This window comes from Mercenaria mercenaria, chromosome 4 (genome assembly GCF_021730395.1).
Source record: "Mercenaria mercenaria strain notata chromosome 4, MADL_Memer_1, whole genome shotgun sequence".
Classification (NCBI taxonomy): Eukaryota; Metazoa; Mollusca; class Bivalvia; order Venerida; family Veneridae; genus Mercenaria; species Mercenaria mercenaria.
Genome location: NC_069364.1, coordinates 47,275,579 through 47,347,667, shown reverse-complemented (window position 1 = coordinate 47,347,667; position 72,089 = coordinate 47,275,579). Strand labels below are relative to the sequence as shown.

Below are 72,089 nucleotides of genomic sequence, written 5' to 3'. Positions count from 1 at the left end.
CTTAGTAGATCTTACTGTATGTCTTACTTTATTATTCAACATTTATAAATCTTTAGAACTGTAACATAAATTTTATTTGATCGTCACCGATATGGAGCCCCAAAGAAAAGTTCTTGTTGACAATGACGTCAGTAGTGTTGTTCAACATGCGGATCTGCATTTACAGTATACAGTAGAGGCTGTTTCTTATATTGTTTAAATAATTTTAAAGGATCTTTATGATGTAACTAAGGTAAGATTGTTTATACGAGTATAATAAAAAACACCTTTGCTGTCACACGTAGCCTGTACATTAATTGAATGTTGTCTCTTTCTGTTAACATACGCTGGTTCGTCCGGCTGGCCAGGTGCGATGATCTTGACGTGTGTGCCATCTATACACCCAATGACACAGGGAAAATCGCGTAAAGCGTAAAACCCATTCTTTGTTGCTCGTTATTCAATGTTTGTTTTTGGAAATCTGATGACCCTGTCCTTCAAGTCAAATAATGCGTCCATAACGTCCGTCACTGTCCGCGATACGGTTGCCACGTCAACTCCAAACGTATCACCGATGACCTGTAAGAAATTGCCGGACGCATAAAAGCGTAGGGCAATCATAACCTGTTGAGGTGGTGTCAGGGGTCGGTTCCGTTGAGTCCGCCGTTCCAGTCGGTGTTGTAACAGCCGTACAAGTCTGTCAATGTTGTCCGACGAAAATCTGTATCGTTTTCGTAATTCCTCATCGTCAAAGTCAGTAAGCTGTCGGTCAATTCGTCGAAACTGTCGCGGTTGTCTGTGGTTAGTTTCAAAGATGTCGGCCATTTTGAATTTGGTAACCTGTCTGGTAACCCACTTACCATGGTTCCTGAGGTGGGTAAATTTAACCACGAAAAATAACCGGTTAAATATACCTATGAATTTTATACAAATGCTTGCCATGTTTTAACCACGCTTTTAACCAGTGGTTAAATTTAACCACTGGTTAAATAGTATATACAAATGGGTGCAGACAAGTTGTCGAGTACATTGGTGTAATTACATTTTAGATTTTCCATAATTTTATGTTTTACTTAATATGATCTGGTATTTTTTTTCCACTACTGTTATAGCCTTTCTCAGCAGGGAATGATTGTATTAACATCGTGTTGTCTAACTTGTTGAAAATGTGGTAAGTGCGAGGTTGGCATGCCCTAAACGCGTTTAAACCCCCAGATTCCTTTATATAGGTTACTGACCGTTCCAAGACGTTGCCCCTATTTTCAACTTGTTTTCTTTCCTCTTTCTCCTCACTCCCCATATCGCCCCCATCCTTTCCCCTTGCATTTGCGCTCCCTTGATTTGGTATCCCCTCCCCTTTTATTATGAGTAAGTTATCGTGCCCACCTTAATTTTGGCTGGCGGAATCCTAAGGCGGTGCCCGAGTGTTGTTTTTCCCTGCTTATGTGTGTGCGTTTGTGTGCTTGTGCGTCTGTGTGTCTTGGGCGGTGCCCTACATTGTTGTTATATCTTACTTGTCTGTTTATCTATGCAAGTTAGTTAAGTGTGTGTGTGTGTGTGTGCGTGCGTGCGTGCGTGCGTGCGTGCGTGCGTGTGCGTGTGTGTGCGTGTGTACATGTGTGTGTGTGTGTGTCCGTGCGTATGTGTGTGTGTGTTTGTGTGTCTGTTTGTCATTTGTACCGGGCTGCTGTGGTTTACGTTGTAGGGTAACTGTGATTAAGGAGCGTAGCATACCCTTTTGAATATTTCTCCTTGTTCCAATTTCCCCTTCTACCCCCCCCCCCCCCCCCCACCCACACACTTTTCTACCCCCTACCCCTCCCTCCCCAATTTGTCTATATTTTGCATATAATTAAAATGTACTTGTTGAATTTTTGAAGCAACCCGTCTATAATAGTTTTCCGTTACAGCTTCTTTTTATTGTGGGCCTAATTTGCAAATGCGTGGCTCTGAGGCTGTGTTTGTGGTGCTCTGTGCTTCCGAAAAATCTACCCTTACCTATGATCTTTTGGTATATACATGCACTTTTTCATTTATATTGTGAAAATATTAATGATATACAGAAGGGTGGATAGTAAATCATTTTTCAATCACATTGAGGTCGATCCTCAAGTTTTAATAATTTTCGGCTTGAGTAGCACACCATTTTATTTTGTATTATATATATTAACAAAAAAGAAGAGTTCAGTTCGTGCATGGTGATACACCTAGATATAAACACAGATATAAAAAGTATCCAAGTTTTCCAAAAATCCAAATTGATATACGCGGTCCAATCGGACATTTTGAAAATCCAAGCCAAGATCTGTCTCATATTTTTGGGAACTGGAAAATTTTCAGGGTAGACATGATGAAATTTTGAAAGTTGTGTAGAAATGCTTGGATAATGTTTAAATGGTATGTAATAACGTTAACATCATGAAATAGCTGTTTTCTGAGATTTGTTTGAAAATTTATTTGAAAATTTTGTTCTGCCCGGAAGATTGCGTAATTTCAAAGCAGATTACTTAATTGTTATATCTTATCAAACAGCATTTGACTTATTACACGATAATCCGTTTTACTACTTACAAAATTATTTTACCGAACTTGTAGTCGACTCCATGTTAACAGAAAAGTGCGAGGACGTCATCTTAAAGTGTAAGGCAACCTGAATCTATATTCAGCTTCTTTTTCACTAATAGCTCATGATCACTTTCAGTTTTATTTTCCACTTGTAAAATGTATTGATGGTTTCAATATCCGTTGTACGAAGAATGCTTACACTTTGACTTAAACGAAAAATACACTCTTGTGTATATTAGTACGTGTGAAACGTTGCGTTTGAAAACCATAATTTAAATTCTTTGAAACGTGACAATTTTGCATCGTGTGATTTTATACGATTATTATGAACAACTATCACATGTTGACGTTGTTTGTCCGTATAGTGCACGAAATAGTCCCCTCCGTGAGGAAACTTATTCGTGTCTAATGCTTTCAAACGTAATTCGGAATTATTAAGCACAACTTCATTGAACGCACGCTGGTCAACTCGCAGACGTTCTTCTAGTGATGTGTCCCATGCTTGCATTAAGTTCCGACATGCCTGGCAATTTTTTATAACCATAAATCCCGTGCAGTAGTTTCGTAGTCCATATTTTGGCATAAACATGTCATACGTACCATTAAACAACGGAAACGGGTTTTTTAACCAAACAGTATCAGCATCTGTATATACTACGTTGTACCCTTTCCGTAAGTATTTCAATATATACTTTGGGCGCCCTGATACCAATTTAGAGAAGTTTTTAGTTCCATACGTAGCAGCAGCAGTCGTTGAATTCCGCCAACTTTTCTCAGGTGTAATATAAGTATATTGATTATGCAGTTTAGAGTACACAATGCTATCTTCTGCAATGACTATTATTCTGATATCCAAATTAAGTTTCCTGTAAAAATGAAGCCAATTTTGAAAGAAATCGAAGAAACCTTCATTTATTGTAAATAATATGATCCAGTCCGTGTATGATTTCGTCAACAAATTCACAGGTTTGTCACTTTTATAGTAGAAATATTGATTACTCACCAAAACAGAAATAAAAGAAAATGACAGGAAAATGAAAAAAATTGTTTTTGTCATTATTTTGCGAAAACTTATTTAAAGAAATATATATTACACAGGTTTGCTACACGAGTGGCATCGATTTATATTCATATATATAGTGAATATGTTTTCGGCCCTAAATATATAAAACATATTCAAATGTATAAATTAAACATATCGTCACGTTATTTCCAAAATGTTCTTACTAAACATGACGGGTAGTTATATTTTTAATTACACTATAGCAATAGCAACACAGATATGACAATTATAAAGTTGTTTTTCGATTTTCTAAGAATGCATGTTTGGCCTATTGATCACTTGAATTGCGGCGGGGAAATCTCCTAACGCAAAATTGTGTGCAAATATGTTAAACATTAATTTTTGTACATTTCAATAATGTAGATTTAACTCATCATAATCTTTTCCTCAGTATGACAACCATCTCGTTTTTAAAAAAGTCAAAATAGAAAACGATGTATTGAATTTGCTCAGATATAATTTTAATATTAAAACAAACAAACAAACAAACAAAAAACCATAAGCTTACAATAACACAGATTGAAAGAAAAGCAACAACTGGAGTTGGGACAATAAGGTATTTACACCTATGTGGATATGCAGTTAAGATCCACCTAATAGAGCTCCAGTGACTATTATGAACAGCTTCATATAGTCATTGTCAGTTATGAAGAAAGTACCTATGGTACAAAGAAATGGAAAGGAAGTGTAATTTCGTAATAGATAAGCGTCAAAGGTACGCAAATATTCATTTTATTCATCAATTCGAAAGTCTTTTTGGAAACGTTCACATAATGGGATGATATTGCACAAGGTCAGTCTTGAATATTTATTTTATATGCTAAGTTTGAAAATGCAAGCTGTAAAAAAAGCTGTTTTAGATAACTTAACGTACTTCAAAAATTGTGCATGAATCACTTAAATAAATGCAATTTAAGTATAATATTTTTGAGAATTTTCCAAACTTTTTGTGGTATTGCTATATCCCTGACATGCAAGATTTCTGTCTAAATATCTTTATAGTTGTAAAAAAGGCAAAGTGTTTCAACATAAGTTTTGGTAATTACATGCCAGAGTATGTTTACAACAATGATAATAAATTGCCAAAAATTAGAATTCAACTGGTGATATTTTTTATATTTCATTCGACGAAGATGTCAATGTTTGCTTCTCAACTCAGATTACATGGGACAATTGTCCCAAATGAGATTCGAACTTACAAAACAAACTAAACACTACCTTAATCACAGATAAAGGTTTTCTCCATTTGACATGCCACCGTTTTCAATGAATGAATATTTTTCACGATGGTAAAACACATATGACTTTCCATAATTTTATTGTGCTTAAACCATTATATGAACTAAATAAAGATTTAAAGGATATACTGTAAATTTCAACAGCTAATGACTCTATGGTTTTAACACACTTGGAAATTGAACTTTTAAAACTCACCTCACCTATTGCACATATTTATAAAACGCCTAAATATCTAACAAATGCAATGTAAAAGTAATAAGTTATATTGAAATCAAAAGAAATAGTTCACTTTTTGAATACTTACACATTAAAGGGGAGAAAGTAGAAAAATTCAAGAAAAGTAATATAATATACAGGGGCGGATACAGGATTTGGTGTTAGGGTGGAGTGGGGTGGGGCGTAAAATGTTTGTAGTAGAGCAACTAGGAGGGGGGTGGGTGGGGGGGGGGGGGGTCAGAGGGAAATTTTGAAAACAATGTGTCCATCTGGTGCATTCTGGGCGCACTGTGGTACTTTATTTGGTATTAAAAAAGGACAGGTTAAGTGACAAAATCAACCTAAATAACATGCTAATTATAGTCCATGTTTTATGACTTGTCAGACTTATTCTTGCGTAAGTATTTCAGAATGGAATTTCTTAGCCCGATTTCTGAGGATTTTTATGGGAAGGGGTTACCAAGGGCTATTAACATAGAAATAGTAAAGAGCGTTACAGGAGCTCATACAAACTTTGTCGGATTTTTAGTGTGCGAGCGTAGCGAGCGAGAAAAAAGGCATATTTTTTTTTTCATCCAGAACAAAAGATAAATTATCTATGCGAGCGTAGCGAGCGAGAGATAATGCATAATTTATATTGTTTTCACCCAAAACAAGAGATAAATTACGTTTGCGAGCATAGCATGCGAGAAAAATGCATCTTTTTCACTTTTTTCACCCAGAACAAAAGACAAATTACCTATGCTCCGGCGATTTATATTATGGGGGTGGGGTGATATTGCACGTGTATGCTTTCTGATTCATCAGGATATAAAATAGGCACAAACATTATGTAGACAATTAAGGTATATTCTATAGCCAAAATATCGAATGTTCGTGCTTGTCTTTACAAGCATTTAGCGAATTTAACTAAGAGAGTTACACTTTTTGATTAATGAAACGCCTATTGTAATTGATTAAGCTCTTTTTGAAGTATATATCTTGAAATGAATGCCAACTTTTACCTGAAAATCCGGAGAGAAGACAGAAAGTATCTTTTTCAGGAGGTCATGTTTTTTTCAAAATCGACAGCTACCACATGCAAGCAGTATTCTGTCTAATATTGTGACCAAAGCTTACCTAAATAAAATATCTACTTCCTGCTAGCAATCAATTTTTAAATAAATTTGATGAAAAGACCTGTAAGTGTCGGTCATTTCAGTTTTTATTTTCTCCTTTTTTCATACGGACATCATCATTTCACTATTGACTTTAGATAAACATGGGTATTTATGACAAAAATCCACAAAATTATTACAATGACAATACACATAAAAGTCAGATGTGTCAAATTTATTTTTAGAAACAGTTGCGGTCACAAAGTAATTGACAGAATAAATTTCAGCATTTTTTTTGTCACACAAAAACGTGTTTGTGCGTAGTAATGTGATCAGGCTAAGGCCTTATGGGGTACATAATTTTCGGCGCTTAACATAAAAACAGTTAAAGAATAGGCTTCACAAACGTTAAATTTATGCTTAAATCTACATGAGATACATTATGCATATGAATATAATTCTCGATAGTATCGCATATGGAAGTAATGGGAATAAATTTGGACTATTTCCTTCGGATGTTTACATGACTGTGCTGTCAAAAGGCCTCCCCATTTGTTTACATATTTTGACAGATCGAGTTGCTCTGGTAGGAACGACGGTAAGTGCAAGTTTATATATAAATTAATTATTTTGCAACGAGTTCAAAACAAGGTTGATAATCAGTCGTCTGTATTTCAAGACTTGGACACGATTTGCCCAGTCATAACCATTTAAACATGTGTCCTGCGTGGAGAACATAGATTTTATAATTAGATGCAGAATGTTGACGCAATAATTCAACGTAAATCGATCAGAATTAGGAAAAAAAAATCGTTGATGTATTTTTTGTTTAGGACACGTATAGTGTATTCATTCAAATTGACATGATTTAAAAATTTAGTAGACCTAAATCTCTTTTCGAAGGAAGAAGAGTGTCCGAAAACCTTTGCATAAAACATGTATGATTTTGACGTTAATTTTATTCGTCTTGTATTTGTTTCAGATGAATGAAAACCTGCACCATGGAAATAATGGTTTGGATTTTGAAAACTGCTGGAACCTGTGCTCGGCGCGTACATTTCTTCTTCACATGATGGCGACCAACTGTACAGAAAGGTATATATGTCAATATTTTATATACAATATTTCTGTATGAAAAACTTTACGGAAACGATGTCTGTAAGTAAGCCAAAGAAATTTGAAAGAAAAGATACCTCTGCCTAGCTGGCAAGGGTCTAAATGTAGCATTGTCATGCACTAAAATTGAATGACAATAACAAATATTAGACCAGATTTATTTAACAAATGGTATAATAATTACTTTTCATGGCATGCATGAAATTTTAGCTGACTATTCAAAGAATAGTCTAGCTATTCTACTCACCCTGGCGTCAGCGTCGGCGTCGGCTCCACACCATGGTTAAAGTTTTGCGTGCAAGTACATATGGCTATCATTTAAAGGCATATACAATGTAGCTTTGAAACTTACTTTTTCTTTTGCTAGGTCAATTACCAACCTCACTGGGTCAAGTCCCATAACTCTGACATGTATTTTGGCCAAATTATGCCCCCTTTTGGACTTAAAAAATTCTGGTTAAAGTTTTACATGCAAGTTGTTCTCTTCAAAACTAATGCAAATATTGAATTGGAACTTCACATGTGTCTTCGGGGTTATGAAACTAGGTGATAGCATTACGTCCCATGACTCTGACATGCATTTAGGCCAAAATTATGCCCCCCACCCTCCCCCGCCCTTTTGGACATAGAAAATCCTGGTTAAAGTTTTGCTTGCAAGTACATATAGCTATTACTTAAAGGCATATATATTTGAAACTTATTTTTTTCATTTTCTAGATCAATTACCAACCTCACCGGGTCAAGTCCTATACCTCTGACATGTATTTTGGGCAAATTATACCCCCTTTTGGACTTAGAAACTTCTGGTTAAAGTTTTGGGGGCAAGTTACTACCTGCAAAACAAATGCAGATATTAAATTGAAACTTCACACGTGTCTTGGGCGTTATAAAACAAGTTGATTGCATCAAGTCCATGTAAATGAGATGTGACACCAAAATTTGTAGTCCTGTTTGGCGCCGTATAACCTATACTGTGTTGATGCGCTGTAAAACCCAAATCAAATCAAATCAAACATAACTCTGACATTTATTTTGGCAAATAATGCCCCATTTTTGACTTAGAAAACTTGTGGTTAAAGTTTTGCATACAAGTTACTATCTCCAAAACTAATGCAGATACTGGATTGAAACACTGTATATATTTTAAGATTAATATTCCTGCTTCTGGGACAATGATTCGAATAGACGAGCACTAGCTGTCTTACGGACAGCTCTTGTTCAATTAGATTTGTACATCAACTGATCCATGTGCTGTAGACCTACAAGATAAAGTTGTTTAATTAATGAAGTGTAGCACATGAGTAGTTTTAAAATATATAAATTCAGATTTGTCAAAATTCCATAGCAATTACTTTTTTAAGGTAATATTAATTTCCTTACTCCTGTACTTATTTCAGATGAAAATGTAAATTGATCCAAGGAAATAATGGGACCATGAATGCTATAATTACCAAGAAGATTTACTTTGCCATATGATTACATCATTTTTGTCGAGCCCGCTTGCGAAAGCGAAGACATAGTTGTCCAAATGGCTGTTCGGTGTATGTGCGTGCGTGCGTCCCGACATGCGTGCGTGCGTCCGTCCGGATTTGTTTGTCCGGACAATAACTTTGACATGCATGGAGCAATCTTGTTAATAATTGGCATGAATGTTAACCTCAGTGAGGCGGAGTATCTTGCGAAAATACCAGGCTCCTATCTCAAAAATCAAGGTCACACTTAGAGGTCAAATGTCAAATTCAAGAAAGACTTTGTCCGGAGCATTTTTGAGGGATTTTGATGTAACTTGGCACAATTGTTCACCATCATGAGGCGGAGTGTCGTGCGCAAGATCCTTGTCCCTAGGTCTAAGGTCAATGTCAAACATAGAGGTCAAATGATACAAGAATGACAACTTTGTCTGGAGCATTTCTTCTTCACGCATGGAGGGATTTTGATGTAACTTGGCACAAATGTTCAACACCATAAGTCGGAGTATCAAGTGCAAGAACCAGATCCCTAGGTCTAAGGTCAAGGTCACACTTTGAGGTCAAATGTCAGATACAAGAATGACTTTGTCCGGAGCATTTCTTTTTCATGCATAGAGGGATTTTGATGTAACTTGGCACAATTGTTCACCATCATGAGACGGGGTGTCATGCGCAAGAACCTCTCGAAATTCATCCCTTTGTTGTTACTATAAAAAGCTTATATTGTAACTTTATTATTACTGGCCGTAGGGAATGATCAATACCAATTTTCTGTAGTACAACATGCATGTTACATCCAATTGTGAGGTGTATTTTGACCTACCTCTATTAGTAAGGATTGTTGTGTGCACTTAGAATTTTTTTATTTACTTCCCTTTGCTGTTAATATAAATAAATTCTATTTTAACTTTTTGCAATCATTTCTTTATTTGGCATAAATGTATGCTTCAATGAGACAGGGTGTCGTGTGCCACTCCCAGTCCTTTTGACAGCTGGCGGGCTCGACATGTTGCCCATGGGTATCTAGTTATAAAGGTAGATGTCAGTGTTTGGAAATAAGTGTGACATTTAGCATTTACTAAACAAGTTATAATAATTGATTTTAGATTTATGTACTTCTCAAAATTGTTTTAATATACAGTGTCAGCAATTGAATTTTAAAGAGAAAATACAGCTAATTGTGAAAGTAAGATTTATGTATATATAAATGTACATGTTGGTGTTTTATTTCGGTTATAGTATGATATGGTGAATAAAAACCTTCAATGCATCCTTATGGGTCTTTAGCTTGACCTTTAACAGTAGACCTCAAATAGGTGCATGATATTTAAAGGCTGCTTTTTTTAAATTCTTTCATGTATATACTGAACATCTACAATTTCCATCCAGTTCGCATGAAACTTGGTACACAACATCAGCATGAAGTGGACATGAAAATACTGTCAGGACTATCAAGTTTGATAAGTTTTTTCTTCAATAATATGCCATCTTTTATTTCATTATATCACAGCTACATTGATATCTTGTGTATCAAAACTCCTGCAGATTTCATCAGTTGCAAATTAATCATGGTATACTTCATGGACAGGCAGATAGATAGATAGATCTTGGCTCCTTCCTCACTTTCTGTCCATTTCCCATGCAACTTGTTATCAATCATTACCATAAATATCAGCGCCTTTATCTATTTTAGGGGTGTAATGCTCATTTTTAAAATACAACAATTGCATTTTTATCTAATGGACTCCTCTCCTCCTACAGTTTTCATACTGTGTAACAATGGAAATGTAAGTTGGTATGAAATTATCAACATGAAGTAGGCATGGACATATTGCCAGACTTCCATTTCAGGTTATTTTTTCTCGAGTTATGCCCTTTACTTTAAAATATCACAAATACACTTGTACATTGTGTACTCACAGTTTCAAACAATGCAAATGAAACTTAGTATACATCATCAACATGAAGTGATCATGTGCATAATGTTAGTTGAAAATGAAGATGTATGAAGACATGTGGACAAATATATATCATCGGTTTAAATTCATAGGTCTTAGTCTTTATTACTTGTGTGAGGTACCATTTTACCACTTCTTAATAAAGTCATGACATTTTTTTCTTAATAGTATCTGTCAAACTGATATTATTGGTATAATTCTAGGATATAACATTTTACATTTTGTATTCTAAAATTTGTGGTGTTAATGATCAAACGAAACCTTTAAGATTTATACTAGTGTAAAATGACTAAAACTTCTCCTTTTTCAGATGCTCATCCAAAGGGTCACAAGTGTTTGAAGCATTGGTCAACAAAAACTGAATTGTTTGATGGATCATACAGAAATACAATCATATTTCCAGACACAAATGTAGAGAATCAGAGAAGAAGAAATATCAAGGATAAGGGAGAAAGAAAAATATGCATCATGCATGAAGAAACTGCATTAGATTAATTTGCAAAATACATTGAAACCTTACAATTGTTAATGGCATAATGCGTATGGAAGTTAAGAAAGGTGTACTCTTATGAAAAATATGTGTCCAGTCAATACTGCAACAACAATTTTTTTTCTTTTTCAATTTTTCTGAGCATAATTCTACATAAAAATTGTAGCATGGCTACATGGATAATACAAAATGTGCAATGATATTTCCAGACACAAATTGGGAGAATCAGAGAAGAAATATCAAGAATTAGGGAAAAGGAAATATTTGTCATGCATGAAGAACCTGCTTTAGATTAATTTGCAAAATACTTTGAAACCTCACAGTTTGTTAATGGCATTATGCATATGAAAGTTTAAAAAGGTGTCAAAATTATGCCCATATTTAAAATAGAAATTTTGGGTAAGTTTGCATGTAATCAGATTTCTCAAAAACTACAAGGGAAAATGTTTTCAAACTTGGCATCATAACTTGTCACATATTTCTGTAAATTTCTGAACATCTTTTTGATTATTTCTAAATTGATGTCATAGATATTCTGAATGGCTGAATATTTCTGTATTGATGTCTGAGATTTTCTAAGTATTATTGAACTGATGTCTGAATTATGTCTGAACATTTGTGAATTATGTCTGAATATTTCTGCCTTGATCTGAATACTTCTGAATCATGTCTGAACATTTCTGAATTTATGTATGAACAGTTCTGAATTGATGTCTGGATATTTCTGAATGTGTCTGAATTGTGACATTTTAAGCAAGTATTTAGAAATTAGCAAAGAAGGTTTTTCAGACAAATTCAGAAATGTTCAGCAATGATTCAGACAACAATTCGGAAATATTCAGTTTTTTAGCTCGACTATACGAAGTATATGGAGAGCTATCCTACTCACCCCGGCGTTGGCGTCGTCGTCGGCGTCTTTCCGCGTGCCCAACTTGTTTAAAGTTTTTTTACACTGTTTCCTTTTTTCTCCTTATCTGTGTAATTACTTGATAGATTTGCTTTAAACTTAAAATAGTTATTCCTCATCATCACCCACATTACATGGCATGAGGTTCATAACTCTCACACCAATATTTCATGAATTATTCCCCCTTTTTACTTAGAATTTCAGGTTAAAGTTTTGATGCACTTTCACTCTTCTCTCAGTTATTCCTTAATGGATTTGATTCAAACTGAAAATAGTTGTTCCACATCATCTCCCACATCATATGACACATGGCCCCCTAATTCTGGTACCAATATTTAATGAATTATCTCCCGTTTTACTTCGAATTTCAGGTTAAAGTTTTGTTGCATTTTCACTATATGTCAGTTATTACTAAATGTATTTGATTCAAACTTAAAAAAGTTGTTCAACATCATCACTCACATCATATGGCACAAGGGCCATAACTCTTGCACCAATATTTCATGAATTATCCCCCGTTTTTACTTAGAATTCCAGGTTAAAGTTTTGAAGCACTTTCACTCTATTTCAGTTATTCATAAATTGATTTGATTCAAACTGAAAGTAGTTGTTACACATCATCTCCCACATCATAAGACTCAAGGCCCATAACTCTGGTACCAATATTTAATGAATTATCCCCCTTTTACTTAGACTTTCAGGTTAAAGTTTTGATGCACTTTCGCTATAGTTCAGTAATTACTAAATGGATTAGATTCAAACTTAAAATAGTTATTCCTCATCATCACCCACATCATATGGCACAAGGGCCATAACTCTTGCACCAATATTTTATGAATAATCCTCCATTTTTACTTAGAATTTGAGGTTAAAGTTTTGATACACTTTCAGTTATTACTAAATGGATTTGATTCAGATTTAAAATTGTTGCTCCACCTTATTACCAACATCATATGACACAATATGCATAACTCTGGCACCAATTTTTCATGAATTATACCCCTTTTTACTTAGAATGTAAGGTTAATTTTGATGCATTTTGACGTTTACTATATCTCAGTTATTACGAAACGGACTTGATTCAAACTTGAAGTAGTTGTTCCACATCATCACCCACATCATATGAGACAAGATGCATAACTCTTGCACCAATATTTTATGAATTATGCCCCCTTTTTGCTTAGAATTATACTTATATAGTGTTTTGACACACTTTATCTTTACCTCTCTTATTACTTAATATTTTTGACACAGACTAAAGCTATTGTGCAATATCTTCATCCACCATTGGAGTCACTAAACACTTCAGTTTCCTCAGCCAAGTTTCACTATCCAACATCGAAATAGTCAAGCGCGCTGTCTCCTGTGACAGCTCTTGTTCCTCATGAGAGCGAAATAATTCATCACATTGTGAACTCAAGTCTTACATTTTCAATCCTACTGAATTGAACATGAAGTGGACATTTGCACGTCTTCCGGACGTTTATGGTCGATTATTTGTCTGGAGTTGTGGCCCTTCTTTGACGACTATGCCAACTACATTGTAGTTTCCTTCATAATAAAACTTGTTAAGCATCTTGAACATCAAGTAGACAAGCGCATTTGTTCTGTGTTCAGTTGTTTGACTTATGTCATTTCTTTTACTTAATAACATTATTGAGCCGTCAGTATACTACATTATTGTATCGAACATTTTTATGGGCGTGTGTCGTACACTGTCTGTCGACACCATTCTAGTTACCTTTGCAACCTCCGCGAAGGAATATAGTCAAACTGTACTGATAAGGGGAAGTAACACTGTGTTTAAGTTTGGTTCCTTTTGTAGCACAACTTTCTATGCATAATTGTGTATTGATAATAGATACTTTTATTTGTGCGGACATGCATGAATTTGTTACAATGCAAAATAAAACAATCATGATGAATCACTTAACGTTGTTGTCCATTTCATCTTTTTTTTTTATTAATAGCACACTTATTTACAGAATATGCTGTATACTAAAACGTTTTATTTGTTAATATGTTCTACATAATTATTTAATATAAAAGAGTAATCTTGTTTCTAAGACGCTGTGTAATAAGAAATCCTACCTCCGTGTGTCTATCATCAGTCTTGTACAAAAATGCAAAGTATTACAAGTTCACAACGAGGAAAAAACAAGCAAATGAGCACAGCTGGGCAGTCAGACAAAAAGTACTTGCAGTTTCAGTTGTCGGTAATTTTTATAAATGTTGCGATTTCGTGACTTCTTGACAGTACTTTTTATAAAAGCACTCTATGAATATGTACATTATGTAGAGGAAATCTCAAGAAAGATAGTTTTGAAGTTAACAGCTTAATAACTAATGATATCGGTTCCACATATTTATTCTGATATGTTTTTTTTCAAGATTTTTTGAAGGCCTTACGAAGTCGTCTAAAGTAATGCATATGTTTGAGACATTAGCTTACCCTTAGCAGGCTCGGATTCAAGGCTGGGCCCAAGGGGGCCCTGCCCCCCTCCCCAACAGTTGACTGAAGAATGTCCTATACTCATCAAAGTTGCACCCGATTATTTTGCCAAAGGAATAATATTTTCTCAAAATTCAGACCAAAAATTCACCTGAGACCACCATTTCATACCTATATTTCATTTTTTTTCAGTGGGAGAACACCGTGACTCTTGAAATAATTGGAGTATTGGAGTACCCATCCCGTACCTCATAAGACACAAATATGCACCAGAAGCCACCATTTCTTACATCTATTTCAAAATTGTCCAGTGGGAGAAACCTGACCCCCTAAAATGATGAGAGTACCCGCTCCTTCATCTTCAAATTTTTACTAAAAATACACCAGAATGCACCATTTCTTACCGATATTTAAAAACTTTCCACAGGGAGAACATCCTGACCCGCCCCCTCAAAAGATGGGAGTATCCCCTCCCGTACCTCTAATATTTTACTTAAATATGCACCCGATAAACCAAAACTTTCCCACCTGGCACCCCACCCACTGAAGAAGAGCGGAGGGGACCCCTCCTGTACCTACTCCTGCTCGGAGCTATGCGCCTCTCTGGTAACGCCTTCGTTCTAAACTGGTGCCCCCCCCCCACTCCCCCACTCCCCAACCCCATTAATATTTCTGGAACCGGGTCTCCCCTTAGTTAAGTTTTTGGCCTTTTATGTCGCTGTCGAGTGCCCAAATTGCTTCACCTAATCTCATGTTTCCGAAATGACTTTAAAACGATGTAGAATATATTTCATGTGAAAAAGCTATCCCACTGAATCGTGGGAATCGTAAGGTATACTAAAATGTGCGCAAACTGTTTAGAAAGGTACTTCATCATATCACTCGGACGAGGGGTCTATCAAAGTTTTACAGCATTTAACGACTTTAGCGGCGGAGATCATAAAATGTGCCATTTGCGGTTGGTCTTTGTCAGGCTTAAGTTGCAGGCATGCCAGAACCCCTAAATGAAAGCCGTTATTGGCATAATAACATTCATTTGATGTTATAGCGCTCCAATAGGTTTGAATTGTTTAAGTGGCTGCAATATGTATTTTGTAGAGTAATAATCACTTCTGGGTGCAGACTGAACCTTGACAATGACTAGGCTGGTAGTCAAATTATTAAAAATTTGTAATGTTCTTGGAAGTAAGAATGTTTACGAAGTTTGCAACGATAACGCTTTTATTAAATTAATTAGAGCGTTTGGAAAAAAGTAAGATATTTCAATAAAGCACATGATTTAGATTTGTTAGACTTGTTATATGTTTTGTTCAGTAACAAACCCGCAAATCTAAATTATTTGGACCCACTCTTTTTCCGATAGAAAAAACCTTAATTGCTATCGTATTTAAACATTCGACTAGTTTCACGTAAACGTGTACACTTTTCAATAGTTATTGATGAAATGCGTTTTAAAGCGATTTTGAAATAAAACAAAACAAAATGTATTTTTAACACTGGAGTCAAGTGCATCCTGTTAGGAATACGGTATTGGGACCAGGCTAGGTAAATAGAGGTAGCTTGCACGCAGGCAAATGCTCATTTTTAATCCCCCGCCGTGGCGGAGGGATGTTAGGAATGGTCTGCATCCGTCCTTCCGTCCTTCCGTCCGTCCGTCCTTCCGTCCGTAACACTTTCGTTTCCGCTCCATATCTCCTAAACCCCTTGAAGGATTTTCATCAAACTTGGGTCAAATGATCACCTCATCAAGACAATGTGCAGAACCCATGAGTTAGCCTTGTCGGTTCATGGTCAAGGTCACAACTCAAGGTCAAAGGTTTGAGCCTGCCATTTTGTGTCCGCTCTATATCCCCTAAACACCTTGAAGGAATTTTATAAAGCTTGGGTCAAATGATCACCTCATCAAGACGATGTGCAGAACCCATGAGTCAGCCATGCCAGCTCAAGGCCAAGGTCACAACTCAGGGTCAAAGGTTTGAGCCTTCCATTTTGTGTCCGCTCTATATCTCTTAAACCCCTTGAAGGAATTTTATAAAACTTGGGTCAAATGATCACCTCATCAAGACGATGTGCAGAACCCATGAGTCAGTCATGCCGGCTCAAGGTCAAGGTCACAACTTAGGGTCAAAGAATTGAGCCTGCCATTTTGTGTCCGCTCTATATCTCCTAAACCCCTTGAAGGATTTTCATCAAACTTGGGTCAAACGATCACCTCATCAAGGCGATGTGCAGAACTTATGAGTCAGCCATGTTGGCTCAAGGTCAAGGTCACAACTGAAGGTCAAATGTTTGAGCCTTCCATTTCGTGTCCGCTCTATATCTCCTAAACCCCTTGAAGGAATTTTATAAAACTTGGATCAAATGATTACCTCATCAGAACGATGTGCAGAAATTATGAGTCAACCATGCCAGCTCAAGGTCAAGGTTACAACTAAGGGTCGAAGGTTTGAGCCTTCCATTTGGTGTCCACTCTGTATCTCCTAAACCCCTTGAAGGATTTTCATCAAACTTGGGTCAAATGATCACCTCATCAAGAACTCATGAGTCAGCCATGTCAACTCAAGGTCAAGGTCACAACTGAAGGTCAAAGGTTTCAGCTCTGTATCTCCTAAACCCCTTGAAGGATTTTCATGAAACTTGGGTCAAATGATCACCTCATCAAGACGTTGTGCAGAATTCATGAGTCAGCCATGTCAGTTCAAGGTCAAGGACAAAGCTAAAATCAAAGGTTTACCCTTTCACTATCATCCATAGCAGTTGCGGGGGATTTAGCTGTCTTTCAGACTGCCTTGTTTAGTTTGGGTTGCTCGGGCCACCATTACTTAAAATGGAAGAAGTGTTATTTTGCTGTACAATTGCAGTTAGGAATTTATTTTCTTTTTACCTGTACGAAATAGGACCTGTTTTACAGCTGTAAAACGTCTGTAAAAGACCAGTATTTTGAAATTACAGCTGTAAAAGACCTGTTAGTGGATAATTACCCGAAATACAATTTAAATTTGCAGCTGTAAAACAATTGCAGGTCTCAAAAATACAGCTGTAAACATTTTAGTTGAAATTTTCAGCTGTAAAATGGTTATGTCTCAAAATTACATCTGTAATTTTTTTTTTGGAGGGAAACATGAGTACTGTCGGCCATCTTTTATGTATTTTGGCGGGATATAACTGAAAATTACAGAGACACCACATCATGTAAAATATTGGAATTTTAGCCATTATGGAGTAAGTGCAGATGTTTAATGATCTAATACAGTTGTAATAGGACATGTGTAAGCACATGCATTAATAATTTACTCTTTATTTGAAACTGATAAGTTTAAAGGAAATAATTACAAGATTGTCATATGTTTTCATGACATAGAAAGTTTTATAAACAATATATGCATAGTTTCTACTTTGTATCCTACTCTTTAATTTTGCCATTGCTGTTATAATAGAAACATATTTCATGATGTTCTTTACTTACTAGATCATTTATTTTGACATTTGTGTGGTAATTGCTACCTTTTCTGGAGAATTACAATTCATCCTAAAACTTTTTGTTCTTCTGCTTTTGTCCCTTACAATGTTCTCTTTTTCAACAACTGCTATATTTCTACAGCTGTAACTTTTAGGCATATTTACAGCTGTAACTTTTTCATTTTTACAGCTGTAAGTTTTTTTACAGCTGTATATCATTTGCATAATTCGACCTGTTTCACAGTCGTTTTACAGCTGTAAATTGAAATTTACAGCTGTAAAATCAATGTTGTTATATAAAATCTACAGGTGTAAATTTGAAATAATCATGACTGTAATTTTGAACAAAAATACATGTCTTTTACAGCTGTAATATTTTGTACAGGTTGGTTTGCAGATCATAAAAACACCTTGGCGTTTTTCTATCTAGTGAGTGTACATGGCATAAACATATCGACTACATCATAGACAAGGCATGGAAACGGGTTAAAATCATACGCATATTAAAGTATTCCCTAGACCGTAAATCCCTAGAAGTTATTTACACATCATTCATTCGACCAATATTAGAGTATGCTGACGTTGTTTGTGTTCAGTACGATTTCGATCAACTTGACAAAATACAAAACGAGTGTGCACGTATTGCCTCCAGAGCAACAAAACTTATTTCATTGGGAAATGTACACCAGGAAATCAACTGGGAAACCCTATCGGACAGAAGATATAAGCACAAACTCGTTTTGTTTCATAAAATGCAGGCAAATCAAACACCAGATTAACTCTCATCTTTGATTCCTGAAGCAGGTAACCCACGATACTCACTAAGAAACTCTGACGACATACATAGTATACATGCCAAATCTGTTTTATATTACAACTCTTTTTTACCTTCAGTCATTCGTGATTGGAACCAACTACCAGCGGACGTTCGCAATCGCTCAACTTTGTCAGCCTTTAAAAGTCAAATTTACAGGAACAAAACAAAAACACGACAGTATTATTACGTTGGTAGGAGAAAACTCCAAATTCTGCACACACGACTTCGCATTAAATGCAGTTCTCTCAACCAACACCCCTTTATGAAAAATATTTCTCCGTCTCCCTTAAAAAAATTGAATCAAACTTTCATTTCTTTTTCGAATGTAGATTAAACAGTGTTTGCCGTAACGTCTTACTACTTAATCTACAAAATTATGAGACTGGTCTCAACACAGTGCTCTTCAGAAACCCACCCCCTTACCGACAAGGATAATACTATACTATTCACGCAAGTTCAGAATTAATTTACATATCTGCGAGTAAGAGATTTTCGTGATACATTCCTTTTTCTTTCGAGACAGTACTTCCCTCTACTTTTATCTGTATTTCCTCTTTCTAATTACTTTAGACTTAAGTTCTTAACGCTGTTCTTTTTTTCTTTTTTTTAATTGTCACTATTATTCTATAATATACAGATACTTTTATCATACGATATTCCCACTACGAGTATAATATAACGCTCTCTTGTAATTACATACAAACCGTATTGTCCGCATAAGGAGAAGAATCCTATAAGACATTGTCTTTCATTCTTATCCTTTCCTTAATATCATGTTAACTTGTTGTTGCAATTATAAAAATCTATGTTATGTACTCTTGGTAATAAATATGTTTAAGCTAATACCTTTTTTGCGCCAGTGCCACGTTATATTATATTGAAATGGATTTAGATTTTACTTACAAGCGTATTGCCATGGAACGAAATGTTTGTTGCTGTTTTGTATAAAGCTCTTTGAGGACCAGTAAAACACTAAATGGTTCAGCTGATAAGCTAAACACAATAGCCGAATTATGCTGTCTCGAACGTATTTGCAGACATCGAATTACGGTACAAAATTTACGCATGGGGGTGGGGGAAATAAAATCACATGTACCGAAAAACTTGAGTCGGTGACACCCCCCCCCCCCCCACACCCCCCTCCAATTTTATTTGTCATTTGGACTCGGCATACATTTTAAACACCGTTTATTGAAGAGAAATCAAACAATTTAATTCAGGGATTTGTTTAATATACCGCTTTAAAGCAGAAAAATGCAGTGAATCTGAACGTCAAGATTTTTTTCTTTCCATTCTTCAAATATTTGTTGGCGTAATTTTTATATCAGCATAAAGGAAATGTTAATTCTCGTCGAATAGTGTAGAATTTAAGAAAAATTGTTGGTTGGTTGCCAAGGATACGCGGCGACGTCATTTTCAAAAACGGTCTTTGGTAGTCAATTTGGACGTCTCGTGTAGGCTCTATTGGTATAAAATAAACTGCACCTTGTTTGAAATATGGTCAACTTTACACAAGTCAAATTTCAAGACGCTACTCAAAAGTTAGCCAAGTGTCGCGTTTTACCTTCTGACCAAGTTTCATAAAGATAGGGTCACAACAGTGGTCTCTAGAGTGTTAACAAGCTTTTGCTTTGATTTGACCGAATGACCTAGTTTTTAATCCCACATGACCCAAATTCGAACTTGACGTAGAGGTCATCAAGACAAACATTTTTGACTAAGTTTAATTAAAGTCGGTCCTTATATAAACAGATAAAACAGGGTGAAGCGCGACAGTGCAATGGCAAAGCTCGACAGTACGATGGTGACACTACGAGGGTGAAGCGCGACAGTGCAATGGCGAAGCGCGACAATTCGATGGTTACACTACGATGGTGAAGCGCGACAGTGCGATGGCGAAGTGCGACAGTGCAATGGTGACACTACGGTGGTTAATCGTGACAGTGCGATGGTGACAAGTCGATGGCGAAGCGCGACAGTGCGTCGGCGAAGCGAGACAGTAAGATGCTGATGCACGACATTACGATGGCGATGCGCGGCAGCTCGGCGGACTGTCACCATCGCAATGTAGCGCTTTGCCATCATTTTTGTGTTGTTGATTGTTTGATAAGACGTTTTTTCCATTACATATATAAGCTGACGCTGTAAATTTCTAACTTAATGCAATCGCGATTCTCTGCAACATCAGTTGTGAACTTAAACGCATCTTCTACTTTAACTGAATACTTGAGTGTTGCTTTTCGATCAACCCTTGCCGCTCGATACACTTTTAAGAGTGTATGTGCATCTTCGCACATAATATGTCTCATGCAAGAACTCAGAGTACAATTAGGTAGGTTTATTCTGTTTTAAAAATATCTTTTCTTTCTGATATGTAATGAAAGAAACGTTATATTAAGTCAACAATCGAGATCGAGTTACAAACAGCAAATTAGTGATAAAAAGTATAGAGTATTTATTTAAACTGAAAATGAATAAGTAAACAAACTCAGTTAAAAGTTCAACTTGTTGATATGCCTTTACTTTATATACATATAGCAACAATCCGACATCTAAGGCGCACATTTATTATGTTTTTCATTACGTGTGTTAGAGATTCACCTGGAGGGGATTACTTTTATTTACACTGTCCCATGTCTTTGGAACATGGTGGGGGTAAGAGTGAGGTTGGGTGCGCACCATAAACCGGTTTAAGCTCCCCAGTGGTGTTTTTGCCACTGACCGTTCCAAGGCGGTGCCCCACTGTGTTCCTTTGTTTGTTCGTTTTGTCCTTGTGTGTTGACTTTGTGTGCGCGCGTGTGTGTATGCTTATTGTTCGTCTTGTCCTTATGTGTTGGCTTTGAGTGTGTGTGTGTGTGTGTGTGTTGTTCGTTTTGTCCTGATGTGTAAGCTTTTAGTGTGTGTGTGTGTGGTGCACGCGTTTGCGTGCTGGGGGGTTCGTTTTGAGGAGGCTGCGCTTTTGGTGCGTGGCATTCCCTGTTTGATATTTTTCTTTGTTTTTTTACATTGATATCGTACATGTATGTACAGTCTCGTTGTGCTTTAGATAATTTTGAAATGGTAACATGCATGATTCCATTATAATCGCACATTCACATCGAATACTAATAAAGTTAAAGAATATTTTTAAGATGCGCTTTTTGACAGAAGTAATTCCATTATAATCACACATTAAAATCGAATGCTAATAATGTTTATTATAATTAAAGTAAAAACCAAAAGTTCGGAGCTCAAAATAGTCGAGACATCTTTTTTCTATTATAATTCGATTTATATGTGTTATTTTCTTATATTTCAGTATATGCTTTCATTAAACGTATATTTTTACGATAAAATGTCGACAATATGCTCCATAGTACAAGTTTTCTGAAATCGTCCGAAACCTTCAGCGTAACTTTAAAAATACCACCAAATAACGTCGTGCTCGGGGTGGGAAAACATAATTGGTCCTTCTGAAAAAACGAAATCGGTGACGTACAATTTTTTGTTTATCAAACGCAAGTAAATATGGTTGTGCATTTACGATTAAAATTTAAACAAAATTCCTCGACTTGTAAAAGGGCTATACACGAAAAACGGACAATTTTCCAGCAAAACTCTACGTTACGCTTTATGTAAGTCTGACGCTTTAATACGTCATAATCCTAACGTACATCATAGATCATTCATGAAATTTATATCACAGGAAAGGAAAATTCTAATCTTTTAAAACTATATTAATATCATGCGTGTCCGCTTCCAACTAAAACAGGGATATGCTTAAAACCTTTGAGAAACAGTGAAAATGACGTCAAGTAATGACGCCCAAAAAGTGCCGTTAGTGGCCAAGTTTTACAGCGAAGCAAACAAATGTGGCTTAGGTTAGAGCCAAGCGGAAAACGGGAGAAAATCAGAAATATTCTCAGTTTTCCACCGTTTATTTTACTTAGATCTATCTAAAACAATTAAAGGTTGCACTCCTCCTTAAATTACTTTTTTTGTAGTTGATTTTATATTAGTAGGTGATTTTTTATGTCTTGATATTAAACCCCCTCATTGTGTCAAGAAAGATGTCGTGACACTTCATTCGTTTTTTCGGACCTGGCAGGTACGTTTTACAAATGAGAGGATGCTTAACATATACCAAATTTGGTAGGGCCTTAGTCATAACTTTATATCAACATATCACTTCTTTGTAACTTTATGAAAGTAAAGGCCACTCACAAAATGCTCATTATTTTGAGCACAGTAATTCTGTATCTGATTGCAATTTATTTGCATTAAGATATGAAAATGTTCTGTTACAGTTAAGACAACTTTAAGAGATGAATGATTCTTTCTTCCCAACTAGAGCATCTAACGTATAGTGTATTTGTTTCAGCGCACCAGCAAACAGCGGTAGGACCCTTTAGACTCTTCAACACAACGGTCAGTTGAAATCTTCTCTATAACATTTCTGTCCCAGTCACACACAAAGAGTCTTCCATCATCTGTCAGAGTTATACCACGGGGTTCACCCATATTTCCATATCTACCAATCATCTCACATTTCCAGTTTAATCATGTAACTCTTTTCATTCTCCAGTCAGATATATAGATGCCATTTTGACAACATTTGACATAGTGAGGTCTACTGGAAATAAATTATCCGGCGATAAATGAAAACAATTCGTTTTAAACTGTTTGAAGTACAGTGCTATTGATATATGAACAATTTGGAGTTTTGCAGGATCCTCAAATGATACCGGGTGTCCCAAAAAACATGATACATCTTTGAGCTTGTAGAACTTTATTGTTAAACAATATATTAAACTAATATTTACTGACAAAGAACAGAATTTATCAAAGAATTTATTACAATACTTTGTACAACAAGTTTTCAGTGATAGCAATTTATACCTTGGTATACTCCACTTGTATTCAGTGTGTTTCTTTATGAAAGGCTTTCCCGTACAAAGGCTCTCCATGTATTATACTTGGACCTTTGAACACATGTTGCATTGGCATGTTCTGTCAGTGTTTCCGGCCGTGGGCATGACCTTGACCACGCCTATCATATCTTACCTTGACCTGAGAGGTCCTGGCGTTCCACCTATTGTCTCGGGGTAGGATTCCATCCATCCGTTCAAGGGCAATCACGCGCCCAATCTGACCGTAATTTTACCTTGTTTTTGCCCTTTCAGGGCCCATAACTCCTCATGGGGTCAAACCGATTGAGGTCAAAACTCGGCCGATTGATGTCTGGACTCGACCAAAAATTAATCAGATCGGAGACTATGGCTTCCGCCCCCAAACTTCAAACATCAAATTCCTAATATATGGTGGCTCTTGCCAGAGGCTACCCATTTTCCTTTACCATGGACTTCGTTGCCACTGAAATCCAACAACTCAATTCCTACCCCTTTTCACGTACAAAGGCCCTTCAATTGATGGACATAAAACATTTTTACTTAACCCAGCTCTTCTCATTTTCTTTTATTGTAGTGATTCACTAGGTAAGGCATGGATGGGTAACGAGGAAGGATTAAGACCGGTTTGAGGTGTCTGGGGTTCGGGATTGGACGTTAACATAGAACCCTAACCCTAACTTTTACTTGTCAAAAACAGGTAAAATAAATCCATTTTAGATCAAATGTACATTTCCTGTACAAAAAAACTGATGGACTTTGAGCAAAACAATTCCTACAGATTAGGTCAAATAAAACCATTTTACAACAAATGTACATTTCCTGTACAAAGGCCCTTCAATTGATGGAGATTTTTTCGGGTACGAAAATAAAATCATCACAGCCTCCTACCCTACCCCGAACCCGACCCCAACCGCAAACCTGATCTTGACCCCCAAGTTCGATATCTTGTAGGAGGAAGGATCCTTTGTATAGGACACTCCTACCCCGATTTTTTACAAGGGAGACAATTAAGGGAGATAATGTGCGAAGACCTTAGTATAGGACGTATTTTACCCCGACGGCAACCAAGGGGAACAATTTGAAGGGAGACAACTTAATAGGAAAGCCTTCATATAGGAGGTCGATATAAGCCACAACATGGTATCATTGGGGCAGAAAACATAAGTTATTTTTGGACATTTTTTATTTCTAGCTCTACCCAAAAAATGAACCTCGCCGTCGAGGGACCATGTCCTAAACTGTCCAGAAATGAAGGAAAGGGTTTGTCTCGAGGTCAAGGTCAGGTCCTAATGCAAGGCCTTTGGAAGTGAATTTGAGTCCTTTATATGGTAAAAGGCCTTAAAAAAACCACTTTATGTGATCCAAAGCCATTATATGGGAATCACAAATAAAAGCAGGGCCTTTGCAAGGGCCTTTATATCGCATAACACTAATCCCAAGCCAGATGTAAGACTGTTCACATGATCATTTGGTACCCACAAAATGAACTATTTTAGTCGAAATGTCATAAGGTATGATGAAATAGTTTAAAATCCATATTGTTAATAAAAGGAAAATATGATATTATTTAACAGCAGATTTAGGTCAAATGACCAAACATAGATGTACAACCTGTCCACATGCTCATTTGTAAATATTCTCTGTGTCACGCCAAAAGGTATCTGTACAAAGTCCCTTCATTAGGTCTGATTTGCACTGTTGTTATGTGCTCTTGTCATACTATTATAATGCTTGGCATTTCCTTGCTTGGTTTCCTCATTAAAATTATGTGTTATTTATTAGAAAATTAACTTTTCTATTTATTTTTCTAAATATGTAATTTCTAACCATTTATAGTGTACAGGGTATTTACCTATTACACTTATAATACATGGAAAACACAGTTTACACCTGCCCTTTGTTGAATATGTCATTGATTATTTGTGTAAATTTTAACTCATCCTACTTGCTATCATGTAAACATGTATTGTATTTATGTATTTATGCTTTCTATGTTCAATATTTAGGTCACTAGAGTTACGGGCAAAGTTCACACATATTATACCATGTCATGCGTTATAACTGGTGTCTGCACATAAAGATTTACCATCCATGGTAATTTATCTTAGATAAATTCATGTAACACGTAACAACGAAGAATATGCACTTCGTATCTGCAGCATATTTTTTGTCTGCTATTATCGTTACAGTTTGGGCATGCGCACTTGGCTTTCCTCACTTGACCTACTTTACATGTAAACAAATCAATTATCTTTAGTATCAAATTATTATTTATTTTATGCCCTGGCTAGCTTTAAGGGTGATATCGTCATGTAATGTTGTTTTTGTAATAATATTATATAGTTTTACTACGGGAATCTCCGTATTGCAGTTTTCCTCCTGAAATCCTCAATTTTCCTCACCGAGAATCGCGAGGTTTTCATGAGCAAACACAGGAATCTACTTTTTCTCACCTCAACCCGGGACTTACTACAGTCTTCACCATTCCATTTCAGTATTTTCTCTTTTGTTAATTAATCATAGTCATTTTAGCTGAAGAAAAAACAATATTTTTTCATATTAATTTCAAAAATGAAAAACCAGTTTTCCTGTACATTTGTCTTTCCAATATCCATAATGTGTATAGTAAAGGTGGTCGAACAGTTACATAGGCAAAGATACACCTCGTTCCCGTCCCAGTCCTTTTATCAATTGGAAATTATACCACACAGACAAACAGAGAGGTGATACAGTGTATATACAGGCATATTGGTTAATATAAGATATTGGCGTATTTTGGGGAAATATTAATCTTATTCCGGACCTTTATAGTAGCTTTAATGAGTAATAATGTCTGTTATAATGTCATACTTATTCTAAATTTAAATATAATTCTATCGTGTTATGATTTTACAGAAAAAAACTGATTTTGCCAGTCAAATTTATCATGTATCAAATATTATGTATAAAGTATCAAATATCAAGTATAGGTATTTCCAATTCAGTATTTAATATGGTCATATACCTCAATAATAATAAGGCTATATCTTAAACGATATTCTGCAATCTATAATAAATTTTCCACATCTTGGCATATTAAATGCTGTACTTTCTTGGAAAGGTCCAAAATATTTTGATATTATAGTCAAGTCCTACTGAGGTCAATGACTGTTTTAATTATTTGTTTGTAAACATTATACAGTTAAACCGGTTTAATTCTCCTAATGTACTGCCGGGCAGTTGGTTTGTTCCCAAATTTCTATCGGTAAATTCTTATTTTCATATAGTCCACCGCATTGCTGAGACCCACTTTGGTTAGGATGTGTTTTAATGTCCGTAGGCATGGATCTAAAAAGACTACAATTTATGTATAACCTTGGTTCGAATCAGTGGTGAGAGACCAATATCCTCAATAATTATAAATGCTAAGATTCAGGCCCATCTTGGCCCCAGTGTCAACTCAATTCCAGGTATACTTATATGTGTAAATGTAAACCTGTATGGCTGTCTCCAAGCTTTCATTGCATAACATATCTGTTTATAGTTTTAGTCTCGACTGAATATTATTTGATTTCATAGAGGAAAGGTATTCTGAAAATATGGCAGCCTTTTCTGGTTTATTGGTCGAGATCCAGCAGATAGGTTTCTTGGATGTGAAGGTGGAGTGGGAGTGTGTGGGGGTAGCCCCAAAGCATATTCATGGATTTCATCTGGAAATAAAGTAACCCCATATAACTTTTGATTTTAAAGACATTTTTAAACTAATATTATTAAAAGGATTGGTAAAGTGCAAGTGCTCCATTTTTCCTACACTTTTCTCTCCTTCATACTGAAAGTAGTAGCAGAGCTGTCATGACAGTGAAGCAGTATGATTAAACCTATCTGTATTGTCAAATTAAAAACAAGCGTGGCTTTGTGTATTATTCTGTCTTAATCAGATAAATGTCTGCATTGCAGATGCTCTTAAATTATGTTCTAACTTTCAATTGTTCTCACGTCAAGAAATGCCTTCACTGTGCAGATCGACCTGCATACGTACATAAATAATTTAAACAATTCTGAGAGGAATTACATTGCCCCTTTTTAAAATAAGGTCTTAAATTTGTTACATAAAGTGAAAAAAAAACTCACCCTCTTTCTTTGTTTACATTTCTCGTATAGTTCCGGTCATTAGCGCCGCCTCGGAAGTATCACTGGCTTTTTTTTTAACTCACCTCCATAAAGAGAAGGAGCCAGTGTTTACAGACCGTGAGCAAGCAACGGTGTAAAAACCATAGTTTTGTCTCTACCCGAATAAATCTTACACTTTTTTAGCACCAAAGACTTCCCCATAAAACACACCAAGCACACCGTGCTAGTTCAAAATAACGTTATAACCGTTCAGAATAGGCTAAATGCAAACCAACAAAACCGAAAATCAGGTTCAGTCCTACTTTGTTACTTACAGATTCGCTATTCTACTTTTTCGCTTTCGCAAATTACATTCGCCTGCCATGATTTTCAGTGACAGGACGGCAGATGTAAAGAACGTTTTCATTGGCGGAGACAGTTTACGTATTTCAAATGTAGCGATAAAATCCGAATTGTACCCGAATATAAACAAGCAGCTTTGGTAGACGAAGATTAATTAAATAGCAACTGGTACGTAACTAAGTAGGATTGAACCTAATATTTAGTCTTGTTAGTTTGCATGTAGCCTATTCTGACCGCTTGTAACGCTATTTTCTAACTGACACGGTGTACTTGATGTGTTTTAGGGGGAAGACTTTGGTGCGGAAAATGTGTGGGATTTATTCGGGTAGAGAAAAAACTACCATTTCGTACGTTGTTCGTAAACGGTTTGCAACTGGGCTTTGAAGTAAGATTTTTCTGAAAGAGTATTCACTCCAGTCATTGATTAAGAAGTATGTTTTTGAGAAAAATATTACGGACCTGGAAACAGAAACAATGCTCATAAACACCTTTCTAATGGCCATTGTCACAGGGGTACAAAAAAATTCAAAATAACTTTTTGTCATTTTTTTTTCTTAGAAAACATAATAATTGTAACATATTTAAGTGTATATGGCTCATGGACCCATACTGTATCCTGGGTACGTTACTGCCACCTGTGCTCCTGTGTTGACGGTTTTGACTGTTTCCGCCGCATGCGCAGACCTAGACTTCCTTTCTAGGTTTTGGAAACAATGAAAAACCTTTTCGCAAGTCCGCACATTGCTCTGATTGGTTGGAATCTATCTAGCGGGTTGTCATTGGAAACCCGCAAGCTAGAATCCCGCGTGTAGCAAAAGAAAAACTTAACTTTTCCTTCTGCACGAAGAATAGATTTTGCTAAAATGTGGACAATCGGAATGTCTGGATTGCAATGTTCCAGTTATGCTATTTATCAGGACAGCAGACTGGGGTAGATCTCGATTTTCCGACTTTCCGCATGTACTATATAACTCTATTGAATCGGCGGGATTTCTGATCTTCTGCGTTTCACTATATATCTATATGGCTATGTTCGGAGTTTCGGAAACTCGGGATTTTTAGACTTTCCGCCGGTACTATATAACTGTATTGAACCGGCGGGATATCTGATGTTCCGCAGTGTACTATATACTCATATGGTAATATTCGGACTTGCGGAAACTCATGAGTTTTAGACTTTCCGAAGATACTATGCAATCGTATTGTATTTGCGGGTTTTCCGAAGTTCCGCACTTACTATATAAGTATATTGAAAACGCGGAGGCTATGTTCAGGGTTGCGGGAGCTCGGCATTTGCCGACTTTCCGCACTAACTATATAACTATATTGCGGAAGGTCGGCATTTTCCGCATTTGCTATATAACTTATATTGATTCTCCGGGGGTCATTTCTGCATGATGCATTTAACAGAATTTTCATGAACGTTTAAGTGAAGTTTTCTGCAACATCTATTAAAGGGGGCATTGCACTTTGTAAAATTTTACAAACTATATCACATTTTGATATCCTGTTAAAAGGTGAAGTTATTTCCTATAGGAATTTGTAACTTTTTCTTCGTTATAAATAATACGTTTTACTTGTGACGTCGCAAACATGTCCATATTCGTCATTTAAGTGTCATGTTAAAATACGCTAAACATTCGGCAAATTTTCTTTATTTTTTTTTTAAGCTACTGTATTGAAATTAACATATATACGTGCGTACTTGAAATTTCTATGATGCTAGAAAGATTTTGTTTCTTTTAATAATGAAATGCAGGATATGAAACGAAAAACGAAGTTTTAGTTTTTTTAATTTGTGGAATAAATAAAATATTTATCCAATTTACCGAAAAAACGGCTCGAAATAATTTCGCCACTTTTTTATATATTAAAGAAAAGATCATTCTAGACAAAATATCAAAATATCAAGAACTTTCACCGTTCAGCGTCAGTTTGTTTTAGTCCAGCCGTGGAATGCCATATGTCAGCATAAGCGTGCAAAGGTTCCTATACCAAATGTTTTAACATTTTTAGATAGTTATAGTACGGTAGACAATGAATCCGGCTAACGCAGAAGTAGCACCATTGAACATTTATCTAGAAACAAGATGGCGCCCAATATGGCGGCCAAAGAAAATAAAAAACACATATCGTTAAAGTTTTTATTCATTGCATCTCAATATATTATACATATGACTTGAACATAATTAAATCAATACGAGATGTTCGAGTGATTATATATTGTGGCTTCTGTAGATGCAATTTGTAATATTGTAGTGTTACGTTACCAAAAATAATGAAAATTAGCATTGTATCTATGTAACATACTGTTTGAGAAATGATATTACTATTTTAAACAAGAATAATATTATTAATATCCATTAACGAAAATCAAGTTATTCCAAAGAATACACACAATTCCAGTTTTATAAACTGTATAATACGTTACCTACATTGTACGTTACCAAAATGATGTTTATCATTTTTAATGTGAAACATCGTTTTGTAATGATGGTTTACCTAGTTTTAAAATAATAACACATGTACCTTTCTTAGGCAATACCAAAACAAATGAAATATATATTGACTAGAATAAATTATACATCTTTCAGTGTTTTGGTTTAAACAGTATATAAAATATAAGGTAGTGTGGCTCGATATGGATTTGCATCCGATAGTAAAACGTATGCAATATAAAATGTCTATAGTATAAAATGAAAATAGCAATGACTAGATATACTTCGTATTTGTATTGAAAGTTTCAACTTCAGTCACTTGTTTAACGACTTATTTGTTTGTTACAACATATTTCCACAAAACACAATACATTTCATATTGGAACATGGCAGCTAACTCTCTCATGAACCCCATATCAATATGAAGATTTCCTGTGATGCCTGTTGTGCCTTGACCGGTGTCAACGACTTCAGCTCTTCAATTTTTGGCCAGCCCTAGCCGACTGGGTCATGTTCTGGCAGATGCGGATCCACGGTGTGTTTCCACACAGAAGCGTGGAAATGCGCTCGTTTACGATTCTGTCATTGATGGGTTTGGGACAAGTGCGAGCGATTTTCCGATCCTTTCGGCCCAGGCTGCAATACTAGCTTTAGAAATTGTGTTCTTCCCATTGATTCCATAACAAAAGGCAACAAGATTCTGTCGTCGATTCTCTACCAACATCTGCCTGATTGCTGAAATATCTACACTCACATGTGAGGAAGCTTTCCAGCTGGCTTGCGGAAGGTCGGTGGTTCTACTGAAGTGTCCACCCGTAATGAAATAAAGGTGCACTTTGGGTCTTCCTCTACAATGAAAAGGTGGAAAGTCGCCATATGGCCTAATATTGTGTCGGTGTGACGTTAAAAAAACCTAACCACTTTGATGAGACATTTAATATACTTAAGAGCTTTGATGGCTGTGTCTTTTCCGATCAAATGGCAACATGCCATATTTTAATATCCAGATAACGCATGAGCTGCTCGTAGATCATTTATTATGTCCTTGTTGGTATCAACCGTCGCATTAATGTCAATAACGGCTCTATCTCGAATGGGAGAATCCAGTATGATCTGAACAGGCACCTTTCGGCAGATGCTTCCGTCTGTAAGATTTCTTCGATCGTCACTTAGACTTGGCAAGTTCCACCGATTCTATTAAGATAGACGTGGGAACGGGTGACAATTCATACAACAGAACCTCTTTTAAGTCAACTTTTTATACAACGCAAACCGCTTCCAAGAAGTCTTTGAAGATAGGTGTTGTAAGGTTATTTGACATAGAATTAATCTATACTAAGGTACATTTGTAATTGGTTCACGAGCTAGTTCTAGAGACGTTGACTTAAAACAGGTTTGGTAACATTAATTTTATTGTCGTTCCCTCCCACGTGTATGTTTACTGAACCAGGGAAACTTAGAATTGTCAAGTCTAAGTCACAGTTTAAAGAACATCTTACAGACAGAAACATCTGCCAAACAGTCTTCAAACAGATAATTGATGGTTCGGCAATCTTTTACAAAATTCATCGGCCAGCGAAATGGACCTTCATTGATTATATCACGCACATCAAAAGATTCATCAAAAAAACTGGTCCATAACAATGTATTATTTGTATTCAACAGGTATTAGCCTTTCAGCTCAAAAGGGAATACGAAAGAAATGGGGAGTGCAATCCTGTCGAATAATCCGTTGTCAAAAGTAATGCAATTGTCACAGTAGAAAGCTTTCCTCATAGTACATGAGAGCAAGAAGCAGCTGACTGTTCTCATATGAGATTATCTGTCAATGAACACATCGATGTCGAACAAGACCACAGGTATACCACTAAAGCTGATCATAATAGGCGAATATAAGTTCCCCTTAAAGTTACGGAAGGTGTCAGAATAAGACGTGGAGACGGAAGAAGAACACACGAAGAGTCGGACAACATACAAGCTTCACAAGTAGTTCCTGTTACAAAAGAGACTAACAGGGGCGGTGAACATTTCATGGTACACAATGTGTCTCTCCAGGTCATAATTGAATCTCTCATTCATTATAGAGCCGTTATTGGAACACATGCTACAGCTGATGCCAGTAACGACATAATTCACAATCCATCAGCAGCACATGCGTTATCTGGATGTGAAACTATGATGCGTTGCTTCTTAATAGGAACAAAGTATGGTAAATGTCTGATCAAAGTGGTCGATGTAATAATGTTTGTAATGATAAACGCCTAGTATGTGTCATATCTATTTTATTCGTTTGCTGTTACGTTGCCCCGGAGAGCCAAGGTAAATGAAATAAAACAAACCAGGCAAAATTAATAGCCTTGGCCAAAACCTTATAAATAGAACAAGTGCACTGTCCTAATCAATATAACATGTTAAATTTCATAGCAAATTAATTTGTATACGCAAGAAATCATCATTTTGTAAATAATATGCAACTCTGATGACGTCACAACTTCGAAAGAAACACAAACTATAGACTACACAGCTTCGTTACGTTTATAATACATAGTACTCATATTAAAGTCAATATATAAAACACAAACTTACACTGTGGGGGCATAAGAAGACCTTATTTTGGGGGAAATTTAAAACATTTTGCCTTGTGCAAAAATGCCGCTTTTTACTTAACTTTAATTACAAATGGTGTAAAATTTTCTAAAGCCGACAACTACATAAAGCAAAAACAAGTAAAATACGGTTTACGGAACTGACCGTACAGCATCATCTGAACCCTAACGAGTTATCCCGCTTTATAAATTCTATCTATCTATCGAGGAACAGCACATTCCCCGTCTGAGTTTGTATACAAAATCACTCATTCTGTTCAATACAAAAAGATAAAAGTTAAAAATATATAAACTTATTACTAAACATAAGAAATTACAAGAACTTAAATCCACTTGAACCTTAATGTATACAACCCTAAAAGGTAACTTGACTGTCTTGGACCTTAAATGTTACAACACTTCACATGAACCTTAAAATTGTATAAGACAACTTGAACCTTAAGATTTGCAATAACATTTTACTATCCATGAACCTTAAATTTAAAAGGGTAATTGCTTGAAGCTGAAGTATTACAAATGTTGTGTTATATCTTATAACTGTGGTAGTAGTAACGTTTTAAAACAGTAATCTGCACAAATCTGAACATATTCAAAGTGTGAACAAAATAAATGAAAAAAAAAATCACATGAACCTTAACTACATGAAAACAATATATAAAATGTTACTATTAGTTATCACATGAAAATCTACACAACATTTACATAATTTATAATGTGAGTGATATTTCTAGCTATATAACTACAACATAAAGGTACTATTCATATTTCAACCTTTGTTAATATGAAACTGACATGTTCAACTTGTGCATTTCCTCTGAAACTCCAGTCTCTCCGCTGACAATATAATAAGTTGTTGCGAAAACAAAAGCACCAATGTTGTAATGGGACGTATATAATACACATGTTCACCATCTTTCATAACGCGCACTGACACTTTGCGTACCAAGTTATCTGCGCTTAAAAACACTTTGTCTACAACACCGACTTTCCACTGAATACGCGGTAAATTGCCGTCAATAGGTAAAGATACATCTCCAGTTTTGACACTTGCGCGTTCTGTTTGCCACTTTTGTCTAGTTTGTAAGTTTTGCAAGTACTGACTTTTCCACAGTTTCCAAAATTGATCTGCTAACACTTGCATTGAGACATATACATGTCTTTAACACCTAAATCTTTGCGCGGTGCAATGTCAGAATTCTCTTTATGTGTCAACAACATATTGGGCGACAGAATAATGGGCAAAGTTGGATCATCAGAAACAGTTCTGATTGGTCTAGAATTGATTATACACACAACTCCAGCCATAAGTATACACAACACTTCATAAGTAAGATGCTTTGAATCACACAGCAGGGATTCCAGATTCCTTCTAGCAAGACCAATCATGCGTTCCCATGCTCCATTCATGTGGGAAGAATGCGGGGTGTTGACATACCACAAAGTACCATGTTGTTCTAGAAAACAGTGCAAATATTCTACACATATTTTGTCGATTCCTAGTTCACTGGCTGCTTCTACAAAGTTGGGTCCGCGATCAGAGTAAAATTCCTTTACCGGACCCCGTATTGCTATGAATCTCCTGAGGGCGTTAATCAAACATGAAGCACTCATGTCCTCCACTACTTCTATGTGTACTTCTTTGGTATATAAACAAAAAACAGTATAGCCCATCGCTTGGAGTTACTCGCCCCACCTCTTGTTTTACGAGTCAAAATAGACCAGGGGCCAAAGGTGTCAACGTACGTGAATGGTGCGAAAGCCGTTACGCTACAGGGAGGCAGATCAGACGTCTTTTGAGTTTTAACGGGTCGTCTCAGCCTACGGCACCGTGCACAGTTATGAATTACACTGTTGATAAGTCTCTTTCCGCCCGTGATCCAGAAGCCGGCTGAACGAACGGCTCCTTCTGTTAAATAGCGGCCTTGGTGAGCTACCTTCTCATGGTGATGTCTAACGAGCAACACAGCGATGTGAGACTTTCCGGGAATGATAACCGGAGTTTTCTCCCCTGTGTCCAATGATGCATAATCCAACCTTCCACAAACTCTCAACAGTCCTTTTGAGTCTAACATTGAAGACAGATTCACTAAACTCCTGTTTCTCGGTACTGGTTTACCTTTCTGCAAACAATCAATTTCATTGCTATATACTTCTTTTTGAACTTTTTCAAAATAGTCTCTTCAGCATCAACTTTGAAATCGACATTATTTCTCTCCTTCTGACTGTCTTTATAGTAAGACGCTCCTTTCTGTTTCAAACAGGACATTGCTGAAACTAACCTACTCCACAATGAGAAGCGTTCAAAGCGGTAGCAGCAAAGGTTCGATCTCTCCACCTCAACTTTCTTAACTTCTATCACTGGACGAACTTCACTGTCTTGCTCAGGACCTATCAATTCAAAATCATCAGACTTATCATCATTTACACTAGAGTCACTTATTTCAGGTCCTTGTAACCATTTACAAGCTTTCATGTTCTCTGCTTTTACCGGCCTTGTGCCATAATCAGCTGGATTTTTCTCTGTAGGAACAAAGTTCCACTGCGCGCTTGAAGAATGCTTCAATATTTTGTCAACACAATTTCCAACATAAACATAGAACCTGCGAGATATATTGTTTATATAACCTAATAAAACTTGACTGTCCGTGTAATAGCAAGTATGTTCAACTGTAATGTTCAAATGTTTCTGGTGAATGCTGCAAGTTCAGTAGCACATAGTTCTAATCTAGGAATAGTACAGTCTCTGGCTCGCGGATTTTGCTTTTTCCGCGTTACCACCGGCATAAATATTTGCCTTGAGTGGAAAATTGCGATGATTTTTTCACATTGAACGGCTGTTGACAAGAGCGAAAAAACGCGATGATTATATAATACACCGCAATAAAAGTATCACTAAATGCCCGCGGCGAGTCACGAGGAATAGTCTCACCGGCAATCACCGCGAAATCCAGGTAAATTTTGTAGGTTAAATACATATAAACTCTCTACTGTTGTTACATGTATAATTGCATTAGTTTTCTCTGTTAAAATGGACAAATAATAGGGTTTAAGAACAAATAAATAAAATTAATGTTGATATGTAATCATTCGATTAGTTTAATAATTTATCTATAGTTACTATAATTAACAAATTAAAATTTATTCTTATCTTACCTTTTGGATAAATTTCAAAATTTACATGTAGGGCTTGGCGTCGCAATTTTGTAGTTTTAAATTGAAATTTAATGATTTCCTGTAGAGGATAAATGTTTATATTCATTCGCAAAATAAAACAGAAATATAAGTAATATATAGCATTTCACAAAAACTGTCTCATGTCATTGTGGAGTACCGAGGTAGGAGAAACAAAAATTGACCCGTTTCACACTTGCAGGAAGTGTCACTTTTCATACTGTTTATTGTCATCAATATTTTAAGCATAGTTAAATACTGTATGATACACGTACTTGACACTTAACTTTTCTATTTTTGTAAAGAAGCAGTTGCACAATGTGATATGTATTATCATCAGACATTATATCAGGCATTTTTTTTTATAGAATACTATATAAAATATATAAAGAAAACGTTTCTAAGTAAACCACTTTACATTTCGGCAAGGATGGTCACCTGTTTTTACCAAATTAGTTTTAAATATAATTTTATGATAAAATTTTATTAAATCTTTAGGCACAATAAAAATCAGAAATAAGAGTCTTTGTGTTTTCGTTTTCGGCAAAGGCCGACTCTTATTTTATCCAATTTTAGCTAGTTTTAACAGTTTTAACCAAATTTTACACATTTTTTACATAGAATAGAAAAACAGGTAATAAAACTTTAATAAGAAATAACTTTAAGAAATTCAGTAGAAATAACAGGCAGTAAATATTATTTAAAGTAAAGTTAGGCCAGCATTTGTAGATAGATGTAGGGACCTATGGTGGCATAAACAACATACAGAGCAGGGTAATAGGTAAAAGAAAGAAGTCACCATAGGAAAATCCAGTAGTGAGGAAGTACAGTAAACAAGCAGACGAAGACAGGCAACCGGAAGCAGGCAACAGGTAAACAGGTAAATTTTAGTTAAAGCCTTGCTCCGCTGCTTTTTAGCTCACCTGAGCACAAAGTGCTCAGGGTGAAGTATTGTGATCGCTCACCGTCCGGCGTCCGTCCGGCCGTCCGTCCGTCTGTCCGTCCGTCCGTCGTCCGTCCACACTTTCCTTTAAACAACATCTCCTCCTAAACCAACAGGCCAATTTTGATGAAACTTCACAGGGATGTTCCTTGGATGGCCCCCTTTCAAAATTTTAAATTTAAAAATCTTCTTCTCAAAAACCAGAAGCCCTAGAGCTTAGATATTTGGTGTGAAGCATTGCCTAGTGGACCTCTACCAAATTTGTTCAAATCATGACCCCGGGTTCAAAATTGACCCCGCCCCAGGGGTCACTTGATTTTACATAAGAAAATCTTAAAAAATCTTCTTCTCAAAAACCAGAAGCCTCAGAGCTTAGATATTTGACATGTAGCATTGCCTAGTGGACCTCTAGTAAAATTATTCAAATCATGACCCCGGGGTCAAAATTGACCCCGCCCCAGGGGTCACATGATTTTACATAGGAAAATCTTCAAAAAATTCCTAAAAATAAACCAGAAGGCCTAGAGCTTAGATATTTCACATGTAGCATTGCCTAGTGGACCTCTACAAAATTTGTTCAAATCATGTCCCCCGGGGTCAGAATTGACCCCGCCCCAGGGGTCACTTGATTTTACATAGGAAAATATTTAAAAAATCTTCTTCTCAAAAACCAGAAGCCCTAGAGCTTAGATATTTGACATGTAGCATTGCCTAGTGGAGCTCTACTAAAATTGTTCAAATTATGACCCGGGGGTCAAAATTGACCCCGCCCTAGGGGTCACTTGACTTTACATAGGAAAATTTTCAAAAGTTTTCTAAAAATAATCCAGAAGACCTAGAGCTTGGATATTTCACATGTAGCATTACCTAGTGGACCTCTACAAAATTTGTTCATATCATGACCCCCTGGGTCAAAATTGACCCCGCCCCAGGGGTCACTTGATTTTACATAGGAAAATCTTCAAACATTTTCTAAAAATAAACCAGAAGGCCTAGAGACTAGATATTTGACATGTAGCATTGCCTAGTGGACCTCTACAAAAATTGTTCAAACCTTGTCCCCCGGGGTCAAAATTGACTCCGCCCCTAGGGGTCACTTGATTTTACATAGGAAAATCTTAAAAAAAAATTCTAAAAATAACTCAGAAGGCCTAGATCTTACATATTTGAATTGTAGCATTGCCTATTAGACTTTTACAAAGTTTATTCAAATCATGACCCCTGGGGTCAAATTGACCCTGCCCCATGGGGTTACTTGATTGTACATAGAAAAATCTTCAAAATTTTCTAAAAATAAACCAGAAGAGCTTAGATATTTGACATGTAGCATTGCCTAGTGGACCTCTACAAAATGTTTTCAAATCTTGTTTCTAAAGTTACTTAAAGAAAATTTCAACTATATTTTCTCATAATTCTTTTGATTGATTTCTATTATGATCTTTTGACCTTGAAGACTTAAGTGCAATGATAACAGGTGAGCGATATAGGGCCATCATGGCCCTCTTGTTTGTGTATGCAACCCATGATTACAATAGGAAACAGTTAACGGCCACGTGCCACACTTTAGCACGCATTACCACAGGTATTTCATATAGAATTTAATATAGAATAGACTCTATTTTGACAGGCACCACTGTTCATAGTCAGGATTTTCATGCTTTTTCAGTGACAATTCAAGGTTAAAAGGTAGAACGGGAGCAGGGCTTTAAGAATTATACCGAGAAATTGAGGTGTCCCGTACACAGGAAATGCGTGTAGAGCTTTTATTATCCAAAAGATTTGCTTCAAACTTTCTACATCGTTAAAAGATAGATACAGCTAGATTGTCAGGGCATTATCATTAAAATATAAACATTAAACTTAAAAAAATTACATAAAAACGGTCGATTTTTAGTAAAATTACCGGTAAAATTTCATACCGCGCGGTCGTAAATAGCTATTATGTCTAAAAAGTAAATAAATTGAAATCAATGCGAAAATTAAATTTGGACTTTCGGCTAGAAAAGGCAAAAAACAGAATTAAAAAATCTTTAATAATAAACAAATGCCGTCAATTTAAAAACATACAGTAAAGCGAAATTGTTAACCATAATGCGAATAGTGAAGTACATGGAGTAACATATTTATCGATGTGACATATATTATTATTTATTGATATTTATGAGATAAATATTTTTATGTATGATCTAGCACCTGATAGGTTAACAGCATTGTGACTACCTTTTTGTCCGTTCCGGATAATGTAAACATTTCGGAAATTAGTCTTGCAGAAGTCAAAATTAGTTATTCTAACGCTACACTTTTACGCAACAATTAACAGCAGAAAAGGTGATACAATTTTTATAGAAATATAAGAAAACAAAACGTTTTCGAGAGTAAGTATTCACTCCTATTGAAGCATAGTATATATGATTATCATATGAATTCAGTAACATTTTGTTTTTGTGCCTTTCTACGATGTGAGAGACACTGATATTTTCGTTGGATTCGTCCTCAGACTTTTCGTGACATTACATATTGTCAAGGAAGTATTAATTTTACAACGGAGAAACTCATGATATACCACCATGTCGAGTCACAATTCCTCTGTACTTATTTTGGGAACCTCTCACACGGCGAGATTACATCATGATATTGTTCGGATGAATGGACAAATTAATCCTCTAGCTTTACAATATACAGTGCCAACGCAGCTGTATGGCATACGTGGTGGACAAATTCAAAGATCCTCACATGTGCAAAGATGGTTTCGCAAAGTGAATTCGTTTCGACCTGCGCACTTGATTGTTGAAATCGGTGGAAATGACATTGACTCGGTAGGAATGACCCAATCAGAAGCTGCGGAAATAGCTCTCCGTATTGTAACTATATTAACTATATGGAAAAACCAGTGCGGAATAACAAAAGTAACGATATTGCAACTTTTTCCACGACAGAGACCAAGTCATGTGACTGAACTGGAGTTCAGCCAGTTTATCGCGATAGCTAATTCTGAGTTCGAACGTCTTGCACAACTCCATGGATTAACTTTCTGGAAAATCCGCAATGTCTGGCAACCCATAGTTCCTATATTTCGAGACGGGATTCATTTCAACTCAAAAGGAACAATTCGTTTCTACAGAAGTATTCGTGGTGCAGTGACAATTCAGAATGTGTAATAACATGACATTTTGTGTAGTTTGGTTATATTGCAATGTAGCTGCAAGTTGTTATCACTGTTGCTTTTTATCATTATAACTTCATGGATATGATGCTCATTGGTAGTTTTTTGTTGGGGGATTGCTTTGCAATTTTTGGCCGTTTATTTTCACCAAGATTTGATTTTGACTTTTTAACGCTTAAATAATTTAGTGTCACATAATAGTATTTTTAACTGGTTATATATATTACATCTTGTTCTGTTTCGAAAATTTGTATGTGTGTTGGTTTATTTAGTTTAGATTATCTTTGTTTAGTTTTGTTAGTTTTTCAATCGTCATTTATCATTAAATGACAATATTTCATTCAGCCAGTGTTGTGTTTTTTTCCTTTCAAAACCAAACAGAGAAAAACTACCGGTGAGCATTGGAAGGTTGAAAATCAAGTTATGAGGCAGACATAAATTATTATTTATTGATATTTATGAGATAAATATTTTTATGTATGATCTAGCACCTGATAGGTTAACAGCATTGTGACTACCTTTTTGTCCGTTCCGGATAATGTAAACATTTCGGAAATTAGTCTTGCAGAAGTCACAATTAGTTATTCTAACGCTACACTTTTACGCAACAATTAACAGCAGAAAAGGTGATACAATTTTTATAGAAATATAAGAAAACAAAAACCCACCCAAACCCATCCCAATTTCGGAAGAGTAGATGGTGCTAGTCATGTTTATAATTAAAATCATATTTGGGGTTACAATTAAGGTGTTTGTATGCAATGCATCATATATGTATAGCTTGCTTGGTTTCAGCTGCTTTGTCTGTAGGTGGAGTCAATTATGTGCATTCCTTGCATGATGTCACCGTTAAAATTTTTACAGTATACATATATAGGATAGTTATACATCTTTTACTTGTTTCAAAGCTATTCGGCATATGTATTTGTTGCACACATTGAATATGTGTATTTATTATCATTTATATGCATTACTTGCTTGGTTCAAAGCTGTCTGGCATATATTTTTTCTTACACCCATTGAATACGTATATATTCAAGTTCATTATATGCATCACTTGCTTGGTTCAAAGCTATTTGGCATATATGTTGCGTTTAACACATTGGCTACTCCTATACTTGAAGTTTATTATATGCATCGCTTGCTTGGTTCAAAGCTGTTTGGCATATATCATTAGTTAAACACAAAGTACATTTGCGTGCTGTTTAACATACATGTATTCTTATTTTAATATATAGTACTATATATTTACAAAATATTAATATTTGCTTGGTTCAAAGCTTTATGGTCATATGCTTATGACATTGTTTAAAAAATGTTGCATATCTGCATATACTTCTGACATATATGTTTAATTACATATTATCATTTTTTTTTTTAGGTTTTGTACTGTCTACAGCATCAAATTCTGTTCCCATCATTATATTTGCACACGATTTTGATTTGCACTTAGTCCGGCAACGTCTTTAACTTGGAACAACTCTTTAATTCTGTATTTATAAAATTATGCATTGAAACAACTGCCAATCATATTATGCCAATATTTGATTGTTTTATTTAAATATATATTTATAGACATTTTGTGAACTACCTTTCTTGTAAACAGGATTTAATTTACGTTTGACCCAATTATCCTTAGTATTACTAATTTTATATTCCTATGATTCTTGTTACCATTCGCGTTATTATTACAGAAACCATGCCATCTACCCGCAAAAGGAGATACCCTGATCCTCCACCCATTCCAAGTCAGCCCAGGGTTAATACACAATCCACACAGGAGGACCAGTCAGCTGTACAACAGCAAACGTCTGCTTCATCTTCAAACTTGGCACAGGAACTAGTAGACAATTTAGTACCGCAAGTTACAAAGGGAGTTCTGGATGTTCTAGTTCAAATGAGAGTGATTTCAAGTGCAGACATTCCTCACACAGATGATAGCCAAGTCCAAAGTATCAGTCCAGCTAGCACTCCTGCTCCGCCAATGATGTCTGGAAGATCATCACATTCCATTGTGCCACCAACAGACCCAAACGCTGCCAATACTCTCCAAGGTAATACGCCTGTTAGAGCTATCTCTTCTACAGTTCCTCACCTGTTATTGGGCATTGATTCAAAATTAAAAAGCAAGATTTGGGCTGATGAGTATGTTGACCTTGGCCTTCTCTTGATGGACACTCCTGAGGACACAGAATCGTTCCGTTTTGTTGAAAGTACGGCTGGTAAAGTCACTCTACAAAAGGCTTCTAAACGCCGCTCCATTCAAACGATGACCCAATGGTTTACTGCAATTCACAAATATATTGCAGTCTATACGGAGAAATCCCCATCATCAACTGCTGCTCTACTTCAGTACGTGGAAGACATTCGGAAACTGTATCAACGTGCGGGCGAAAAAGCTGCTATGTTCTACGACAAAACGTTCCGTCGGTTAAGGGAACATAACCCATCACTTTCTTTTCAAGACATCCATCCCGGTACATATTCCGAAGCATTAGGAATTGGCCTATCTCACAGTTTGACACAGAAGCCTTTTCGTGGCTCAAACCGAACTTTGTACAAGACACCAGGTCCATGCTTTGCATTCAACGACGGAAGTTGCACAAGACAGCCTTGTAGATACAGACATGTCTGCAAAAGATGTTACGGACCCCACTATGAGAAAATCTGTCCAAAACCCTCAAAACCATCGACCCAAGCCCCAAAGGCAACAAATAGGCCAATCCCAACCATCACAAGCCATGGCAAGCACCAGAAATGATTCCGCCACACGATTTACTATTACAACTCCTTTGAATGTCACACGCTTTGGTCACTGGTTAACTGGATATGATGCTAATGAGACATTGTTTCTCCTAAATGGCTTCACATATGGATTTAAAATTCCATATCATGGCATAAGAACTTTTCGCTATGCTGAGAACCTAAAATCCGCTCGTGATCTTTTGCCAATCCTAACGGACAAAATTCACAAAGCTAAACTTGCAGGACATATAGAGGGGCCATTCACTGAACCTCCATTTTCCAGCCTTCAGGTTTCGCCCCTTGGCCTTGTTCCCAAGAAAGAAAACAACCAATACCGACTGATTCACCATTTGTCTTTCCCTGACGGCGAATCTGTTAATGATGGTATTCCTCAGACGTTCTGTCATGTTCAATACCAAAGTATTGATAATGCCATTCGTTTGGTTAAAACCTGTGGTCACGGGTCATTTATGATGAAGACTGATATTGAAAACGCATATAAAATGGTCCCTGTTCATCCTGATGATTCTGAACTGTTAGGTTTTCAAGTGCAAGGCTTGTTCTATTTTGATAAAACATTGCCAATGGGTTTAAGTTATTCATGTGCGCTGTTTGAACGCATCAGTACAGCTATTCAATGGATTGCGGAAAATAAACTGAATCTGCGGAACTGTGCTCATATTTTAGATGATTTTTTCTTCGTTGAAACAGATTATAATCAGTGTTTGACAGGTTTACACATATTCTTGGATTGGGCTAAGTATTGTGGTATTCCAATTAATCCATCTAAAACTGTTCTACCATGCACCACAATTACTTTCGTAGGCATCGAGCTTGATTCAGTTGCCATGGAAATGAGGTTGCCTGAAGACAAAATCATCAAAATTAGAACACTTCTCAATCACTATCAAAGACGGAAAAAACTAACCTTACAAGAACTCCAATCTTTGATTGGATTGTTAAATTTTGCATGCGCAGTTATACGGCCCGGAAGGGCATTTCTGCGTCGCCTAATCGACCTCACTGTTGGTTTGAAAAAATCGTTTCATAAACGTCGGTTAACTTTAGAAGCACGTGCTGACTTGACTGCTTGGTCTTCATTCATGAACAAGTTCAATGGCAAATCACTGTTCCTTGAAGACAGATGGTATACATCAGACTTCTTGGAACTTTACACCGATGCGAGCAATCTAGGCTTTGGCGGTTTTTTAGCAAATCAGTGGTTTTCCGTCCCGTGGCCTGAAGCCTTCATACATTATCATCTCACTATTAAGGAATTTTTTCCTATTGTTCTTCTGGTGGAATTGTTTTCCTCGTCCCTGGCAAACAAATGCATAATGTTTTACTGTGACAATGAGGCTGTTGTAGCAGTTATTAATCAGCAAACATCAAAGAATGTATGTATAATGAAACTTGTCCGTCGTCTTGTGGTAGTGACAATGGCACATAACATTCTTTTTAGGGCTCAACATATTCCTGGTATTCATAATGATAAAGCTGATGCACTTTCTCGTCTGCAGGTCAAGGCTTTCCTCCGAACCTGCCCATCCAGTATCGACAACCGTGTAGCGATTCCAGAACACATGTTGACCATCTAAATCAAGTTACCAAACACCTGCTGGACAGTGCTCTGTCATCTTCTAGTCATAAAACATATTCCCGTGCAGTAGAGTCATATTCCAATTTTGTTCGTAGCGTCCTGCCGGATACCAGCCCATTTCCTGCAACTGTTGCAACATTTTTGCTATTCATCGCTCATTGTTTTGAGCTGAAGTTAGCACCGACTACAGTTTCAACATACGTCTCTGCTATTGGATATTATCATAAACGCTCTAGTTTGCCAGATATTTCTGACAACTTTTTAATCAAGAAATCACTTCAAAGGTATAGAAATCTCAAAAAACAGTCTGATTCAAGATTACCAATTACTCCACCGATATTGAGAGCTATTATTAATGCACTTCGCTTTACAACATCGTCTCATTTCACTAGATCACTATTACGTGCAATGTTCATTTTGGCATTTCATTGTTTCCTTCGTGTTGGAGAATTTACTACTAATGCTCAGTCGATACCGCTTTTGACAGTTTCAGACATTCAGTTCAACCGCTCCTTGAATGGTGAATTACAAAGTTTCTCTCTCACTATAAGAAATTACAAACATAGTCGCGGTGCGGTGAAGACACTGTTGGTGTATCCTAGCTCCGATAACACTAATTGCCCAGTTCAATCTTTGTGGTCATATCTGGCGCTTCGTGGTTTCCAGCCAGGGCCATTGTTCGCATTCATGGATAATACGCCGGTCAACAGGTCTTACTTCAATCGCCAACTCCGATTGTGTTTTACTTTTACCGGTTACAGCAACCACACATACAAAGGGCACAGTTTCCGCATTGGAGCAGCATCTCATGCGGCAGAGCGAGGATTTTCTGATGTACAAATTCAGCAAATGGGACGATGGAACTCAAATGCCTTCAAAAAATACATACGCATTCCCACCCTACGCTGCTAAACGACTACTCGCTAGTATTTCATACTATGGATAACTTAATGGTCTTAAGACAGGGGCTTATGACCAAGAGTGTATATATGTGAATAAACTTGTTTCTTTACTTTAAACAATCAAAGACTGGGGCTTTGATTTCATTTATCTTAAGGTGCTTTGTCGATAGACAGGGGCTATTGGCATCAATTACTGTTTCGTTTTGTTTTGGTTTTTTGTTCTTCATTTTCACAAAACATTTTGTACATACATTTGATGTGTCCTGACAATAGTTTTCATTGTTGTGTTCCATTTTCATGATAGTTTTGAATTACTGTTTTTCATGTATTTTATCATATGTATTTTACTATGTTAACAGTCAAAAGACAGGGGCTTTTGACAGGTTGTGTCAGGGGCTTTGATTTCATTTATCTTAAGGTGTTTTATCACTTTGTCAATAGACAGGGGCTATTGGCATCAATTTTCCTGTTACTGTGTCGTTTCGTTTCGGGTTCAGCCAGTGTTGTGTTTTTTCCTTTCAAAATCAAACAGAAAAACTACCGGTGAGCATTGGAAGGTTGAAAATCAAATTATGAGGCAGACATAAATACACGTGGCGTGTAATCTAAAAATAAACCTGTGAATGGAAGGTATCGGACGTAAATACATTGTTGTTATAAATATGTTTTTAAAGTTTTAATATATTTTAAATGTTTTAAAGTTAGTAAATAAAGAAGTAGTGCATACACTTCAGTTCATGAGCAGTGGCAGTCTTTTTCTTGCGTAACGTAACAAATTTCACCAAACTGTTCATCCAAAATAAATATAACAAAACAATGATGCGAAAAAGTAAATGGCATTATAATTGTATTCAAGGCGCATCTATAGCTTATCAGTGTTTTTATATCTCTGTGTTGTTTTAACGCTCTTTATTTAGCGGCAATTCGGGGCCAATAAAATGGACAGATGGATCGCTTTTTTCTAATTTCATAAAAAGTTAGTTTATATAATGAAAACATACGTATTTCTGTTGGAGTTTAAAGCACTGACTTAAAAATATTTTTATGATATTTATTTTGCATCCATGGAAAATTTATCTGTTATCATGACATATATTTCTAGTTTTTATTAAATCAATCACTATTATTGCAAATGTTTCATGAACATTGTCGGGTGGAAAATCAATTCCGTTTTAAATGCAGATACTTTACATACATTATAAAATCATTTTCGAAATTTTAATTTCACTATGTAACACCTTCAACGCCTTATTTACATGTAGAAGACTTGATCACTAAAATATTACAGTAAGCTGTAAATATATGATTTTTAAACTCTTAATCTGATAATATCTGAACAAAAAATAAATTCACTATATAACTGAGCCGCGCCATGAGAAAATCAACATAGTGACTTTGTGACCACGCAGTCTAGACAGGATTCAAGCTGTTCGCTTTCATAACCTACTGCAGTAAGAGAAACAGTTAGCGAACAACACAGATCCTGATCAGACCGCGCGGATGCGCAGCCTGTTCAGGATCCACGCTGGTCGCAAAGCTACTTTGTTGGTTTTCTCAAGGCGCGGCTCATATTACGCAATACTCCCGGAAAATAATAAGATATAAGATGACGAAGTGAAATCTTCAATTACCTCATCGTTAGTTCCAATAAGTCCTTTAATTCCTGATATGTTTCTTGTTATCACACAAGTATTTTACAAGAAAATGCGAAATTTAATTCGTCCGTTGACGAAGTGCCATTATAGGTTACTTTTTAATTCCAGCGTAATTCTATAACTTTTAAGTTAAGCACAATATCACAACTATGTTGAACAATGACAAGTCTTTAATTTCCACGTGTACTTAATGCTTGACTAGTAGCATTTTTATCGGTTAACGAACTGATCAGTGGAAAATTTAGAACATGACATGAAACACTCAAATAAGTAATCAACTATGATTAAATTCATATCTCGGAATTAAAACAAATGTGCATCATTGAATTTGGGGCAATGACCAACCACAATGCGTTGATGAATGAAATCAAATTTTCGTTGTGTGATGTATTTTCGCATTCAGCCATCAACATCAATTACTTCAACATAAATAGTGTTTTATTAAATATTGTTGCAATATTATTCAAAACCAAAATCATCTAGTTAATGAATTAGCTAATTATAGTATACGAGTTCAATGAAATTACATAACGCCGGAATTTTAAAAGCAATGGCAGTCTTTTGTGCATTTATGAAATTATAGAATTTAATGGAAGTTATACTTGAAATAGAATAGTTAGAACTTCAAGATATAAATGTTTGCAAAATACAAAATACTATTTATTTTCATCTTGTCTAAATGAATTAACAAATTATACAGTAGTACATGTATATATACATGTATTATACAAATTCAAAGACATAATGATATTAAATTTCATAACCCTGATGTTTTAAAAATATAATCCTTACATTTATTAAATTATATGAGTTAATGGAAATAACACCTGAAATAGAAAAGTAAGAAGAAATAAATGATTAAAAAATATAAAAATTGTTTAATTTCTTCATTTCCTATCCCATCATAGTGTTAAAATTTTAAATTAACTGTATACATAACAACAAGCTACTGCATTTACCTGTAAATCGAGGCGATTCATCGCAATTCACCGCGAACCACCGGCACTTCATCGCGATGCGCCGCGACCATCATCGCGGGACACCGCAATCGATTTTATTGAATTGGTCGCGGCGGACGCTGTTAAATGTATTGCAGAGATGCATGAAAAAACGCGCATCCCCGCGGCTCAGGAAATTGTCCGCGCTAGGGTCCAATCGCGGGGAAGCGCGGACTTTGAAAAATCCGCGAGCCAGGGACTGTATGTCCGTGACTTGGCGCTAAGTTCGATTTTCCTTGAACGAAACCTATTTGTGAATTTCCGCCGGAATCAACTGTCTGTAAATATGCTACTGCCGAAATAGCTTTCTTTGACGCGTCAGGGAATACGTGGAGCTCCCGTCTAGCCCTTTTATCAAAAGATAAGTCAGTGAATGTCCTTGGTATCTCTAACTCTTCTAGTTGTGCCAATGAATCTTGCCAACTTATCCAATCTTTCTTCAAGTTTTCAGAAAGTGGGTTGTCCCAATCTAGATTCTGATCTTGCAAAGTTTGTTTCATGATGAGCCGACCGCCTAACACAACTGGTGCTATAAGGCCTAAAGGATCAAATAGTCCGTTTATAGTAGACAAGACTCCTTTTTTAGTATATGGTTTTCTCTCCAACGGCACTTTATACGCGAAAATGTCATTCACCACATCCCAACTAATTCCTAGGCTACGTTGAAAGTAAGGTGTCTCAGCACGAAAGTCGATCTCTGTGATGTCCTTTGCAAAATCAGCCGGGGGAAATTAGCTCAACACCTTTGGACTGTTGGACACTATCTTATGAAGACGTATGGTACCCCCTTCTAGTAATCTCTTCTGTGTTTGTTTAATAAGCTCAACCAATTCATCTTCGTCGGCTTTCGAGACAAGTCCATCATCGACATAAAAATTATATCTCACGTAATTACAAACACGTCACATTTCCCACTGTCAATATCACGATCACAAACTGCGTTTCTCATGCCGTATGTTGCTACTGTGGGTGATGGAGAATTGCCGAAAACATGTACTCGCATCCGGTAATCAATCAATGGTTTAGCTATGTCATTATGGGTGGACGGATAGCTCAGTGGTTTGCACACTGGCCTTCCAATCCTGAGGTCGGGGGTTCGATCCCCGGCAGCTACTCGGGAATTTTCAGAAACGCTTTTCAGTGTTTCCCACCCAACAAGAGGTGTACTGGTCAGGAACCCAGGCAATCCTTGTGTGTATCAGTGCTATACACTGGGCACGTTAAAGAACCAGGCTGTCTATTCGCAACGAGCTAGGCTAAGTTAGCCGGACAAGCCTGTATCTGATTTCTGATCTCTCTGTCGTGAGGGCTTTGTCTCACTCTGTCCCTCTGGTCAGATCGCTCTGTGTCTGTACTAGTAGAGGATGAATTATGCGCCCTGTGTGGCTGCATTGGAACTATGTAAAGCGCCTTTGAACGTGAAATTGATCATGAAAAGGGCGCTATATAAATCTGGTATAATAATAATAATAATAATAATAATAATTATCTTGAAAACATATGAATCTTAAAATGTTCCTATGCTCCTCGTGTACCTAAAAATGGAAGAACATCGTTTGCGCCTGAAATTTGTAAGCACTGCGGCGAGGTTGTTGGTAAGATCTGGTCCTGTCAACAGCACATTATTAAGACCAAGTCCCTGGTATTTAGCTGCAGAATTGAACACTACCCTAATTGTGTCTGTTTTTTTTGGGTGGAACACTCCAAATATAGGCAGGTACCAGACTTCCTCGCTTGGTTTAACTGGTGGCGCTTTTTCAGCTTGATTGTTGTCAAATATTTTTCCCATGAATTCTATGAATTGCTTACATTTCACTGGATTGTTATTCAATTGTTTCACTATTGTTTGAGCTCTACGCTTGGTTTGATCATAGTTTGACGGTAGTCTAGGTTTTTGTGCTATAAATGGCAACGGAGCAGACAAATGACCGTTCGACATTTTCTTCATGTTAGTGTCCATAATCTTGATAAACTGTTTGTCGTCTTGTGACATGCCTACAGTATCATCATCTAGTGTCCTTGTAAAGACATCATTTTCTTTAACGTTTATGACGCTCTAACATGGCTGTAATATGGTATATCGGCAATCGTACAAAGCACTTATCTTATTAGCGCTTATTGTACCTTTCCTAGACAAGTCTCGCCAATAATATTTCACCATAAACGGAGTTTTTGCCCATATGGTTCACTATTGCTTCCTAACCTTTGATTTAAAACATGGTGAGCCTCCAACATGTCACGACCTATAAGTACTAGAATGTTGGCTTGTGGACACAACTCTGGCACTAAGTGAGCGATGTCTTTCAGATGAGGATATAGTCTTGCTATGTTCGGTGTGGGAATTTCGTTTTTATTGTCTGGGATATCATTACACTCAAGAACCGGGGGCACTTTAAAAGACATGTTGCATCATGAGACTCAACGACAAGTCCAGAGATACGCTTCCCAACCGTCACAAAACTTCCAGCACACGTAGATAACATGTAGTTTTCTTCTTCTACGGATACGGAACTATCACTAAAACATTAAAAAATTTCACTTTTGCCTAAAGTCCGATCGCTTTGATCATCAATGATCGCATAACATTGTACTGCTTTGTGTCTCTCCCCTTCTGGGTATACACTGACCAACACTGTTTTTGCGCATGATTTGCCGCTAACACCACTGCCACATATTTCAGTGCATTTTGGACTGACCTGTTTCGGGGGTTCCCCGCCGTGATCTCTAGGTTACGGTGGTTCCCCGCCGTGATCTCTTGATTTCGGTGGTTCCCCGCCTTGGTTTTTAGACGATTCAGGACCTATATGAAATGCGGTACAGTGACTAGTTTTGTTGCATTTCTCACACCTGACCGGAATTTTGCAGTCACTGGCTAAATGTTTGTGTGTCATACACTTAAAGCATAAACCTTGCTGCTTTGCTATATCTCTCTTTTCTGGAATGGATTTCTGTAAAAATGTCTTACAGTCTTCATGCTTGGAATTTTCACCATGCAAGACACAAAATGATCCCTTAACACTTCTAGATTTGTCATTGTCAGAGTTTGCATGTGTCTTTCTACTATACACACTTGTACCTTGTTGCTGTCTCTCTATGGTAGATCGGGAACTAGCTCTGTTTGTAGACTTCAGGCTAGCTGACCTGTTGAGGTTAAGGCTTGGATCATTTAACTTTATTGCAAAATATTTCACAAAGTCAACAAAAACAGAAAATGGTGGATACATGACATTGTTTTTTGTTTTATATGCAGTACAATGATCAACCCATTTATTTTTGATGAATGCGGGAAGTTTACACAGGACACTGTTTACCCCTAATGATGAATATGATATTATTAATTGCACTTTACACACTCTATTTCTTCTAACAAGTCATATAATTTGGATTTGCCAGCAGCGATTTTTGGAAACATTCCACTCTGATTCTCAGGGATTCTGCTTGTACTTGCTCTGGGGCTCCGAATCTTTTATCAAGTCGCATCCAGTGCACCGCTATCATCGTGCGAGTTAGCGACGCGAATTGAAACAGCTTGTCGTTTAGAATCTGGACCGAGGTATCTAAGCAGCAAGTCTATATCCTCTGTGGGTGTCACAACCAGCTCTCCTGTGACGTTATGAAAACTGTTTTTTCCAACTAACATATCGTTCTGCCTTTTTATCAAAGTTTGAAAGCCTTGATAACAACAGATCCTTTTTCATGATATATTTTGTTAATACAGATATTCCGTGATCTGGAGCCTCTGGGACAAATTCAGGTGCATTTGCACTTAAGCGTTTATCTAGTGGTGATATAACAGGTTCGGTATGTACTTCCTGTGTATCGGGAATCTTTTCGATAAAGTTGTTTACAATATCACTTTTCTTAATGGTTTCTGAAGGCAGCTGATGTTCACCAGCACTGGAACGGCTTGAAATTGTGCCTTCTTCTACTATTTTCTCCACAGCTTTCAGTTCTGCTTCGCTTTCCATGATTTCTTGTTTACATTTCAATATGTTCAAGTTGGACTCCATTTCACTTCGACTTTTTCTTACTTCCAATTCTAACTCATATCGTTCCCTTTTTATTTTTTCTTCTTCTTGTACAAACAGCAATCTAGCTTTTGCAGTCTCAGCTTTAACCTTCTTTTCTATTAACATGTCAGTCATATGTTTAGAGATGCCACTACTTGCACGTGAAGGAACTCTACTACTATATCTACTCCTCTCACTTTCATTCTCTTGCCTGTCACAGTCCATATTAGATAGAAGTTGATCGATAACAGATACAGAAAGTTCAACTTTTTCGTCTTAACACCTTCTTAATACTACTTGAGCACTTTTTTCTGCTGTTGCTCCAGGAATGTCACTTTCTACAGAAGATAAATAATTCTGGAATTCCTCCCAGTTTACTGTAAAGTTTGTAAGTTCTTCTTTTAGTAATGCCTTTATTTCTATCAAAACAGTTTTGTTGTCCTTGTATTTTTCAATGTTTGGAATATTGGCCTCAATCCTCCGACGGATCGCACGGAGAGTACGAAGGTAGTTGTTTATAATTCCTCTTTTGTTGGATTGCAGTTCATTTACTTTAATGACAAACGCCTAGTATGTGTCATATCTATTTTATTCGTTTGCTGTTACGTTGCCCCGAAGAGCCAAGGTAAATGACTGAAAGTATAAAATATATAACTCTCAGTTTCCAATACAAAATTTTCATACATTATCTATTGACTACAGAACAAAAAAAGTATACATGTATGCCTTATAAACACAAATAAAAGTATGTTTCCCCTAAATTTATGAATCCTATAATGATACCAGGAAAATGATAATTATGTCCTAAAAAGCTCTAAATACCTAACGTTAGAAAGCGATGTGTCCTAAAAATGTCCTAAAGCATGCCTTAAAATGTGTTTTAGACGTTCCCGGATGGACCGGTACTGTAAACCTAATTTCCCGGATGGACCGGTACTGTAACCCGAATTTCCCGGACGGACCGGTACTGTAAACCGAATTTCCCGGATGGACCGGTACTGTAAACCTAATTATGGATGAACCAAGAAACCAGGCAAAATTAATAGCCTTGGCCAAAACCTTATAAAACGAACAAGTGCACTGTCCTTATCAATATAACTTGTTAAATTTCATAGCAAATTAATTTGTATACGCAAGAAATCATCATTTTGTAAATAATATGCAAATCTGATGACGTCACAACTTCGAAAGAAACACAAAATATAGACTACACAGCGTTGTGACGTTTATAATACATAGTACTCATATTAAAATCAATATATAAAACACAAACTTACACTGTGGGGGCGTAAGAGGACCTTATTTTGGGGGAAAATCAAAACATTTGCCTTGTGCAAAAATGCCGCTTTTTACTAATGGTGTAAAATTTTCTAAGGGCGGCAACTAAATAACGCAAAAACAAGTAAAATCCGGTATACGGAACTGACCGTACAGCATCATTTGAACCCTAACGAGTTATCTTGATTTATAAATTCTATATACCTATCGAGGAACAGCACAGTTTTGGATTGTCGTGAAAAATGTTTTGTGTTTGTGGAGGCAAAGATATCTGTTGTAAGGAAACAAAACAAGTCGTCAAACAAGTGCCTGACTGGTTAATTAAAAGACCTCAATACAAATACGAAGTCACCCCCAGATAGTAGACAGGCGTTTGCCCAACGTTGGGCCAACTGCAGACGCTTCGTTGGCCCAACAAAGACTTCCAACGTTGGCCCAACGCCATATTGCTAATTGGCGCAACGTTGGCCCAACGTTTGGTACACCGTTGGCCCAACGACTGGTATCCTACCCTATCATTGGCCCTCTATTGGGCCAAGAACTGGTATCCTACACTTATCGTTGGCCCTCCATTGGGCCAACAGCATTTTTCCGTCTTTCATGGTTGGTACAACGTTGGGCCAACTCTGTTTCTGTGTTGGCCAAAAGAAGGATGCCAACACTTTCCCAAAGATTACGAATTTGAAAAAAGGCTAAAACTAATATCATATAGTACACATTTTATTTTCAAATAATTGTAATTTTGTTTGACATTTAGCAAGAAGAAATCTAACATTCATTTAAAGTTTGTTTCCAAGTTTCATGAAGAAATATAACCGAATATTTCATCACTACAACATGTCAAATATTGATTCAATCTAACTATTTTCCTTTTTTCAGTCACTGAATAAATCCTATTAAAATAAATTACTGTGCGTATTTCAACTCATTATATATCCAAGTTATGTCTGATTATTTTCTTTTCTCACTGAAGTTGCAGCTTTCTGTCGTTTCTTTTTTCCTGTGAACTACAGTGCTAGGCGCTCAATTATTACTCTTGAACAGCACCCTGTAAAAAACCGAAGATCATAATGTTGATTAAACCACCTACGTCAAATTGATAACAATAACTATACAGGTGCATGTACACCTCTGGACATAAACTTGCGTAAAATGTATGATATTATCTTAAATTGTCTGTATTTAACCAAGAAAAATATGTTAAAATTAACGAGAATAGGAGTTATTTTATTTACAGAATTAAGTACTCGTTCAACACTTGTGCCATCCGCCAGTTTTATATAAAAGTATTCAACATAAAGTCACATGAATACTACATGCATACAGGCTGTAAAAAGAAGTTCTCTATAAGACTCCACAACTTTATCAAAAAATATTCAAAAACTTCTACTTACAGTTTATAGCTAGTAGGCCGGGTTTTTGTTAAATCTAGATCTATTACATGTATAATAGTTTCCTTTACTTCACATGTCTGTGCAGCTAGAAATCTAGCCTAGAGAGTAAAATTAACCACATAACCTGGGATTTCTTACATAACACGGGTTAACGAGAGTACATGTTCTGGAATATTTAACAGGTTTATTGTAAATATTTTAAGATTGTACAAAATTAAATATTTGTTACAGTAGTTTTTTTCTCCAATATTTTTTCTCACAAATTAGATTCTTCAGGTAGTAGATTTGAAATAGTTCAAAATATCATTACGGCTGCAGATAAGTATTAAGTTCTTTTAGTCCAAACTATGATTACGAATTGGAGCAGAAAAGTATTTGATTAAATATTGCATATTACACCTACACAACGTGTTTACCTGTAGGGGTTTGTGATAAAACAGTGACCTGTAAAATATATAATTATTATATTATTACTTCTTATGGGCCAACGTTAGGCCAACGATGTTTTCTCTGTGTAAGTCTTTCCCTGAAAACCAATATAGGGCCAAAGCAGATATACCTCTGACTGAAATTTGACGTTGGTCCAACGTTAGCCCAACAGCTGTATTTACAATAAATATTAATCATTTTTGGGCCAACAGTGGCCCAACAACGATTATCGTTTGACGGTTTTCCGTCGTTGGCCCAAAGACTTCATGTTTACAGGGCCGTTATTTTCATGTCATACTACAGACGTTTTATCTTCCATAAATACTAGTCTCAGATGTCAACTTAAATCGAGTCACCCTACCATGTTTTATATACTGTTTAAACCAGAGTAATGACTGTTATACGTATTCTAATCAATGCATTTTTTATTCGTTTTTGCATTCCATAAGAAATGTAAATATGTTTTATGTTTTAAAACTAGGAACGGTGTCATTACAAAACGATTATTCAAATTAAAAAACAATAGACATCATTTTGGTAACTTATAATACAGGTAACGTATTAAACCCTAAAGAAAATTGACATGCAAGCAGTGGTCTTAGATTATGTGCATTGGTTAACTTAACTGTCATGATTGAAAAAGATAATATTAGTTTTCAAACAGTATGTATGATATATTGATACAATGCTAATTTTAGTTCTTTTTGGTAACGTAACGTAATATGAAAAGTCATGCAATAGTTTTGGCTTTTGACCGGCAAGTCATTCAATAAATGTAACTATTGCATGAATCATCAGTCAGTGCTTTTGTGATATGACCGGTCTATAGTTCTCAAATTTCCGGCTTGTTGGTAGGCCTTCTTTCGGGTGTTTACGCAAAATACATGACTGGGGCTGAAAGATTTCCTGAAGATTTCAGAAAAGATACTTATAAAACGAAAATATAAAGCGCAGACGTCGACGTCAGAAATATTAAAATGTGGAGATCTCCAAACATCAAATTTCAGCAGGATAAATATTCTATGAACTTTTTGTGGCAAATGGAATATTTGGCATCTTTAACAAAGTCTAAATTTCGGACATAAAAAGGTTGATTAATATATTTTATGATTAATCAGTTTCTCGTATTTTTGCATGACTGATGTCTAAATTTATTAGATATAATCATAACAAGAATGTATATATACGATTTGAAGCTCTCGCCGCAGAATATGCGTCCAGTATTCAACTTCTTTAAACAAAATGAAATCTATAATTATGTAGTAGCGATTCAAAAACGAGACGTGTGTGTTTGGAGTGGGGGAAGGGTGCATTTGTGGAACCAGCGTGACATACGTATACATATTTACCTAAAACTATTTAGGAGAAAACAAAACAACGAAAAAACATTTTTCCCTGTTTCCTTCTTCCCTAGTACCTTCTTGCCATGTATAAAGGACTTTTACCAATTTACTTTCAAATATAAAAGTAAACTTACCATTGTATCTTTATGTTCTTAAAAGTATACTATCTATCTGTATTTACTGGGTTTTTTCTTGTTATCCGCTAAAACAACGATGTATGGGCAAACAGTATGTGAAGGGAAGTTATGCGTTGGCATCCCAACGTTTGATGTTGTGATGACCCACCTACCCATCCCGACCCTCCTGCTCAATTGTCTTCGCACTGTTTTTTTCAAGAAATGAAGTTTGTTTTCCATACTATTCTTCGGATCATTTATTTTTTTTTAACATTTTGAGTCATAATTTCCTTTTATTGCGATTTAACTTATTTGAGATATCAGAATTTTAGGAAAGTTTATTTTACTGTAGGAAAAAAAAATTGAAGAAATGGGCTTCTTCATTGTCTACCTTTTCAACTTGAATTTTTGCCATGTTATGCAATTTCTCACAGCCCTGTTATTTTGAATTTATTCACAAAACATTTTAATGATTTAACATTTAACAATCGAGAAAAGAAAGCAACATTTTATATACATAAACAGTTTTTTTATACGTACTTGTAAAACCATAATTGCGTTACCTTTAAGAACATACATTATGCACGCTATTGTTTTCCTTTTAACGTAACATTTTATCGTCGGATACGGGAAGCATATCAAAAGAAACAAAAATACTTAACGGTGAAAATTCTCCATTTTTTTGATAAATTATTAGGAATTATCCGTTCTTGAATATATAATAATATGGCAAAATTATTTGAGCCGTTTTACCGAATATAGGATGAGTGTGCAATTTTTTCGACAAACCTAAAAACTTCTTCTTTCCAGCATTTTGCTATTAACGGAAACAATTACTATCTAGCATTGAATGCATTTTAATTACGCAAAAATAGATGTAAGTTCCATTATTGTAGCTTAAAAATGAAAATATGAGAGAGAATAAACTCATTTTAAACCTTTTTAATTTAGCGCAAAATACAGACTTATATGACCATGTTTGCGACGTCACAAGTACATGGACTTGCTTATAACCAAGAAAGTAATTACAAATTTTTATCGAACATAACATCAGCTTTATCAAGATATCCAAATGATATGTGAGTTGTTAAAATTTACAATGTACAATTCACCCTTAAGACGTATATTATTGTTCTGACGTTACGTCAAAATATAACTGCCTGAAGATATGTTCAACATTGAAAGCGTTTGCAGTGAAAAATTAAACCTGTAGAAAGAACTCAGAAGTTTACTGCTGTTATTTCCTGGCAATTGTATCAAAACTTATGTCCAACATTTTTCCTGGTAATCTATTTTGACATTCTAAAAATAATAACATCTGAAAGCAGTTATACACATATTTTGACGGCACAATTTGGTTTTACATGCCAGTGCTAAATTTTCAATATTTTGAAATGTTAACCAACAGGAGCTATTTGGAATAAATCATAACTTCTACATGATACAAAAAAGGTTGCGATTTTAATATCATCCCATACGCGTGAGCGTATCTAATCCTTATAAACTTCCGACAAATGTTTAAAAATTGTTACGGTCTGAATTTTGACACCTCAGACGCTTATTAAAATAAACAATAAATCTCACACATATATACACGTACTCGTACAAATCCTAAAGTCTCGTAAATACGAAACCTGGGGTGCAAGGTGCAAGTCTGAGCCGACGATCCTCCGTAAAATGTTACGATATGTTCTCCATGACGATTAAATAAGTTTGTCCAAGCTATCACAGTTTTAAGGGCTATTTTGATTAAATTAAACTGAGAAAATAAAATAGTACAATTTATCTGAAAAAGAGTAGATACAGGAAAAATACCCGATTGCTTTCATGTGATTAGGGGGTAGGGGTAGTGTAATGTAATATTACGAGAAAACGAATGCGATGACACAATAATTTTATTCCGTTTATCAACAGAAAAACAGACATTTTCATCACCATTATATATTTTTGACAAATTCTTGTTCGGATTTAACATGAAGCAAAACTAAAGGGAACTTTTTATTCAAAACTCAGCTCCAACGTCACTTTAAAGCTACTCGCCCACAGTATGGGTGAACATTTTCAAAATGTTCATTTCCTCCAAGTTTGACATAGTATGTATATATGACATTGAAAAATGATAAAGTGGGTGAAAATAAAAGTTAGATATTGGTGAAAATGCAAGAAGAATATAAAGGGGTACGTAAGAATTGGGCCAATTTTGGCCACCACCAAAATGATGAAAAAATATGTGCCGTTTTTTACCAAAATGCATGTATTTTCCAAAATAAACATTAAAATCTGCAAGGACAATTGTTTATGGAAAATCCAATGTTCACCTTATGTGCTGTAGTGAAAGAAAGCATTAGCGTATCTTGGGGGTATACTTAAATAAATTGGAAAAAAACAAAATAATAAATGATTACTGTTACAAATGTTTGATTAAATATCAATGTAAACACATCAGGCTATTCAAACATACATAAGCCGGTAACAGAATTGTCATAGAAAATGTCTTAACTAAGGGAAATAACTCTTTGGAATCCTGAAACTAAACATTTCTTAAAAAATCAATATTTTATTGTTTTAATTTTGTTAACGTTTCAAAGTATGATTTAAAATCATGTACAGGTAGAATTCTTGGCCTGGTATATTTATGAGTATAAAACGTGTATTTTTACTGTTGGTTGCCATGGCAACAGGGCTAAAATATAGCATTTTTTTACTTTTTGCATGTTATAGCTTCAATATGTTGATGTTTGTACATTAAATGGACTTATCACTGTTACAATTGACATTTCATAATGCTCCTGTAAAGAAAGCAGAAAAGAGGCTTTCAGTTGCCATGGCAACGGGGCTAAAATTAAACATTTTTTTTACTTTTTGCATGTCATGACTTCAATATTTTGATGTTTGGACATTTAATGGACTTATCACTATTACAATTGACAATTCATAATGCTGATGTAAAGAAAGCAGAAAAGAGCCTTTCAGTTGCCATGGTAACAGGTCATTTGGTAATCTGTTTAATAATGTTTCCTTAGGATAAGTAAGTTTTCATTATTTGTTGTCACAACTTTTAAAATTATAAAGATAAATCTGTTAGCAGTAATGAAATGGATTTAATTAACTCACTTTGTTTTGCATGCGAAAAAAAGTATAAAAATATTTCATTGCCATGGCAACAAAAGTGAAAATGTATGTTTCAAAGGTTAGAGTACTTTTACTGGAGAAAAATGAGTAGAGACTGCACAATTTCGAAGAGGACCAATTTAAGAGCTGGTCTTATAGCAATGGCAACAGAAACTAGATGTGTGTTCATAGGACACAGGTGCCCCAACACCTGCCACTGTAACATGCTTTAATGACTCAGGTTAAACAATTTTTAAGATGTTTGCAACACAAACTTTTAAGAACCTTATCTGTATTTTTCACTTTGTTGGCCATAACTCTTGCCTAGCTGAGTAAAATCCTAAAGAGAACACTTCATAGGCTATAAAACAATCCTCTAATGTTTTATGATTCTAGGTCAAGTACATTTTAACATACATGTTTCACAAACTTTTATTTTTGAGTAAGTCTGGACAAAAAGTCTGGTCTTGTGTAGTGAAATAATGACTGTAGGTAAAATATTTTCGGAGACAAAACATTAAAATGACAATATTTTCCTAAGTCAGGGGCCAGAACTCCTACAATACTGAATGAATCCGGACGCGAAACCTCAGGTGCACTACTGCACATGCCGACCAAAATTCCTGTGACTCTAGGTCAAATACTTTCGGAGATACAACGCGAGACACAACATTAAAATGACCAATTTTTTACAATGTCAGGGGCCATAACTCCTACAAGACTGAATGAATCTGGACGCGAAACCCCAGGTGCACAATTACACATGCTGACCAACATTCCTGTAAAGTTTTGTGTCTCTACGTCAGATACTTTTGGAGCTAGACGCGACACAACACTCCCGAAAGGACAGACGGACAGACAAGAGCAAATCTATATCCCCCACCACTCATGGGTGGCACTAAAAGGACAAAATTATATGTCTCCCATGATGGCCTGTCAGTGGTGACTGGGCACGTAACTTGCATTTATTTTCAGTATGGTTTGAATTTGAACTTTGACTTATTTGCCAAACACTATAGTGGCCATCTACTGAACATAGGCATTCATGCTATAATAAAATATTTCAGTCTTAGGGTCACTGTGATATTGACATTTCACCTACCAGCCGCCCTTTAAAGAAAGAGATCATTTACTAAACAACAATGAATTTTGACAATCATAAGCTAAAGCATTCGGCTATTATTGATCAGTTACTGCTTTCAGTCTTCTCCATATTTTGTGTATAATCATAAATTCCATTCATAGCCTTCCCTTTCCAGTTATTGAAGGCCAAATATGAGATATGACCAAATGCTAACTATTACTTTAGAAAATGAACGCAATGCATTTTCAGTTGTGTACACAACTGGCATTAGAATTCATATTATTGTGATACTTGGCTATCTGATATGAAGTTAAAGAAAGGAAATATGGAGCTAGTTCCAATCATAATTATGCAGCTTACTAGAAGACTCTAGACTGAATATATCAGCTTTTTTCTCATAACAAATCACCATTCAAAAAAAAATATATTTATCATATAGCTGCATCATACTTAATCAATATTATTGCCACTAAGTATTTATTGATTTATATTTCTAAGGCCATACTCTATTAATTGTTAGATTATCATTCACTCCCACTATATTTATGCCTCCCCTTACTATTTTTTAGTTTCCAAGATAATCTATGGAAAATTCCTATAAAGAATGTTATAAATTATTAACTTTCAGTTATTATTGCTGCTTATAATCAAATCCATTTGACAAAAATATCTATTACAATTATGTCATATTTTCTTTTTAAATCCTCATTAAAGCAAAAATAAAATATCTGATCTGAAATAAAAAAGAAAACAAAAAAAAACTTCCTTCCCCTTCAATGTGATGAAAATTTAATCTAGCAATTAATTTATGATGGCCCAAGATACAAGTTAGGAAAACTATACAATGTTATGTATATTCTGCTATTCCATGAACTTGTGAAAAATAACTGCATAAATTTTCATCAGTTTTGTTGCATTTATAATAACTTTTTGACAGATGATGGCCACTGAATGTATCATTTTCATTTTTCAAAAAGCGAGATATTTACACAGAAACACAATTTATTACCATTTAACCTGACATATATTATATAACTACAAGCATTTTTTATAAAATAATGGTGTAGGAATGTGATAAATTAAACAGTTTGATAAATAATTAGTATTCATACATTATTAAAAACACTTGATTATCAAGAACTTAGAATTATCATCCACATTGTAACTTAGACTTAAATGTAACACTGGTAGTCTCTTTCAACACTGTAACTATTACCCCCAAGAAAATGTTACAAACATGGATATTGCACTTTAACATAAACATTAGTCACTTCTCAATAAATGTGTATTGTGCAATTATTTATTCCAAGTATGTAATTTCTGATGCTCCAGCATGCACCTCCAAATTCATTGTCCATGGCTGTTTTCAACCTAGATAGTATACCTAGAATGAAAAAAATAAAAAATATCTTTCTGTGTAAAAGTGTAAACATGTTGAAGTGTAGACGCAAATTACTAGAAAAAGACTTAGTGTCATGACTCATTGAAATGAAATATTCAATCATAAGGTTAAAAAGAGAAATGAAACATTCAAAATACTTACAAGTCCATAGAAAAACAGCTTAGTCTTTCAAAATTTTGGGAAGCTGTATACTCTGGTCTGTAATGTAATATGAAGCAACTTGATAAATTTTAATATATCCTTTTGAAATGAAGTTCCTGAAATATTTAATTTTGTTATGACATATATTGAAATCTGTCTGCTTTTGTCATAGTTGATAGAAAATTGATTCTGAATGTTGTGCAGAAACAAATATATACATAAAAAAATGCAAGATACAATCTGTTTATACATCAGAGCACAATTAGTGTTTTGAAGTTTTATTTATCAGATCTTCCTTAGGTAATTCAATTCCTCAGTTACAGATTTTGTAATTTTGTGAAAGGCAAGGAAAAGAGTTCTAAATTACTTTCTTATCATACTGGTTGTTTTGGGGCATTCAATGCTTCAAGACACACAGAAATACTCCCTGAAATAAAAAAAAAGTCAAATAATATTTTATGACAACCAGCATGCATAATTGTGTGATTCATCAATTAATTTAATTACAGAGGTCATATTCATAATGTTTCTCATATTTAAATTAGAAAATATTTCAACTTCAGGTCTCTAACAAAACAATGAATATCTTAGATGAAAATAATCTTAGAAGCTTTATCAATATGACCTCAGATTTATAGATATAAAGCCACAAAATTGATTTAAAAGCAACTTTCTTGAATTAAAAGGTAATGTTCTGGCAGGTACATGTGTATGACTGGCACTCCACAGCAGCTGATCTTTCATGAATTGTGTCTAGAGAACAAGTAAGTCACACACCACAATTATATTTTGGGTCTCAGTTGATCTGGTGTTACTCTTGCATAAATATGAGAAACATTTTCTTTTACTCTAGAATATATAGGTCACAGAAATTTCAAAGAGATCATGTGATACACTGCAACCCTGGATATACAGAATATAGAATAGTTATTTTAAAGAGTTTATGCTTTCAGTAGAAACAAAGTAGATAGATGGTAAGAACTGTGGAGATTAACTTGGCAGGCCTATAATTATTATAAGAAAAAGTGTGGAAGCAAAATTTTACAATTATCAAAAAGACATACCTTTTGACCACTGACCAGTTGAAGATAACTAAATAATCATCTCAATATTCATACTATTATATCACTGATTAGTGCAAGACATCACAATATGTCAATAATAATGATAATAAGAAACTACATTACTAGCCTTTATAATTTCAATCATATTCTGTTGACCTTGAAGCATTCTTTTATATCTGAAGGATTTATTGTCTCATTTGTGAAGGACACCAAAAAATATTCTATATTTTAATCAATGAACAATATCTCATTGCTTGTATTTGTCAATTACTGCTTCATTAATTTCATATACAGTACATGTATTCAATGAGTACACACCATTCATCAGGTTGAATCAGAAAGTTAATGCAAAATGTAAACACTGTCACTGTGTCAGTAGATATTTTGTCTTCCTACTGCAAATTATTGTGAGTGTCACAGATAGCATTAACAATCTGTACCGTTGTGCCACTTGTGTGTCAATAATTCTGCTCCATTTCCATTGAAATAGAATCGGATGAATACTTCCCTAGTTAATTTAACACAACAAAATGACATTTTATCTACTTACCTTAAAAACTCAACGTAGAAGGGTAAAATGTTGTAATAATTCCTAGATAAACAATCTACTTTCGTTTTCACATGCACATGTTGACAGCGGTGCCACCTATAATATTGCCTGGCAACGAGCACCTGGCTTCAAGGGAGGCCACTCTTATACGCGAGAAAGGCCAGACAAATCATATCATTTTTTTTCCAAAATTCATTTATTAGCAACCCTTGCTTCAGTTTCTGGTTAGGAAAATATTAAATAGAATTAACAAATGAAATAACTGTTATAAGTTGTTAACTGAAGCAAGGGTTGCTAATAAGCAAATTTTGAGTCTGAAATGGCCGAATTCAGCAATTTTAACGCAAATTGCCTGTACCGGTCGTACTTTAAACTCATTTTACATCAATACTGAGAATGTGTTATTAATAAAAACGACACAGTTCGGTAGTTTAAAGTTTATTTTAGTGAAAACTGTCGATTTTCAACACTGTCATCGATCTTATTTTTTTTTCAAAAATTGGGGGCCATCTGCCTATATGTGACGCACCATGACATTTTGGGTCCAAATTCGGCGTTACGTCATTTGAGAAAACATCGATTAAAGTTACGTCACAAAAAAATGGTGGACGTTACCACGTGTTCGCGGCAATTAATGCATTATTGTTTTCAATAATACTCTACCTTGCCACAAGAAATAAATGACGTGACATAAACATTTCCGTGTTTTGCAATTCCGTTTCTTTAAAAGTTGAAAATGATTGATAATTTATCGCCCTTTGAATCGACACGCCATTTGTAAACAACGAAGGTCGCGGAGAAAATGAAACTACCAAAAACAGTTATTTGATGATTTATTTCGATTGTGTAAAGAATGACAGTTAACGAATCTCAAGGTAAGTAAGTATTTAAACGATATGTAGGGTTTAAAAATATTATTTGAGTTCATATCGACTGTTTTGTCCGATATATTTTTGAAAAATAGCCCGGATTTGACACTAATGACAGTTTGGAGGTAGCGCAATTTACATTTTATATTTTTAAGTGTCACTGTATTGTAGACTATATATTATTTACTAAATCTGCCATGAATTAAACTTTTTTAATTTGTTTTGACTCTTATTCAGTAGAATCAGTATGCAAGACAATTAGATTCTATGCAAGAAGACTTTGTGACTGTGGTGCCAGACAAAAACACAACAGTCAGTCATAGTGTTTAGTTACAAAATTCAAGCCCTGATCATTTTATACAGCCATGCCATGAAAGTGACTGATCAGGAACAGTTGAAATACATCTATTGTCAGCTTCAATTACTTATTTCTTGTAATGTCAAATCAGTCCATACATAAAACTTCTACAAGGCATAAATATTGTTTTTACTCGGAATTTTTGTTAAATTTGCACACTGTTGAACAGTTCACTTGGCCTTTATTTCTGTATTCCTCACCATTTTGTACTGTTCTTGGCAAGTCACTGACAACCACTTTGTAAAATGAATTAACTTTAAATACATTTTGTTTTGAAAGTCTTGCCAGGGATTCAAACCTATTACTCTTTTTATAGAAGTCTTTGTGCTCTATGTACTGACTTAACTGCCCAGGGCATTTTTTATCTTACATTTCAGCCTTTTTCAGTTTTTTATTTTTTCATTTTACAGATCAACCACTGAAGATTGTTTGGCTTGATGCGATGACCTTAAACAGTTAAAGGATTATCCAGGAAGGTCTATACACCACAAGCTGGATTTTTTGGGGGTTTGTAAATTTCTTCAGTGCACAAAGACTTCTATAAGAAGAGTAATAGGTTTGGATCCCTGGCAAGACTTTCAAAACAAAATGACACACATTTTTACAGTTACAGTACTGCTATTCTAAGAAAGATAAAGACAAAAAGTAACATAAACATAAATGATCTATTTTATTCATAACATTTTAAGAGAAAAGATTTTAGTTATAGACCCATTCAACAAATATGTGTTAGTATATTAAGAAGTGAATAAATAATGATATATAATAATTAAATATATAATGTATGTATGTTTACATTAAGTATGATTGCATGAATTGTATGTCTAGTCTGTCAGAATCTTAGCTAGCTTATGTATTCTTGAAAAGCTACTTTTTCTGCTTGAATACTGTAAGATTCTTGGATGAGTTTATACTTATCAATTCTGCTTTCATTCAGCTTTTAACAAAAAGACTCTCTTAAGCTTAAAAAGATGCTTTACAGTCTTATATTCTGTAACCTTATACTAATCTTAAAATGAAGTTCTAATGTTGTTAATTTTTTGTTTTGCAGTGATGAAAGAACTATGAATATGTGAATGGGAATGAAACAGAAGAAATTAATATGTTCTACTGATCATCCAGCTGAAATCAGGCCTATGGAATAGAGTATATGACACAAATACTGATATGAGCAAATAACTACATATTGCACAAATAAGGTCATGTTTCCTGCCCTCATGACCTGAAAAAGTTAAACATTCTAATTCAAATTACAAATGTGTTTCAAGAAAAAGTAAAACTTAGTCAACTGTGAGAAATATTGGGTTAAAGTATTTTATAAGTGTTTTGTTGCCATGACAGCTGTGAAGTGGTTTGAAAAGCACTATCTTAATTGTTCTAACAATACAGAATTTAACTTATGAATTTTCCAAAACTGCATGCATAAAATACTAAGACATGTCTGTTGAATGAATCCTAGTTGTTTCAAAACTACAACATGTGTGACATTTAAAGCACAACCTTTGGATGAAACATTTTACAATCATAACTGCCTTGCCTGTGTGAGTGTAAGAAGGATTTCCCAGAAATGGCCATGACAGAAAACTTCTAATATAGCAGAAAATATTTGTTACTGGCTAAATATAATAATTATATTTTATTTCAAGAATTAATCATGTAAATCCATGGTTATAATTGTGTTGAAAGATATTTTTACATGAACTTTGCAGAAATAGCTAATTTTTGTTGCAAAACATTGTGAGTTGCCATGGTAACACAAATTTGACTTAAATTTAGATTTATTTGATAAGGTAGACAGCATGTTTCTTGTTTACATTCTGCTAATCAGACTATGTTCTGCAAGAAAATATCTTTTATGTGTAATCATTGCATCAACAAAACATGTCATAACACAAATCTGCCATAAAATGGCAGAGTTGTAATGCAGGTAGGCATATCAGAAAAATATGTAATTCTCAAAGTGTCAAATTATATTACATGAAATATGTTTCTTTGTGTGTTTTTTTTTTATAAATGATCATAACTGACCATTTGTGGTGTAAAACAAATGTATACTGAACAGATGCTAAATGAATGTTCTGATTCTTTCTGGAAAATTTACAAAAATACTACAGTTTTAAGAAAATAGTGCATTGTTGCCATGGTAACATTAATTTGACTTTTAAATTATTTTGGATATCATCATGTGTAAACAACATCTTTCTTGTTTATATGTTATATTTGTTAAGCTGTATTATGTTAGTGAATATATTTTCATATGTAATAATTGCATCAGCAAAGCACTATGTTATCACACAAGTCTGCCTTAAAATGGCAAGAGTTGTAACTCAGAGCGGTGTATCCGAAAAGTATTTATTTCTCAAACAATATTACATTAATTTACATGGAATGATGTCTCTTACTTTTAAATAAGAAAACAGACAGCTTTTGATGTAAATATATGGAAAAACACGTCAGATATTCAAAGTATTACAAAGAAATTGACAAAAATGTTAGTATTTTTGTAAGAAAATACCACATTGTTGCCATGGTAATGTTAGTATTTTTGTAAGAAAATACCACATCGTTGCCATGGTAATGATTCACTGATCAGTATATCTAAGTCCTCTGAAATTTTAGCAAACTCACAGTTGATAATAACTGTCTAATAATTATATCTTCTTGCCTGATTTTCTTTCTTGCTGTTTAATAGATAAGGTGTATGTAACAATAAGATTAATGTCCTAGTTTTTTGGATGTTGTCTAATTTGATATTAAATAAAGTCTGTATTTTGTTCAAAAGAATGTCATAAAACAGTTGTCTGTAAACTGTTTGCACACTAGAAAAAGTTAATTGTGTGTTTATTTCACATTCTATGTAATTTATTGCTAGATTCATCAAGGGACTGTTAAAAAAGAGGTTAAACAACAGTGTTGCTATAGAAACGAGTTTTAGTACATAAATATTTTTATACTACATGAAAGAAAGAGACAAAAAGAAATACATTCCATTAAATGCATGTTGCTTTTGTTATTTTATCATGTATTTTATCTTGATATTATTCAAAAATGGAGTCATTATTAAGATATACTACCTCAATTTTGATACAGTTAGACAAAAACATGGTGTCCGAAAAGTGGTAATATCTCCGTGACAACGGCTGATTTTTGTTGTTAAATTGAAGATTTATACTCAGAATGGGTCAATCTGTCAGATTAGCCAAAAACCCCATTTTTGACCAAAATTTCATTTGGACCCAAAATCTCATGCTCTGTCACATATAAATCCTACGTACGCCTTTTCTGCATTATTTCAAAAGCGTTGCAACGATTTCCTACCTTCTGCACAATATAAGAATATCTTACACAAATCTTATGTCAATAAGTTTGTATAACTAGTCAGTTTAAGAGTACTCACTTTTTATAGATTTTTTAGAAAAAATAATTTCGCCTAAAATGTATCTGTTAGTCTCTTTAAAGATAATGTAAATATCATTTTTTACGTTAAAATGATCTCAATAAATTTTATACCACTTCCAAGAAATTCTTATATGAAAATATGAGTAATAAGTAAACCGATCTTGCTGACTGAAAAGAACGATTTATGAAAATTGTCCTACGGACGTGAAATCATGGCTCATCAAAAAAGTTACAGAATATACGCATCATATGATGAATATGCTGAACTTCATAATAACCGAAATGTCGAAACGGAGCCCAACTTCAACTTAGACGCATTCCACCTTAAGACGCGCTGTTTCCGTTTCCAGTTGTTTATGATTAGCCTCACATGCTGATATTGTTTAAAGTTTAATATTAAATAAACCTATTATAAAATAAACGAAAGGTGATGTCCACGTAAAAGAATTCCGTTTCCCCGCTCTGGTTCATAAGAAAAGAAAAAACATTTAATGTTTCTCAGATAGGCAGATTACTTAATGTAACTTATACAACATATTTCATTTTTAACTTAAAATAATTACAAACAGTAGTAATTCTATAAATAAGTGTAATATATATTGGCTTCATTTGTAAAACATTTCCGCAAAATGTTACTTTCCACTTAGTTTCATCCCTAGATTATTTACCGATGATAGTTCAACTGTACATAATAATATGATTTTATTCTAGTTATATTTTTTGAAATATTATTTTTGATTACTTATTTCATAGGTCTCATAATATTTATAGTCAAACTTAAATTCCTTTAAATCATTAACAATTTAACTAATCTGAGGCAGTTAATTGCATGTCTATTATGACTCCCTGGTTACTAGTTATTACATACACATTCTTTATTTCATGAAAAATAGTACTTCAGTTAAACTATATGAAGGACTACTCGCCGAGGCGTCGGCCTCCGCATCTTGATTAAAAGTTAGGTGCACTTTCACTATATATCCGTTTTTCCTTGATTAATTTGTTTCAAACTTAAAATAGTCATTCTTCATCATCATCCAGATCTTATGACACATGGTGCATAACTCTTGCACCGGTCGTTCATGAACTATTTCCCTTTTACTAAGAATTTCAGATAAATATTTGATGTACTTTCACTCTGTCTCTGTTTTTGTTGGATGGATTTAAACTTAAATTAGTTGTCATACACCATCACCGACATCACATGACTTAAGATACATATCCCCAACTCAAATAATACATGAATTTTGTTCCCTTTTTTACTTTGAATTTCAGGTTAAAGGTTTCATGCACTTTAAAACTAAATGGATTTGAAATAAACTTAAATTGTTTTCAAACTTTGGGGTATTCATCACATTCCAATGATAGCTCTCATTTCCTCAGATATGTCCTTTTTTATTATTTACCAGAGCAATAGTCGAGCGTACCGTCTCCTTTGACATCTCTTGTTGGTACATGTATTTCGAATAATTCAATACTTTAAATTTACTGTCTATTGTCTGATTGAATTAATACTTACTATAAAATGCAGCTGGTAATTGCACGATTAAACTTTTTTCATTATTGATTCACAATATATCGAACCAACTATATTTACTTTTCAAATACAGATATCATTCAAATTTTAAAGCTGACGTTACAAAAATGCAACACTCAAAAAATGGAAATTTCAGATTTTTAATATCCCGGCCTCATAATAAAAGTCCTAACCTGGTTTTTATTTTCTGATCTTCAAGGAAATGTACCGAGAATTCCGCTACATACATTGGGATCCCACGATGCCAGACGGAAGTCCCACTTACATCCTGGTTCTTTGCTAGACAATCCCGATGAATGAATGATTTCCTGGCGGGATTAAATCATTCTAGTGGGATCCCTGTGGATTTCACTGTGATTCCACTGGGATCCCGCATGGATTTTCTATAAGGTTCAACCGTTTAGATATGAAGTGGTATACATGTACAGCACAGTTTTTATTGAATGGATATAATATTAAAAAGTAAAACCACACTTCATTCGAGCGTTGATATTTTGTATTCTGTTTTCAAAACATGTTTATTCGGTTAATTTAAGTAAAACAAATAAACATAACACTGTGAAAATAAATTCCGATGTTTAAACAATAATATATCGGATATTAACAGCTCTTATTAACAAAACATTTTTTTAAATTCATGTAGATTCTCTTCATAATCGTGCGCAGTCTTTATAGTAGAGCAGCAAACCCCCAGTTTTAGCATTCAACCTGGCCACCAAAAGTTACAAAATATGTCATATACCAAAATGTTTGGGAGGGTCTGAAGTTTATTGGACTATCGGCATAAATTGCAAATTTTTGGTGCGGACCGAGAAATCCAAGTTGGCGCCATTTTAAGTTCTTATACGTAGATTTGAAAATAAGGCTAGTAAATATTTATGAAGAAAACACAAGTGACTTAACCACATTAAAGTATCTAAACTAAGAAAGTGTTAAATAACTGTTATATTCTAGAGGTCACTCAAGGTCATTTCAAGGTCATACTCAAGGTCAAAAGGTCAAAAACGGTCTAAAATCACTGTTTCAGCTACAATCTTTTTTTATTGTCTCCAAACTGAATGACATAATTTGTCAATTCTCATATCAGAGTAGATCTGCGTGTATGACAATTTCATTTGCACTATTTCAGAGAAGTACATGTGGTTACCATGGTTACCATAGTTGAACTAAATGCGTTTCAATATAGCAGCTATTTCAGATCTATTTGGTGGATTCATAATTATACAAGCTTTTAAACTGTCTTTGAAAAGAACAAATGTTACAAACTTACTTCTATTGTGTGTAGTAAGAAGAAGTGTTATAATTTTGGAACTGGTCAATGTCATTTCAAGGTCAATGTCAAAAGGTCAAAATAGCGCAATATTACATGTTTTTATTTACAAATTGTTTCATTCTTTCAAAAATATACCATTTATATCAGAATAGACCTAGGTCTTTGACATATTCATCAGTAATTTACATGAGGATAGATCTGGTAACTATAGTAACACCTAAATGTTCTTTACTATGCGCGGTGTAACATTAAATATTGACCCCGTTGAAAATTGACCCCATTGATCAAAATGTAATGTTGAAATGTTGGTGGGGTCAATTCTCAACGTTGGAAAAGGACATT

The 72,089-nt window shown here is 35.2% G+C and overlaps 4 protein-coding genes and 2 long non-coding RNA genes across 6 annotated transcripts; 2 read left to right on the top strand and 4 right to left on the bottom strand.

Moving 5' to 3' along the window:
• Positions 1–93: 93 nt before the first annotated feature.
• LOC123553373 (putative nuclease HARBI1) lies at positions 94–905 on the bottom strand. The gene has a single exon (XM_045343103.2). It carries the CDS (start codon positions 802–804, stop codon positions 436–438), a length of 369 nt encoding a protein of 122 aa, XP_045199038.2. The 5' UTR covers positions 805–905; the 3' UTR covers positions 94–435.
• Positions 906–34,837: 33,932 nt separating this feature from the next.
• LOC123552853 (uncharacterized) lies at positions 34,838–35,284 on the bottom strand. The gene has a single exon (XM_045342600.2). It carries the CDS (start codon positions 35,282–35,284, stop codon positions 34,838–34,840), a length of 447 nt encoding a protein of 148 aa, XP_045198535.2.
• Positions 35,285–35,298: 14 nt separating this feature from the next.
• LOC123552852 (uncharacterized) lies at positions 35,299–41,907 on the bottom strand. Its single transcript, XM_045342599.2, has 2 exons — positions 41,880–41,907; positions 35,299–35,879 (listed from the first exon to the last, which is right to left on the bottom strand). The coding sequence occupies exons 1-2, from the start codon at positions 41,905–41,907 to the stop codon at positions 35,299–35,301; spliced, it is 609 nt and encodes a 202-aa protein (XP_045198534.1).
• Positions 41,908–43,737: 1,830 nt separating this feature from the next.
• On the top strand, positions 43,738–44,832 carry LOC123552851 (uncharacterized). Its single transcript, XM_045342598.2, has one exon. It carries the CDS (start codon positions 43,738–43,740, stop codon positions 44,830–44,832), a length of 1,095 nt encoding a protein of 364 aa, XP_045198533.2.
• Positions 44,833–62,138: 17,306 nt separating this feature from the next.
• LOC123553372 (uncharacterized) lies at positions 62,139–64,523 on the bottom strand. The gene is made up of 4 exons (XR_006686723.2): positions 64,312–64,523; positions 63,065–63,124; positions 62,698–62,754; positions 62,139–62,538 (listed from the first exon to the last, which is right to left on the bottom strand). It is a non-coding gene; the product is annotated as an uncharacterized LOC123553372 (long non-coding RNA).
• A 309-nt stretch (positions 64,524–64,832) lies between these two features.
• LOC123553371 (uncharacterized) lies at positions 64,833–68,902 on the top strand. Its single transcript, XR_006686721.2, has 3 exons — positions 64,833–65,186; positions 65,949–66,045; positions 66,590–68,902. It is a non-coding gene; the product is annotated as an uncharacterized LOC123553371 (long non-coding RNA).
• The last annotated feature ends 3,187 nt before the right edge of the window (positions 68,903–72,089 follow it).

Bases quoted from the DNA above. Each gene is read 5' to 3' on its own strand.
- LOC123553373 (XM_045343103.2), bottom strand. From the start codon at position 804: ATGGCCGACATCTTTGAAACTAACCACAGACAACCGCGACAGTTTCGA.
- LOC123552853 (XM_045342600.2), bottom strand. From the start codon at position 35,284: ATGTTAGACTCAAAAGGACTGTTGAGAGTTTGTGGAAGGTTGGATTAT.
- LOC123552852 (XM_045342599.2), bottom strand. From the start codon at position 41,907: ATGGGAACAGAATTTGATGCTGTAGACA. The intron at 35,880-41,879 runs GTACAAAACCTA...TGAACATTACAG, and splicing joins AGAATTTGATGCTGTAGACA to TTGAACATACTTGCTATTAC.
- LOC123552851 (XM_045342598.2), top strand. From the start codon at position 43,738: ATGGTCCCTGTTCATCCTGATGATTCTGAACTGTTAGGTTTTCAAGTG.